This window comes from Durio zibethinus, chromosome 26 (genome assembly GCF_047325235.1).
Source record: "Durio zibethinus cultivar Kanyao isolate XHJ-2024 chromosome 26, ASM4732523v1, whole genome shotgun sequence".
In the NCBI taxonomy this organism is placed as follows: Eukaryota; Viridiplantae; Streptophyta; class Magnoliopsida; order Malvales; family Malvaceae; genus Durio; species Durio zibethinus.
Window position 1 is genome coordinate 8,627,100 of NC_143187.1, and position 63,799 is coordinate 8,690,898.

The following is a 63,799-nucleotide window of genomic DNA, read 5'->3' on the forward strand; positions in this document are numbered from 1 at the left end:
TTTTTGTTACAGGAAGAATATGAATGGAAGAAATAATTAAGAGTCACACTGGTTCGATCTTAGAAGAACAGTGCCATTGGATCTTTGAGGAATCAAAGGGCTTGATGCCCAAGAAAAGAGCTTGAGAAACTTGAGTACCATACAGTGAACAGGTATTAATTGGCCAACATTTGCATAGCATGCATTGAAATTCATATGCATTTGCATAGCATACACTACTTTCAGAAAAGTATAGTGTATAAATCCAAGAAGCAAGGGTGTCCCAAGATCCCACATAGAGAAGATAGATGTGAAGACACTTTCAAAAATTGAGAAAGAAAAAGCTTGTCAGGTAAGTTCCTAATCCTTGAAATATGATGTATTTTGGTATCAGGGTTGATTTATAAGACCTTTGGGCATGATCTCCTTAAATTCCCTCAAACACAACTTTCAACTCCTTCGGACATGATTGTCTAGGAGTATTTACTTTCCAAGTTCGTTGCCTCTGTTTAGAGGAGTAATTTACTTTCCAAGTTCGTTGCCTCTGTTTAGAGGAGCAATTTACTTTCCAAAGTTTCGTTGCCTCTGTTTAGAGGAGCAATTTACTTTCCAAAGTCGTGGTGCCTCTGTTTAGAGGAGCAATTTACTTTTCAAGTTCGTTGCCTCTGTTTAGAGGAGCAATTTACTTTTTCAAAAGTCGTGGTGCCTTTGTTTAGAGGAGCAATTTACTTTTTCAAAAGTCGTGGTGCCTCTGTTTAGAGGAGCAATTTATTTTTCAAAGTCGTGGTGCCTCTGTTTAAAGGAGCAATTTATTTTTCAAAGTCGTGGTGCCTCTGTTTAGAGGAGCAATTTACTTTTCAAAGTCGTGGTGCCTCTGTTTAGAGGAGCAATTTACTCTTTCCAAAGTCGTGGTGCCTCTGTTTAGAGGAGCAATTTATTTTTCAAAGTCATGGTGCCTCTGTTTAGAGGAGCAATTTATGTTTCTCAAAGTCGTTGAGCCTCTATTTAGAGGAGCTTTGATAAAAAAAAATAAAAAAAAACAAAAAACAAAAAAACACAAAAAATATATATATATACAAAAAACAAAAAATGACAATGTTGATTTGAGTCTGGATTGGGTGTCTACATCTTTGCGCAATTTCTGTTTCACAGAAAATGTGCAAAGAGGGGCAGCTGTAGACACCCAATTGGGTCCAGGCCCAGATCAATTGGGCCTGACCCAAATGGGTTCAGGCCCAGATCAATTGGGCCTGGCCCAAATGGGTAAGGCCCAATTGAATTTTTATCCTGTATTTTTTTCTCTTTTTTCTTTTTTGTATATCTGTATTTATTTATTTTTATTTAGAATATATTTATATATATAGTTATATATTATTATATTATTATATTATTATTTATTAGTATTATTATTATTATTATTTTAATATATTTTTGGGTTTATCTTATTTTATTTTTTTAAATTATCTGTTAATTTTATCTGATTTTTTTTTATTATCTGATTGTTATTTTTTTTTATTTATCCTATCTTTTCTAAATTATCTATTTTTTTTATTTGATTTTGGAGGGCTGGGATTGAAAGTTAAAGAATCCCACTGGGAATGGGAATTTAATCAGAAGAGTTCAGACTGGATTCAAAGATTGAATTCCCGTCCAAAGGGGAATTGGGATTGATCAGAAACTCCTGATCAATCCCTATATAAAGGACCCCTGGGGTAAACTGAAAAAGAGAGAAAACAGTAAGCAAAGCTACTGATTTGAGAGAAAAGGAGGCGTATAGGAAGCTAGAAAAAGTTTAGGAGTGTTCTGGGAGTGAGAAAAAATTTTTAGAAATTTTTGGCAAAAAATTTTTTTGGAAATTTCTGGGAAATTTCCAGATTCCGGTTAATTCCGACGAAATTTGAATTTTCAGGCAACAATTTCAGCGAACATTGAAGTTTTCGGTGACCTGCCCAGTTTCCGACGAAGATTCCCAGAAACCGGTGATATTCCGACCAACTTCCGGTGAAATTTTTAGATTTCGGTGACATTTTCCAGAATCTGGCACCGGTGTTCTTCGGCTTTTAGAGAGAAGGGAGAGGAAAAGAGAAGAAGAAAGAGAGAGGGAAGGAGCGTTCTGCCGAAAAACGAAGGGGATTACTTTTTATACCCTCCCAAAACGACGTCGTTTTGGCTTTAAGTTAATCAGAGGATCCGCGTGTTTTGCCGAAACCCGACCCGACCCGAGCGTCGACCCGATTCTGACCCGCACGTGCCTGCCCCCTCCGATCCGAGCCGAGCCGCTCCAAGTCGTCAAGCCGCTCCCCCCGAGCCGTTTCCCTGCCTTGAGCCGAGCCGAGCCGCGCCGATAGCCGAGCAGCTCCAGGTTTTTTTTTTTGAATTATTTTTATTTATTTGTTTTATTTATTTATTTGTTTTATTTATTAGATTAGATTTATTTATTATTTTTTATCTTCATCTTATTTTTATTTTTGTTTTACTTTATTTTTTTATTTTTATTTATTCTATTTTCTTTAAATAAAAATCAAAATTTCCAAAAAAATATTTTTAGGGAAAAGTTGAAAGTATCAATTTTCCTTAAAAATAAATTTTCAAAAAAAGAATTTTTGAGGAAAAGTTGAAAGTATCAATTTTCCTTGAAAGTCAAAATTTCCAAAAAATATTTTTAGGGAAAAGTTGAAAGTATCAATTTCCCTTGAAAATCAAAATTTCAAAAAAAATATTTTTGAGGAAAAGTTGAAAGTATCAATTTTCCTTGAAAGTCAAAATTTTCAAAAAATATTTTTAGGGAAAAGTTGAAAGTATCAATTTTCCTTGAAAATCAAAGTTTCAAAAAAAATATTTTTGAGGAAAAGTTGAAGGTATCAATTTTTCTTAAAAATAAATTTTCAAAAAAAAGTTTTTTGAGGAAAAGTTGAAAGTATCAATTTTCCTTGGAAATCAAAATTTTCAAAAAAAATATTTTTGAGGAAAAGTTGAAAGTATCAGTTTTCTTTAAAAATAAATTTCCAAAAAAGGATTTTTGAGGAAAAGTTGAAAGTATCAATTTTCCCTAATAAATTTTCAAAAAAATATTTTTGGAAAAAAGTTGAAAGTATTAATTTTTCCTGCATAAAAAAAATCCTTCTTTTCTTCTATTTTGATTTTGATCTTGATTTTTCTTTAAATAATCCGACGACGGAGCCTCTGCAAGTGAAACAGTAGTTTTTCTTGCATACTCTTGAGGTGAGGGAATTTTTTCAATTTTCTCTAAAAGTATTAGAGTCAATTGAGAATAATTTCCAATAATTAATTACTTGGTAAAATTTTAAGGCTTTTGGATAATACAAATTTAAGCTGGTACCATCTTTTGATGGGCGTTGTGAGGGTGCTATAACCTTCCTCACACGTAACTGAACTCTCGAACTCTGTTCTGGTTAGCAGACCTGAACCTATTCTTTTAGGGACCCTTAAGCTTAGGTGTTCCCTGAAAGGACAGATTTCTTAGGTGGCCAATCGCACCTAGATAAAAAAAATTGGTGGCGACTCCCTAAAGTCAATGTCAGCGATAGATCCCCGGATCTAGACGTTATGACACTTTCAATGTGAGATTATGAGATTCAAAGCAAATTCCAATAGCTTCCTTCCAAGTAAGTTTATATCTTTTTGATCTTTGCATATAGAATACAATACAAGGATGCGTTAAGGATTAGGGAAAAAAATGTTGTGACAATTTAATTAACTGTATCATTCTTATTGTGCATATGACTGGCTATCTAACAATCTCCGATGATAACTCAAAAATTGTTCACCTAGTGAACATAAATGCAAACTAAACCTTGTTTGACTATTGCTGCTTGCATTACAAAATTTGCAAAGACCATAATTGTCAATGAGTTAGAGTATCCGGTATAAGAGATTCTCACCACTTTTGCAACTTCTTTCCCCAAGCTTATACATAGTCTTACTGATATTTCTATGATTTTCACTTTGCAGTTCATAAGTCACAACTTGTCAAAGGCTTTTTTTCCTACAGTATGTTAAAGGAGGGATTTGAAGTTGGGATTTCCTTATGAAGGAAAGGTGAAGGTACTAATTAGGCTATATGCATCACCATATATACTATATGTATTATGGTCATATTTGGTGCATAAAATGATAATCATTATATGTTATGTTTGATTTGTATTTAAAAAAAAAAAAAAGATAAGATTATAAAGAGGATTATCATCATTTTCGTGTAAGATTATTCAATCCTTCTAAAGTAGAAATGATTATTTTTAATCCATGGGATTGAATTTACATGTCCTATTATACTTTTAAAAATTATATCAATAATTTAAATTGTATAAACTTTGAGAAAAGATAATTTTGATCAATAAATAACTTATTTTATCCTAATCGTTACACACATCAAACATAAGATAAGATAACATTATTTAATGTAATCCTATTCACAATATCATCTTATCTTATCTTACCATAATCTTATAAATCAAACATAACATATATATATATGTATATTCCTAGAAGAGTAATTAGATATGAGAAAAGCAAGATTATACACAAGCTTGATTAGTCAGTTGATTTAGGTCTATTGAATTTGTTTGATTCTAGAGCAGTACTTAGATTCTCTTTTCTTATGGCCCTTAGCATTAAAGTGCTACAAAGACAATTGTTTTAAAATTTTGATATATATCAAGGATGTGTTTGGTGCATAAGATATGATAAGATAAGATGATATTATGAATATGAATATGATTAAATTAAATAATATTATCTTATCTTATGTTTGATATGTGCAAGGATTAAAATATGATAATTTATTTATTAGTCAAAATTATCCTTCGTTAAAGTTATACAATTTAAATTATTGATGTAATTTTTAAATGTATAATAAGATATATAAATTTAATCCTATAGATTAAAATAATACTCTCCACTTTGGGAGTATTAAAGTATCTTATACCAAGAGGATGATTAAAATCATTCTCCTTGTAATCTTAATCTTTTTTTTAGATACAAAACAAATATAATATAAGATAATTATTATCTTATTCCATCCATCATCTTATATACCAAATATGATCTAAGAGCCTTGGATATATTACCTACTTGCAGATCTATCGTAATAATATTCATTGATCAGCTGCAAGCACTTGAACTAAAGCAGTTAAGCAAGCCTGAAAAAAGCCTTCCATGTTGTTGATAAACAAGGCTGCTAGTGTTGGTTTAGTGAAAGCTAGCATGAAAGTGAAGCCTAGGTTGATCTTGATAAAAACCGCATTGATAGTCTGTTTTCACAGCAAACAAAGCTAATCTTATACTAATGGAAGGACAACATAGGAAGAAAACTACTGATTTAATTAGGAGACGGAAATCATTGTGTGAGCCAATGGCAGGCAAATCTCCTTTGGCAAAATAGAATTATGCAGGAGCAAAAGCATTTTTGCTAAAGGAGGCTTGCTTGTGATTCCACAACTCCACATCTTCTTGCTTCCAGACCGATGCAATTCCTTCCCCATTGCAGAGATTCAAGAGCAGTATTTACGGTGCTCAAATACCGTATGCTTTCTTTCTACTTTAGGAAATGATGTCACTTACCAAGTAAAATATTTTGGATATGCCAATGAAAGAAGTGGCATATGCCAAGTCAAAAATGTGAAGATTCCCCATCTCAATCATGGGATGGTGGTCCAAATTTTCTTTGGGTCTGCTTCTCTTGCAAAAGTGATGCCATTTTTCCCTATTATGTTGCAATATTTATAATTAGCAAAAACAGATGATCGCTTTGCTTCCCAATCATTAAAAATTAATGAGAGAGAGGTAGTCATAGCCATATCTCAAATTGTCAAATCATCAACTTCTGCAAGAAAAAATTAACAATTGTGTCAAACACAAGGACAAGTAAGTGGAGAACATGGGCATATCAAATAATACCATTACAAATATTTAAATACTAATTATAGTTTGGCAAAATACGGTATTATCAAACAACTGAACAAGGTAGTTAAAAGATGGTTCAGGTCTTTCATTAAGAAATGAAAAACATCCTTTTCAATCAAGTGTGCAGTAAATCTTCTATCCCTAAAAAATTGTTTATTCATCTTTCAGTACTTTTAAGATTCCACTATTAATTTAATGACGTTATATGTTACGAATGCAGCCTGAGAACATGAGAACAGTTAGTAAAGAATATTGTATAAGCATATCAGAGCTGTATGCATATATGCTAATGGAAAAATGTGGACATCTTCGTAGCATGCATGAGAACACGTAAAAACATGCAACATCAACAGAAAATGTTCCTTCACCCCTCATAAAACACACCAAACCATAGAGATCAGAGAGATAGGAAGCAGAACAAGCCACTGGATATTCCTTCTCTATGCTTTATGATGTTTCCTTTTCTCCTACTTTTTTCTAAATGATGCTTAATCATCATTGAGACAAAAAGGAAGAATATATGCTTCCCTTTACAGTAAATCTGGTTTCCTGCAACTTCTTGTGACCCTTAGAGGAGTGAAGGGGCCTAAAATCAAGGACCACATATATCAGTCAGGTATATTGTTAACTCAGATGCCACAGACTAATCACCAGAAAAAAGAAAAAATAATTTTATATAGTTTCAGAAAAACATAGATAACTTTGAAATAGAAAATATATAATGTGCCTATAAGCTCATATTTCTAAGGCCAGATAGGAACTCATAAAGAACCTTATGACAGTACCTTTCTCTCAGTATCATTAGTCCTTTAAGATCTGCCTCCTATATTTTCTTATAGGGTTCAAAGGAATTATTATTTCTTAAAATATTTCCAACCGGATTGACAGAAACAAGATGACACATCTCACTTGCAGCCTACAAAGAATTGGATAAGCTAAGAATATGCTATCTGCAGGGAAATGCAATACTTTTTCCCGGCCTACAAATGAAGATTGAATTTTGGAACTGTTCATCAGCGCAAAAATGGACATTCAGGTTCCGGTAGGATGCATTACTAGGCAACTCAACTTTGGCAATTTGTTCCTCTAGGCTGCTCATAGGTTGGCTTATGAGACAGGAATCAGGAGTAATCTTACTGCCAAAGGAGATTTGCCCAGTAATTCAGCTGTACATGCTTCTGTCAATTTGATATGCAGAAATTCATTGTACTGCTTCCTAAAGAAAGAATCTACTATATACTAATATCCTTTTACTTCCTTATATACCCCAGCATGCATTGAAATGTTCAACTAGGTTGATGTTGCTTAAAATTGAAAGATTTTAGGAAAAGAGGTTACTACCTCTTGATGACTAGTTTGAAAGGGCTCATATTTTGAAGTATTGCTTGTAAGGTTGTAAAAAGATCATGCAAATGGGATGAAAAGAAAGTTACCTCCCATTCGATTAAATTCTAATGCTCAATTTTTTTCTTTCGTATATGTTCTCAGCACCAAATGATGCCTAACAGATATAGCAGTTGAAAAACAAAATGGCAAAGTCAACTAAGTCCCTATGTAGTATACAAGTTTTTTGAAGAAATAACTAGATTTGCTGATCCAGCTAATTAAACTCTACTTTCCTTTCAGACAGAATGCTAAAAGACACACAGAAAATGAAACTGAAGTATTCTATCTGTAGAATATTTAGGTAGGAAAACAAATATCAGTTCGCGTGTTTCGAAAGCAATCAGCTTCTTTAAGTTTTCTGTTTTCCAGAATAATAACTAGGAACATATTATACAAGTTGAAGGTTCAGCAATTCTGATATGCAATTGACTTCCTTCCTGCTTTAATGGAAAAAGTAAATACAGTTATCTTGGATAAAGAAAGACACAAGGAAAAACAAAGGCAAGGATAAAACGCTTAAGAGTCTCTTCCCATCTACATTATTGCTATGCAGAGAAGATTTGCCTGCCCTAGGTTGGGATAATTAATCAAGATTTCAATTAATGATCACAAGGGAATTGAAGTAATTAAAAGGTGAATAATATCATAAATCAGCATTACATCAGAGGTATAGAAAATCATATTGATTTCTAGTGGTTCAAAACCTCACTTCATTGGTTTATTTCAGCCCCGGCTCAAGGAAGATATTCACCTAACCATGAAGAGAACATAAGAAAGAAAACAATCATTGCTTGGTATACCAAACACTTGTTCACCGAAAAACTCTTAAATTCATAATATATATGATAAACAGATACCAGGGAGGCAAAGATAGAGGCAAAAGAAAAGAAAATATGAGCAACTTCTTTTATTTCTTTTTGGCTGATAAGAAGTATGGAATTCTTTTACCAAATTCAATCTAAATAAACAGAACCATTCTCCTGCTCTGCTGATTTAGAAGTAAATGGATCGCCAAGAACAGATACCATACATAGCCTTTTTCCTATCTTAATCAAGGAAAAAGCTGCTGCTGCATCTAATAACTTATTACCTTGTTCTTGATTACCATTCTCTTAGAAAGTTGTTAAAACTGAAGAAATTGGCATTGACCGATCTATTCCAATAACAACAAGAAATTATAGAAAGCTAAGCATAAAGATAATTATTAGACAAAAGTGCTTTTGCTATGGAGGGCCTCTTGATGCAATCTTTGTCACTTCCAGTTGCGCTTTTCCTCTCTTAGACTAGTCAATACCATGAACTTCTCCTCTTCGCCTGCCAATTTAAGAAATAAAATGAACATTAATTAGAGGGACAATTGAGTAGAAATCCTCTGACAAAGGGAGCCATGAGTTTAGGAAATAAAGGAATAACAGTTTTTGTTGTCTTAGCAACTAATCGAGAAGTGTACTATAGAAATGGTAACTGCAGGAGTGAATGGCAGGGCAATTCTCCTTTGGCAAAACAGAAGACGTGTACAGAAGTCATGTATGCCATGTCTTCTATGTGCCAAAGGAGGATCGCACTGTTATTCCTCAACCGCACATCTGTTTTTTCTTCCATCACATGGTCAAGTAAGCACAGTAATTCAAGAAGCCTCTTTATATCACAAATGATTCGCATCTGGATATGGATATGCTAGAAGAATTCATATTCGGGTTCCTTTAATGCTAATGGATTTATGGTCCCGTTATTTTATTTTAACACAATTGATTCTGTGCTATAGAAGAGCGTTAGGATCACGATAGCTTTTATATAATTTATTAGGCAATAAGTCTCTAATTAATTGAATATTCATGGAGTAATTTAACACAGTTTATCTCAATCGACTTACGTCTATGAATAAGAAAAAATATTCACAAGTTGTAAAAAATTACAAACATATCAATAAATCAAACACTCAACAATTAATACTCATAAACCCTCTTAATCTCTTTTAGTTTTATGAAGTATTCTCAATTCAAACAAATACATACCCACATTTACTTATGCACCATATCTATATTGATCATCTCATTCTTCTCTAGTTCACTCAAATATACACACCTATAAAAATAAACTCCTATAATCCTATAAAATATCTATTCTATAAAATCATATAACTCTCTTACTTCTTTTTCTCATACCTAATTTTATAAAAACTCCACCTATTTATAAGTATACTAACTTGGTTATCAAGAATCGTTTTTCTTTTAGAATTCTTCTTTTAGAAGTCTTCTTGTCCATTAAGTAATATCTTGCTAATCTTAAACAAATCTCTTATAAGAATTAAGTTATTATTTCCAACAACTTGACTCAAATTCTATCAAATCATTGGTTTTCATGCTAGACATGCATAGTTTCACCTGTAATAGAAGTTTTTTAATAATATTCTTTGTGTGTCTTCATGCAAATTGATCATCAAAATACGAACTCAAACTTTTTATTTTAATCAAGCTCATCTAAGTTTGTCTTTTCTCACATTTTGAATTTTCAACTTTGATATAACTTGTTAGATAAAAAAACCCCAAATCAGTTAAACATCCACTGTAGGAGAAGCATAATTAAATAATTGATCAATCACATAAGAAACAATAATTTAACGTGGCTTGTTTATGCTAAAGGGAACAAACTAGAAAAATTTTCACAAATCTCTAAGGAAGTGGTATCGTTCTTCCAAAAACTGATTCGTACACCAGATAAGGGAGTTAAAGTTTGTTCATAAGAATTCTTAACTGAACTTCTTCAAGCTTCAATATCTTCTGCGGATCAAGATGCACTCATAAGTCTAGTGTTGAAAGAAGAAAACAAAACTGTCATATTCTCTATGAATAATGAAAAAGCTCCTGGTCCTGATGGATACATAGCCCATTTCTTCAAGCAATCTTGGTCCATTGTTGGTGATGATGTTACAAATGCAATATTGCACTTCTTTCAAATTGGGCATATACTTTATGCATATAACTCAACCATTATCACATTAGTTCCAAAGTGTGCAAATCCAAGCAGGATTAGAGATTACTGGCCCATATCATGTTGTACTATCATTTATAAGTGCATTACTAGGATTTTGGCAAATAAGCTTAAAAATATCCTGCCAAATATCATAAGCAAAAGTCAAAGCACTTTTATGAAGGGAAGAGCATCACAGATAATGTGTTTATGGCATAGGAGATGGTAAAGGGATATGGTAGAACCACATTATCCCTAAAGTGTGCTATAAAGATTGATTTGTAAAAGGCTTTCAATACATTGGATTGGAATTTTATCCACAACATTTTGGCAGCCATTGGATTGCTTTCAAAATTTATAGGCTGGATCAACAATTGTATTACAACCCCAATGTTTTCTATATCACTTTAATGGAGGGCTAGTAGGCTATTTTCAAGGTGTTAGAGGAATAAGGCAAGGGGGTCCACTCTCCCTATATCTATTTGCTCTAGCAATGAATGTGTTGTCAAGAATGCTAGATGAAGCTGCCAAGTTTAAAGTGTTTGCCTATCATCCTAAATGCAAGAAGATCAAGCTAACACATTTATGTTTTACGAACGATTTGTTGATTTTCACAAAGGGAAGCAATGATTCAATCATTGGTGTCAAAGAGGTTATGCAAGCTTTTTACTTGTTCTCAGGGCTGCAACTAAATTACGAAAAGAGTGAGATATATGTCACAGGAATAGGCAGGGAAGAGATCCAATCAATTCAACAAGCCATAGGATTCAAAGTAGGCTTACTCCTTGTCAGATACTTAGGAGTCCCACTAGTCACTAAAAGACTCACTGCAAAAGATTGTGCTCAATTACTTGAGAATATCACAGCTAGGATTAAAAGATGGACTAATAAGTACTTATCTTATGCTGAAAGACTACAGTTAATCCAGTCAATACTCTTCAACTTACACAATTATTGGTGTAAACATTTTATATTGCCTAAGCATGTGTTAAAAAAGATCAATCAACTTTGTTCTAGCTTCTTTTGGAAAAGCCAGGAAAAGACTGTCAGAGAAGCTAAAGTCAATTGGGATGTCGTTTGCCACCCTAAGTCTGAAGGAGGATTAGGTATCAAAAACACAATAACTTGGAACAAGGCATGCATGATGAGGAATATTTAGTCTATTTTTTCAAAAGCACGATCTATATGGATAGGTTGGATTGAAGCCTACATCTTGAAAAATAGAAGTATATGGCAAGTTTAACCACAGCAAAGTAACAGTTGGGGCTAGAAAAAATTACTTCAACTCTGAAGTATTGCATGTCAATTCATAAAACAAAAAAATGGTATTAAGGTGTGGCCTATCCTTAGCATTGGTTATTCTATTGTAACAGTTTGGAATGAGATAAGGTCTAAGCAATGAAAAGTTGAGTGGCATAAACTAATCTGGTTTCAATATCATATCCCAAAGCATTCAATGATTGCATGAATGACTATACTAAATAGGCTTCCAACAAAAGATAGATTGAGGAATTAGAGAATGGAGGTGGATGAAAGATGCTGCCTATGTCAACATGGGAGGGAATCTAGAAACCACCTATTTTTTGGTTAGGAATATGCAAAAATAGTGTGGATAAAGGTATTACAATCATGCAAGATTGACAGAGTAGTCAGGGAGTAGAAGGAAGAATTGAAATGGGCAATGAAAAGGATAAAAGGTAAGGCACTGATATCAATAGTATTGCGCATTGCTTGGAATGCTCATATATACTATATATGGAGAGAAAGGAACCACAAATTATTCAAGAATAAAGAAAGAACAGAAGAACAAGTATATGAGCTGATTAAGGAAGTTGTTAGGACTCGATTACATGAATTACATTCGATTGCTACTGACCCAGTCAACAAGATTTTGTGTGATGCATGAAATATAGATAAAACTATATTACATAATAGTTAGAATATGATTTGATTGTATATATTGAGTGTATGTACTGTAGCAATTTTATTGCTACTTTTGGATAAATAAAATATAATTTATCCAAAAAATAATAATTTAACGTGGTTTGATCTAATTAACCTACATCCACGAAAAAAAAATAAAAGATCCACTGGTTATAAAAAATTATAAACATATAATCTTAATCAAACACTCAACAATTAATACCCATAAACCTTCTCAATTTTCTCTAATCCTATAAAGTATTCTCAAACCTAAATAAATACATATTCATGTGTACTCATACATCATACCTATATAGACTATCTTATTCGCTTTTAATTCACTCAAACATATACACACATAAAACTGTTAAGCTCATTTAGTCTTATAAGGTGTCTACCCAATAAAACCCTATAACTTTTTTATATATTTTTCTCATACATGATTTTATAGAAACTTCATCTATTTATAAGCATACAAACTTGCCTATCAATAATCCATTTCCTTTCAAAAAATTCTTTTGCACAATTTATTATCAATCAATTAATATATAGCCAATTTTAAACAAATCTATTATATAATTTGAGTCACTATTTCTAATAATCTTTATCTTGACTCAAATTTTGTCAAATCATCAGTTTTCATATTAGATATACTTGGCTCTACATATAATGGAAGTCTCATAACAATTTATCTTGTGTCTCCACATTTCACTCAAATCGATTCTTAAAACATGAACTCGAACTCCAACATTGAATCAAACTCCTCTAGCTTACTTTTTCTCATGTTTCAAACCTCAAACTCTTATATCACTTGTTAGGATTACGATAGCTCTAATATCATTTGTTAGACAAAAAACTCCTAATTAATTAAACATTCACGCTAACGAAAGTGAAATTAAATGATCAATTAATTACATAAAAGATAGTAATTTAATGTCATTTGACTTAACCGACCTATATTCATAGATGAGAAAAAAATTCACTAGTTATAAAGAATTACAAACATATCAATAAATCAAATACTCAATAATTAATACCTATAGACATTTTTCAATCTCTTCTAGTCATATAGAGTATTCTCAACTAAATAAACACATGCCCATGTGTACTTATACACTAGATCTATATATATCCTCTTATTATTTTCTAGTTCACTCAAACATACACACTTATAAACATGTTAATCTCCTATAGTCCTATGGATGTCTATCCCATAAAACTTTATAACTTTCTTAAATTTTTTCTTATATCTAATCTTATAGACATTCCACATATTTATAAACATACTAACTTGCCTATTAAAAATTTTTTCCTCTTAAAATTTTTTTTATAAGTTTTCTTATCAATCAAGTAATATCTAACGAATTTAAAATATATCTTTTATAAAATTTGAATTACTATTCTAAACATGGAGAGCATTCTCCTCATTAAATAAAAGAATTACATGTTATATTATGGGCTAAAATTTGTTCGAAAGGTGAAGATAATCTTATTTATCAAGAAATGTTGTCACACCCCGAGAGTGAAATATAACACGGTCATATTATCTTGAAGTAAAATCTTAAAATAATATGAAGGGTTTTTTTTTTCATTCTAAAATTCTTTAATAAAATAATTTGTTCAAAAAAATTCGCAACTTTAATTCAACTAATGAAAATTTTTCATATTCCCAAATGCAAATTAATAAAAATACTAAACTACTTCATAAGAGCTTACTAGCCAACAATGTCTCAAATGTTAGAGTAATCTTTCCAATCGATCTTCTAGTTTCTCACATAACTAAGCAAACTTATCACTTATTCATTTGTAAAGAAAAAGCAAATGAGGAATGAACAAATCACAGTTCAGCAAGTATAGATTACACACCTTACCGGATCAAGCATCATTTTTATGCATATCATATATATCATTCAAAACATTCGTCAAATCATATGTCAAAATATTTCAAAGATCATTATTGTATCAAACATTTTGCAAATTCATAAATCAATGTCAAAACATATCAATTCATAAATCATTGCAAAATATGCTACCATTCAAATATCGTAATCAAACCAAATCATATATGAATCTTTAAAAATTATCGTAAATCATCTTCATATACAAATCATGGATCAATCTTTAAAAATACCATAAATCATCATCATCATCATAAATCATCATTATCATTCGTTTATCGTTAATTACAGTCACTATTATAATTCATGACATTCACCGTATCGATAATTTTATCTTCATTAGCAGGGTGATATAATCATGGCTATGCTAACTACTATAACCCATTAGCCAGAGCCATAGAACTAGTTCTAGTGTCGAAGATCCCACTTTTTAGGGATGTAAAAACATAACTATCATAAAATCATTCTTTAAAAATAAATTATTTTATTATTTAATTCATAAGTATGATCCATCATTTACATAGCAAAAGCATAAAATAATCATATGCTTGATCTTATTTTCATACATCAAAAATAAAAAATAAAACCTTCATTCATTTAGAAATATACTTATACATATAGATTCAAAAACAAGTAAAATGTGTGAGATTTTACTTACCTCATTTTGATTCCATCAGTTAGTTTTTTGCCCAAAATACTTAACAGCCTATTCAAGATAATTTCAACATAACAAAAATTAATCAATCCATTTTGAGACCAATTATACAAAAAATAATTAAGTTAAATAGGAATTAACTTAACTAATTAATACTAATAACTTGAGCTCCTTTCAGTAAAATAACCATGTCTCAAGATATTCAACTCGAAATTAAGATCTTTTTAATGCGTTGAAACTAAACTTGATAAGCTTTTTAACCATATGGCATATCTCGTTATTCTTTGTAGATTAATTATAATAATTTTTACAATCCACATTATATGCTACTTTAGACACCATTTTATTATTATTTTTTTAATTTATTTTTTTTTTTTTATAGCGGCTCTGACAGTCGCCTACAGCTGTGTTGCTAGTAGCCCTGACAGCCACCAGTAGCTGTTCTAATAGTCAGTGGCTGCCTTAATCGTAGGTGATCCAAATCTCAGATTTTTTGAGATTTTGATCTTCATTTTGCTTTGTAAATAAAGCTACAAAAACACCATCAAAGGGGACTCGACAAAAAAAAAAGATTTTCAGAATAAAAAAAATCTTTCTGCCAAAAACAAATCAAACAAAAAAAAACACACAGTCCTCCTCGTAGAGAGGAACCATCAGCGCCAAGCCCCTGCAACAAAAAATCAAAAAGTCAATTTTGGTTTATATATAAAAAAAAAAGGAGAGAGAAGGGAAACTGAAACTTTAAGCCATGATCTACGTTGATTGGGGCTGTTCTTAGTGAAAATGAGGTCGGATCCGGTAAGAGCACATTGAGTAAAATTTTTTGAGAGAATTTAAAATTTTTCAGTGATCGACCGACGACCAACGATTGACAATGACGGTCGGCACAATGAACGATGACCGATCGATTGTGTTTAGAGAGAAAGGGTATGAAAAAGGGAAAAGTTAAAGAAAGAAGAAGAAAAGAAAAAATGAGAGAGAAAAATTTTTTGGGTTTTATAAAAATCGCCAAAGGCCAAACGACGCCGTTTTAAGCTGACAATCCGCGCATCAACCCGTTGATCCGACCCAAGGTTCGCGCAACCGACTCGACAACACAACTCACCCTTTTACCCCTGATCGATTCAGCCGAACCGATCCAGACCGAGATCGAACCGTGGGAACTACCCAGACTAAATCGAACCATCGAACGACTAGATCCCACATTGACCAGACCGTTGACCTATTCGGTTCAGGTAAAAAAAAATTTTTTTTTAATTTTTTTATATATTATTTTTATAATATTTATGCATACTAAAATATTTAAATTTGTTAGAATAATATTTTATGTAGTTAAAATTTTTATAATTTTGTTAATTTTAAAATAAAATTTAAAAAAATAATAAACTTTATAATAATAATACAATTAATAAAAATATATAAGAAAAAAAAATTTTATCTGACGATGAGATTCAAAGATACTTTAAGTAGTGATACCTACGAGATCTTTAGGTAAGAGATTTGTTTAAATACTATCAGAGCATTGAGTATTTATTAAAAAAATTTTAATACCATAAAAAATTTCTTTTGTTATAAAATAGTAAATAATAATTAACTAATAAATTAAGAATAAGCAATAGAAATAGAAATAAGAAAAAAAAAATTTTATCCGATGATCGGATTCTAAAAGTATTCCGAGTAGAGATGTTTTAAGAAATTCTTTTGTGAAAAGATTTTTTTAAATATTACCAGTGTATTAGAATATTTATAAAAAAATCTTCAATATAATAAAAAATTCTTTTTCTCCAAAGTTTTAAATAAAAAAGAAATAAAATAAAATTAATAAATTTTTTTTAACAAAAATAAAATATTTGCATCAGCATATCAGCATTTTTCATTGCATGCTTAATAAAGTTTTTGTGAAAAATAAATTCGAGTATCCGAAGATAAGATTTCTAAGGTATTTCGAGAAACAATGCTTAAAAAATCTCTAGGTGAGAAGGAATTCTTATAATGTTACCAACATACTTAAGAATTATTTCAATAACGAAGTTCTAATTTATTTTTTTCGAATAAAATTTGAGCTCTAAATAAAATTAAATAAAAAAATAATTTCCAACAAATGAAAAAAAATCAAAAAAATTATTTTTCAAACACCCAAAATAAGATTGTTTTTACCAAAATCAATGGATAACACATGGTTAATTGGAACCATTTTAAACAGGCATTGTGGGGATGCTAATTATTTTTCACGCGTAACTGACTCTCGAACTCAGACTATTTCGTAGACCGTAAAATTATTTTTTTAATAATTTTTAATTAATTTTAAAATTTTATTTAAAGGATAAATTTTAATAGGTAGCCAATCGCACCTAGCCAAAAAAGATTGGTAATGACTTTTTTATTTTTTATTTTGTTTTCAAATTCATCGGACGGACACAAAACTGTTACGACAGTTGCTAGACAACATGCATACCTTTTAATAAAAATTACACATTTATTTATAAGAAACTCCGAATTCATTTTCACTTGTTTCGTTAGAAAATAGACTAAATAAACTTTCCAAATATATATGGCTTCATTTGTAATTCCTTGTATAAAAATTAAGAGAAATTTCATAATTCCTCTTTATTGCTGTTGCTAAGCAGCTTACACATCTTTAAGTAAAAATTAAACTACTTTCATTTATTTCCTTGAAAAGTAAATTCAGTAAGTTTTCCAAAGATATATAATAATCATTGTAACATTTTATCCCTTAATACAAAATATTATCTTAATTCACCATTATAAATACCATGTTTCATACGAAACGAAAATTTTTCTTTATAACTCTATCAAATTTATATTTCTTATTTTTATAGCAATAAAATCACATTATTAAATTTTTTCAACATTTTATTAGATCTTAATTAAAGTCTAAATGATTTGCCTAAACCAATCTTAAAGAAGGATTATGGATTTCTTAAAATTTTAGAATTTCTTAACTATAATTTAAATCTTAATACTTAATAATTAACATTATTTCTACAAAATTAAATGAAATTATTTACTTACCTTTAAAAGTCAATTGTCCTTGTAAATTTTGCTTTTACCTTTGAAAGATAATTATCTTCGTAGATTTTATTTTTATCTATATAAAAAAAAGAGAAATAATATTTTATTTTCTTTCCATCAGTTATCGTTGACCAAAAATAATAATATAAATTAATCCTATTAAAAATTGAATTATTTACTACTAAATCTTCTATTTTTTAAACTTTTTATTAAAAATTCCTTTCACTTATAAAATACCTAAAATTTCTTTTTTTTTTTTTTTTTTTTACGGGCATTACAAATGCATCATGCCATTTGTAACATAAGTACAATTTGTTGTTCTTTCTGTCGCGTTGATGATCCGGTGCGTCCTCCTGAGCCCCAGCTGCCTCCTGTTTTGCTCCAGGACCACCATATAAAATTATATATATAGCATTGTCTATTATCACATTAAATTATGAAATTCTTTAGAGATATCCAAAATCCTGAAAAACATATATTTGATTTGCAGAGTTTTGGAAAGGAACTGCCAAGCGAGCAACTGAACACTAATTAATGTATTTTAAAGGAAATGCTGTTGAGAATCTTGAGATACATTTTCCAGCAGATGTAAGCAAATTAGGCCTCTTCTCATATTTACCAACAAAATGAAAAGACGGCAGACAAAGGCAGTGACCACAAATGAAACTAAGAACAACAAATGGATGGCAATGAAAGAGCATAGCCTTAGATCGTTTGGAATGTGCTGTTCATATAAAAGGATATGGCAAAGAGAGAGCATAACCGTACTGGATCTCTTGGAATGTGCTGTTTTCCTTTCGTTTTCATTTTAACCTTTTTGTTTTTGTTTTTTTTTAATTTTCTATTAGATGTCTTTTAATAGACTCTAGTTAAAGATAGTACAGAGAAAATCTGAAGCCTCCACTTCCATTAGCTCTTGCCTCTGTTTGAACTTATAGGATCCAGGACCACATTGTCTCGAAGGCATACTAAAGCACAATAACCAAATGCTGATTTGCCTTCTCACTTTCTGCGTAGCAAGATAACCTTTCTGACACGTAATGCAGAGGCGATGTGAAATATAAAAACAAATAGATTAGATAATTAGAAGAGTGACAAGAAAAAGGAAAGGAATATAGAAAAAAATAATCCCAGTTGATGATATCCTTCTGTCTTAATTTCATCAATGTCATCTTGAATATGTGAAGTTGTGAAAATCACTCCAAATGCATGAAGCGTATTGAAAAGATGGGTAATAAACGTCTCCGATTCCTTAGATGCAGAGATGCTAATCGTGCATCCAGATTTTTCTAGTTAAAAGTGTAGGAGCCTTCTGCAAATTAGGCCTATCTTTTGGTTTACCAATGGCCACTCCACTAGTATGTAGCAAGCCTGGTTTCTCAAACGCGACTATGAATATACGGATGCGAGGTAATTGGTCAACAATGAAAGTGGATTAATAGATGATTTCTGTGAATTTAAGGTGCGGAAGCACCAAGCGATTATCTGTGACAAAATCCTCCTCTCTCAAAAAGGGGAAGGCACCTTACACACCAAAACTAAATCTCTTCATCGTGAAAAGTAATAGATAATAGGATTGATACCTGCAGGGTGAATTTTTTGGGCAGCATTACATGAAAGCAAACATCATGCATTGGCTTTTTGGGGAAATGAAATCACTAAACGACCTTAAACATCAGAATTCACACGATATAGTTAATTCAAATATTTGAAGAATATAACACTACTAGGAAAATGGGTTTTAGCAACTTGTGTTATTATTTCTTTTCAGTGAGGAAACATCGTCAAACCTAGTACAAGGTGGTAAGGCCAATGGAATCAAAAGCGACAGGACCACTATTCTTTAGAACTAACTAAACAAATTGGATGTGCCTCGAATATACTGTTTATGTGGAAAATACGACACTTATATCGTTTTGAGATGAACAAGTCCCGGTACTTGTTCATCTACAATATATATCTATATATAGGCCTTGAGACTCAGAACTGTTACATGGACAAAGTGAAATGCATGGATGAATTAGTTTCAAGCAAAGGAGGAAAAATGCATGGATGCATTACTGGGCAAATCTCCCTTGGAAGCAGCTAAACTTGGTTGCATGTCGAGGCATGTGGCAGATAAAATTAATTAAGCTCACTGCCAAAGGAGATTTGCCCCGCAATTCAGCCATGCAAACACATTTAGCAAGCTACACGTTGGTTTACTACCTGATGCAGCATAAAAGCCACTAATATGGTAATGGCACACATCAAGTGGCACGTACTTTTTCCTCATTCATTTTTTTTGTTCTTTCCTGATCTCTTTATCAGATATGATTTGTTTTATTTACTTTTGACTTCTTCATGTACATTTCCTGCTTTAAAATAGAATTAAAGGACGGAAAAGTTCATCATTTTATTTCTTTACGAAAAGAAATTTTTGGGGAAAAGAAGCAACAGTAACTCCTAGAATCAAAGCATGTGAGTTAATTCCATGGAATTGGCATGTTGGCAAACCACGTGTCGCTGATCAACGGTTCAGCTGCTTGCCTTTTCATGTGAATTTCAGCTTTAATTAAAAGAATGGCTGCTTTGAAGTCCTTAGTATACCAAAAAAAAAAAAAAACTGGCAAAAATCTGTGAGTTTAAATACTTCCACGTCATTCTTACAAAGCGATAACGACATGTAGTATTAAAAAAAATTGTTACTACATAAAAGCGAAAGAATTAAGAATGGCACCTACATTATGTATTAAATTTGTTAAGGAACCTACTTAATTAATGTATAATCTATTCTTGAATTTATTGAAATTAGTTTATTAAATATTTAAAAAATTATATAGTATTTAATAATCAACTAGTGTTTATAAACGTCTATCAAGAGGACTCATAAAATATAAATTTTCATACAATGTAAAGATTAGGGCATTTTACTGTCGTTAGTTAGAATAATTATTAGCAACCTAGATAATTTCACTTTTACCTTTCCTTTGTTATCATATAAATATAACCGTTAAGCTCAATTTTTTCGAGTTTAGACGAAATATTTTACTTTTTGACCTTATCAAACTTCCAATAATTATCAATAATTTTGATTTAAAAAATCTCATACTTATATATATATATATATATTGTTTTTCTCTAAAGTACCCTTGCTGCCCCAACCTAGCTAATTGTTTAATTTGATATTCTTTATTATATCTTGGTGGAGTCAACCTATCGAAATTAGTCTGATTCACGTAATTTAAAATTAATAATCGTGATCCACGGATGCCAACATCTATTATTTGCATTGGCCTCAGTTCACACTTTGATAAAATACATTATTAATCTAATAATAGTTTTTATACATTGCACGCCATCATGCTGCAATCCCTTTATAATTTTCTAAAATATTCAAAATTTCTTCTTTTGATCATCATAATTCTCTTAATTTCTATTGTTTCTTAGCCAACCTTAATTTGAAATATTTGTCTAATTAACCACATGAAGTGTTGGGCAAAGATGTTAAGTCATGGTCGTCATCATTATCAACAGTGTTTATATATTGGGAGCATCTAGTAGCCTCTACACTAACATTCTAGTTCCCACCAGACGCAACGCAATAATTCCTTTTTTTTTTCTTCTTCTTGTTCTTAAAGCCACGTCATGTCCGCACGATCTAATCACTTTGCTTTCCAGGAAAATGCAACTCACTCGGACAAAACATAAAAGTAAAACAAAGTTTAATAGTAGGTAATACTAATAATAAAATGTTTTTATTAATACTATAATACCCCGGGGAAAACGTGTGTTTCTTCTGTTTAACTGTTTTTTGTCAATTGTATACGGCGTTACGGGTTTTTTGGTCACATAATTGGTTTATATATATAGTAAGGATTAAGGTCCAAATTCAACCATAACCTCACAAATTTCAGAATTCTAGGGTTTTTTTTTTTTTTCTTGAAGCTGCCTTTAATGGAGTCAGAGGAGATTATGAAACTCTATGATTCATGTTGGTTTGAGATGGAAATTTTCAAGACACAGAAATCTCCATCAACATCTGCAAGTTTTGAACCAAACCCAGATTACCAAATTGAAGAAAACTCATCAAAACCAGATTTTACACGCACCTCAACTCTCCATACAAGGTCCATGAGTGACCAGTCGACCTTAATTAGCACAAGTTTCATAGGTTCTGATTCTTTCTCACCAGACTCAGTTCTCCACTCACCAAAGCTCCATAAAATCATATCAGGCAAAGAAATTACGGAAGAAGAGTTGCAAGAAACTATTCAAGAATCACCTAACAAGAAGGTGGTTGCTAGTAGGAGAATTACAAGAAGAAAGAAGGGTACAACTAAGAGCTTGTCAGACTTGGAATTTGAAGAGCTAAAAGGGTTTATGGATCTTGGCTTTGTTTTCTCAGAGGAAGATAATAAGGATTCAAGGTTGGTTGAGATAATTCCTGGGTTGCAGAGATTGGGAAGGAAAGAGGGTGAAGAAGACAGTAAGGAAGCTGATGATAAGGTTGAAGTTTCAAGGCCTTATCTTTCAGAAGCGTGGGAACTTTCAGAAAGAAGAAGAAAAGAGAACCCTTTGATGAATTGGAAAGTCCCTGCTTTGGGTAATGAGATTGACATCAAAGACAGCCTCAGGTGGTGGGCTCATACTGTTGCATCTACTGTAAGATGATGAGAATTGAATTCACAGTTCAAAGTTTTGGTTTTCTTGGGATTTTCCCTATATTTCTGTCTAAATTCCTTTGCTTTTTACACGATTTTTGCAATCTATATATTTTCTTTGTTTCAGTTTATTTGTAAATAAGAATTACAAAGAACAACAATTTTTTCCGTCAACGAATTGATGATTTACTGGGTCCTTAGTTTTAAGTCTTTACATAAATTTGTTTACTTTGAGGTTGTTGTTATCGCCTACCAAACTTGAAAAGTTGACGTCTAGAAAATTCTAAACCCAGTGTGTTTGACCGGAAGCTTCGACTAAAAAATATCTCAAATTGTCTCACATTCTTGCTCCGAAATTTTAAGGGAAAATCCATTGTTAACTCCGTCTCAGATTCACAGGCAATTTTTATTTTTATTTTTTTGTCTTAGTAGTAGATGATATATGTCAGTTTGCATAAAAAAAATTGTTGATCCAAGTTTTGTCCCTAAAAATATACTTAATAATAATGTACAAGTTGTGATGTTAACTCACGACCTAACAAAACGGCTATTGCTTTACTTGGAGGTTGGAATCTCCATTCTAGGGGTCTTTGATAGTGTGATGAAAGGGATTTTCATCTAATCACAACTGCATTTTTTTATTTAATCCTTAATGCATCGCCTTAAATATTGAAACACGTGGAAAATGAGGGCATAGTAGGCCCATGGAAGAAATGGATAAGATGACCGCTTTGAACTCATCCCAAAGTCAAAAGTTGACGCCCAAAGAAAAGCTTCAAACCAAGCCCAAATTAGTAGTGGCTAATTGTTCTATGGTTGGCTTGGCTAGCATAGCAACTTGATGGCTTATTTGAGATAAAAAAAAAACCAAATATTTATGAAAAATTTGAAGGAATTGATTTAATTTAGCATGGAGTCATAGTTCTATTTTACCAATAAATTCAACTTTCAAAACCAACTCAATATATATATATATATATATATATGTACGTGTGTGGTATTTCCCATCTTTATCATTCATGGAATTTTCAAGAATTTGAGTGGAAAAAGTAAGGATTAAAAAAATTTTGAAAGTTGGTTTTAGAAAATTAAAATTTTACTTTCAGATTATTTTAATCACTCTTTCTACGTTTACTTTATTACCTTTTCTTTTTCTTTTAAAAAGGATTTAGCATTTGGAATACTATAATAATAGCGAATTGAGAGTTAAAAAAATTATAAAAACAAAAAATAATAACCAATACTAATTAGGATTGTAATCGAATCGAATTGAGTTGAATTGAGTCGATATAATAAAAAATTTGAACTTGAGTTTGATTCTTAACTTATGACTCGATACTCAGCTCAAACTCGATCGAGTTTTATCTTTTTAACTCGAGTTTGATTCGTGATTAAAATCGAACTACTCGAACTCGCTCGATTAATATATAAAAATAAGTTTGATTCATATACTTGATAAGAGTTCGATTATTTGTGCTCTAGTTCAAACTCGAATTCGATATATTTTATTAATTAAAATAATAAAAATATATTTAAATATAAAAATTCGATTAGACTCACGGACTATTCGAATCAAATATAAAAATATTTGAATTCAATTCGATCGATGAATCGAGTTATTCGAGCTCCACTCGATAATAATTAAAATTAATTCAAATTTTATTCAAATCAAACCTAAATAATTTACAAATACTAATATATTATTTATATTCTTAATATTAACCAATAAAAATATTTGTCCACGTCATTTTTTACCGTTGGCTGATTTCTTTTCTTCTTCCGTGAATATACTTTGCAAATCCCCAAACAGCCCACTGACTCAAGTTACCTGGTTTTTCTAATAGACCAAACTACCCTCATTCCTCCATTCTTCCCTAATAAAATAATCTTGTGGCAACAAAGGGTTAATCTTGCCATTTCGGAAAAAAAAGAAACAAAATTTCCCTGATACTTTCGTCGAGAGAATCAAGCTAAATGATGCTTAACTGTACTAGCTTTCTCAGCTTCTAATTTTCTCTGTTTTATTAATGTAGTCTTGTTTTACGTCTTTGGTCCTCTCATGGATCGTTCGAAGAATGTCATGGAGAGTTTGGACTCTCTATGGTTTTTCAACAACGTGCTCACTTTACCAACATTTCAGCAAAAGGGTCATCGTGCGGCTGCCATTGATGAAGACACGGTCAAGGAAGAAGAAGAACCATCAAAACCCAAGATTGAGGAGGCTTCTAGTAATAAGATTTTGGTTCCAAGGTGTCCCAAATGTGGTGAAATTGCTGTTGCAATTGAGCAGCAGACAGTGCAGCCAGTTAAAGAGGTGGAATTTGCAAAACCAACAGAGAAGCCAGAGAGAAGGAAGAGGAGGAGAAGGAAAAGAAGCAAGAGAAAGGTGCTTGGAGAGCTTGATTTGGGGTTCCATGGTAAAATATTGGCTTCTGAGTCTTCGTTTTCTGAAGAAACATACGGGTATCCAAACTTTGAAAGCCAACATTTCACTAAAATGCCTCCTTTGAATGATGGTTTGGCCATGAAAGAGCACCTTAAGTCGTGGGCTTATGCTGTGGCCTGCACTGTCAGATAAAAGTAACTAATTGCTTTCTTCAAGTTGGAACCTGATCACTTTGTTCGCGCACTTGCTCAGTTGTTATTTTGACACTTTTTCCCCCCTCATTTAACTCATCTCCATGACTGTTAACTCTGTATTTTCTTTTTAGCTTCTTAGTATGTTTATTTTCCATTTTGGTTTATGTAATTTTGGTAGATGTTATAACCAAGGTTAATTAATTTGATGTGGGAATGTGAATGGTAGTGTTGTCTAGTTGTTTTCCTTTCTTTGTGATTCTGTTTCAAATTATGGGTATCGTAAACACTTTAAAATTCAAATTCAAGCAAGATTGTCCATCTCAAGAAATTGTAGTATTTCAAAATGTTATTTGAAATTTCATTAAAGTCAATGAAACATGACCCAAATTTTACAATTTTACAATTTATTTCTCGCACCATGTAAAGAGTTAACGCTCCACCTTACACAGCATTTCTACTACCATGCAATGATATAAGATCAAAAGAAAAATGATAAGACATGATTGTTAAAAGTAAGCCTATGAAACTTTCACGTGAAGAGGAAAATATTTGGCAAGATCATGTCATCTTTTTTCTGCAACTAAGACATGACCGCTTTCTGAAACTGAACCCTGCACCATCCAGGAAACTTCCCAGTCATTTCCAATTTTCTATCTGATAATTTATACACAATCTGTTACATAACAGTGTTTTCACTGTTAAATTCTTCAGGCTATTCCATACAATTTTCTCGTTCAAGTCATTGAACATTTGACTCACGCCTCTGTGATAAAAAACCAAAGATGTTGGCTCTTGGTTTTTTTTTTTTTTCAGCTGTTATTTCCCCAATGCTGTCCTCCACTTACCGACTACTCTCACTAGACTAACGTGAATCCAGGACATCTACTAAAATCAAGCTTTTGGTCTTTTTGTATGAATAAAATTTATGGGGGCAAGCGTTTTAAGTTTTAACTGACTTCTTTGGTCAACTTTTTTGGCTGTCATGTTGAACTGCGAGGCCTATCTACGTCAAACTGCTGTTTCGAGTGGAGAGGCATCGGTAGAAGAAATCTAAAGAAACTTTTCAGGGATAGTGCCAAGTTATGCTAGGGCCAAATTAGGTTCACATGCAAGATAATGGTGTTATCTTTTCTTCACATTCTTGGTTTTGATTGCCAGGAAACAAGTGAATGAACACAAACTAAATACTAAATGATTCATAATAACATGTTACTTACCACTTATAATTTTTTTGAAAAAAAAAAAAAGAAATAAGGAATTGCTTGGTGATTGATTAAGTCAAAATCAAAGCAATTTGGCATGTTTTGCTTAATCACTACTTTAATCAGTTGGTTTTATAATACAAATCTTGATACTTATATGCATTTTTTTTTAATAAAAGAGGCCCAGCCAAAAAATAAAGAAAAAAATGTATATGTTAGTATTCCCGTTAAATACTATTTTTTAAAAATTGATATATAAATTAATTAAATTAAATTTTAGTATATAAGTTAATGGTATGACCGTTAACATGTGATTAATATTTTCATTCTTTAATTATTTTAAGTTAAAATCAACCTATAGATACTATATACCAAGTGATAATTTTCTAAAGAAAAATATATTTCAATAAAACTATTTCTTTTTTACAAAAGTGCAACTTTCAATGAATGACAACATGCATTAGTCTATCAAAAACGGATTATATTGAAATTGATGTTATAATCTTACAAATTTTCTATTTTTTTTGCCATAAATTTTGTTTAATGATACATATTTAAAGGAAATAAAAAATCAATCCGCAAGTTCAAAAAAATTAAGTTGTGATTAAGGAACTGGATCTAATGTGGGCCGAACGCCCAAAGCCCAACCCAACCTGATAGTGGACCCTTAAGCCACTATTATCCATTGCCCTGAAAAACAACCGAAAAGCCACAGCCCATCAGATAACAAGGGAGAAAGAAACCGGAGGGCAAAGTCGAAGGAGGCGCAAATGACGGAGTCAAGACGATTGAGAGGTCACCAGGCCACCGCCACATGCTGTATCGCCTCACGGGACCGACCCGGCCTCGTCGCCACTTCTGCCGAAGTAACGCTGCTCTCTTCTTCTTCTTCTTCTTCTTCTTCTTTCAATTTTAATTTTTACTGAAGCATTTTGTTTTTGCTTTTTTAATATAAAAAATAATTTAAATTAGGATGGGTGCATTTGTTGGTTTGATATGCGTTGCAAAGATGTACAACTTGTCATGGATGTTAGCAACGAACCAGTTTCATCCGTATGCTTCAACTCAGGTAAGTTTCTATCATTTTCCGTCTTAATTCATTTTCCATTTAAATTTTCTTCTAATTACTTTTTTTTTTATTATTTTTGCGTCGAATGCAGGAAATGAAAATATAATCTATGTTTCAACTGGAAATGTGGTCAAGTGCTTTGATGTGAATATGGTAATCCATCTTCTTCCTCTGACTGCCTTTCTATTCATTAAGTTTAATTTAAACTTGCTTAACAGCATTGTTCGTTTATAGTTAGCAGAGAACTCGTGGAAGCCTTTGGAGATTTATAGCTATAATAAAGAGGAGATAAATCAGGTAGAGATTATATGGAAAAATGAACTTTTAAAATTGGTTATGCTTTAGTTTATGAAGTGAATATTTCTAAAATAGAGTTTTTTTTTTTTGGTGTCTATGCAGGTTACTTGTAATTCTAAATCATCTTTCCTGGCAGCTGCGGATGATGGTGCTGAGATTAAGGTATTTGAAGGGTTTAGTTAGCTGTATTATGTTAGCACCATTAAAATTCCATTCTTCACAAATGGTAGTATGTTGGTTGGTTTGTTAATTAATGAAGAACTAACGAATGAATATCTAATGTTTTCGTGCATGATTGTACTTTTATTTGCTAGATAGATGGTTGATGCACCGATTTTAGCGATTTAACCATGCATGGTCATCTATGTCACAGATCATTGATATTCGTCAGCAATGTGTTTTCAAGACATTGAGAGCTGGCCATACAAGTGTATCCTTAGTCTTGAAGGTATTTGCCTTTTCCTATTCTCCTTCAGTATATAATGGTATGAATGTCCCCATGGTTTCTCAACCAAAAATTACAGGCTATATATTTGGTTTTTTGACATATTTGTTCTCAAAAAACTTTTATCCTTTTTTTAGTTAAATGAATGTATGTTTGGCTTCTGGAAAATCTTCTTTTAATCTTCTTATGGCAAGACTTTAAGGTCATGTTGGGTGCATACATTGATGGATAGGATAGTATAATAATCATTCTATATTATATTTGGTTTGTATCTAATTGAAGGGGATCGGATTACAAGAAGAATTATCATCCACTTGGTATAAGATGGTTTAATCCTCCCAAAGTGGAGAGAATTATTTTTAATCTATAGGATTAAACTTACATGTCCTATTATACCCTTAAAAATTACATCAATAATTTAAATTGTATAAACTTTGAGGAAGGATAATTTTGATCAATAAATAAATTATCTTATCTTAATCCTTGCACACATCAAACATAAAATAGGATGACATTATTTGATTTAATCCTATTCATAATATCATCTTACCCTATCCTATCATAATCTTGCGTACCAAACATGACCTAAAGACTTCTTATTGCTGTAATCCTAAGTGGGAGGATTATGTTTGGGTGATATGCTACTCTTCTCCTCATGGAGTTAGCTTGAGTCTTTACCCTTCTTTCATATATTTCTCAACTTAACTCATCATAGATCTGCAGCAGTGTCCAATTCATTCCTTGGAGACCTTGGGAAGGTAATATGTTATTGTTTTATAGTACTCTTTTAAATCTGTTTCTCTAACTACACTTTTATTTAAAGTTTATAGCTGTAAAGTTTCTCTTGGCTGTCCATTACCAACATTCTGTGTGAATGTGACCTGCAGAGTTGATATTGTCCTTTTGCTTCATTCTGTTCAATTTATTTAATTAAATAGTGCATCAAAGTTCAGGATAGTTTTTCTAAATATTATGTTTTATTTTGGGAAATTTTGGCAGTCATTACTGGTGGTCTTGATTCAAAACTTATCACTTGGGACTTCTCAAAAGGACGCCCTTCCAAAATTGTGGATTTCGGTATGTATGTCATAAACTCTTAGTTCAGTTGTTTGATGGAGCTTCTTCAAATTTGAGATGTGTCATATCTACAACATTTGTATGGTATCATGGACAATAAACTTAAGGTGGTGCATCTTTATTAAACATCAGCGATTTGATCCTCCTTATGATTATTCTAAAAAAATTAAGAATAGTGCATGTACTGATTCATGTCTCTGATTTTGCCTTCTTCACTGCAGGCCTGCCTGACATGAGTAGTGGTAGTAATGCTGGACAATGTTTAAATCCAGCTTTTGTGCACTCAATAAAAGTTCCTGATGTTGATATGTTGGACAAAGTAGGCAAGATATGTGTTGTGGCCAAGGGTGATGGCGTTATTGATGTGATCGATATGGAATCAGAACTTGCAGCCATCAAGACTAAAAGTTCCACAAAATCCCGAAAAGGAACTCATTCAGTGTCAAAAGCCAGTCTTCCAGTTGATGGTGGGGTGAATGATGAAAACGAAAGAAAATGGTTGCATTTGAATTACTCTTTAGGTGGTCATACCGCTGCTGTATCTTGTGTAGCATTTTCTTTGTTTGGAGAGAAGGGGAAGTTCCTAGTTTCAGGTGGAAATGACAAGTTAGTCAAGGTCTGGGATTGCTCCAGGTGTCTTGATTCAGGGCAGACTGGAGGTAACAATGAGCTTCTACATTTGAACATCAATTTAAGCAAAAAGGTGAGGTCTATTGCCTCTTTCTCTCTATGTTTCATTTCTCTTATCTACTTATTCAGAGCTTTTCATCTTGAACCTCTCTCCTTGTCAGGTTAATTGGCTCTGTACAACTCCAGCTGAATCAGATAACCTTGTTGTCTGTGACACAACTAAAGTAGTCAAGGTCTACTCTGTTTCCTAGATCAAAGCTGCAGAATCGTTGATGTTATCAGTTGACATTGTGGAGAGCGTTGCCTGCTTTTGGTGCATGAGATTGTCTTCTATTATTTCTGGAGTATTTTGTCGTTGATCCATGATCAGCTTGGCATAGATATCACCTATCAACCAGGAAAGATAGCCTTGCTGCGCATCATCAATCCACACCTCAATTAAGGGGATAGTATCCTCAACACTATCGACTGATCAGAGATATAAATTATCTAAGCTGGAAAATAGTTGGTTCTAGTGAGTATATCTTTTTTGAAGAAAATAGAATGAGACGAATAATCTCATTACTGTTACCTTGGAGGTGTAAACTTGATCCTGCAAAATTTTGAGTAATTCATTCTTTGTACCCTTTATCCCGTGTGAATAAGTAGTAGTCTTAAATTTTCTTCCCTAAAGCTGAATTTTATCAGTGGAATCTGCTCTGCTGCGTACTAAATTTCCCCAAATTTTGTAGTGGAACATTCATGGAGGATCATTTCCTAAGTAGGTTGTTTTGGATTAGGGAAAATGTTGAAGTCCAAATTCCCTCACTCCATGAAAGTCATCTAGAGTCAAACATAACTAATCGGTTTGGGTTTCGTTTAATGCAGGGGGCATGGCTCCTGTTCTCACTTCTCAGTGTGGCATTTTCCAGGTTACTGTCACATTTGTAAGCTGTTATTTCCGAAGCTAGAAAGTCCCATGATTAGCAAACATTGATATCTCCCAATTTTGTTATCTTAAATCCTGAGATAACCTGAAGCACTCTTTTTCACTATTATTGGCAGTGAATTTAAAATTTAGAAGTCTTAAGTTGGTGACTAGAATTGAAGGCACTTGGCATCTAGAAGCTTAGTGCACTTTTTACCTATCCGCGAGGACAAAATTACCAAATAATCGGTGGAATGAAACAAAAATAAGTACTGTACATGATAAACAAAGGTTAAGGAGCCTCACAGATATAATCATTTTTTTCATTTTGATAGTCTTAAAGAATGTTAACACGAGTCCCGCCAGATAGAAAACTCTTCAACGTGGGTGGGATCATGAATGCAATCAATGTCAAAACCAAAGGGTGGGTTCACCCTTGGTCCCAGCCTTGAAGTAGGGACTATCTGGTCTCGCTTAATTCTGTACATGTTAATTTGGTGTCATTCCACACCCATTTCTGACTCATTTTCTTTGTCATTTTTTTTTTATATCATCTTTAAGTGATTGCATGAATCAATTAGATTAAATTTCATATTATTTGTTTTCTAAATTTGCTAGCTAACTAGTGATACTTTTTCTTATATGATCTAGTTTTAAAATCTCCAAATCCAGGAGAAACAATCAACAGTGAATATTTTCTTCAAACTGAATATGCAATACGTATTGTTTATTGTTGCACAGTTGCAAACTTGTAGGCAAGGCTGGTTAGTTAAAGATGTACCTTGCCCAACCGAAAGTTTCCTTAAATTTCCCGCAATTTTTCAAAAATCCTTTTCTCTTAGACCAGCAAAATGTAGACGTTACTTCTCACATTTCTCTCCGTCTCTTTTCTCAGCAAATATATGACACCAACAACCCACCTTCCATACTCTACCAACCGCCATCCCCCAACCTCTCTTCACCATTACAAAATTACCGTCTCCACCAACTTACAAAGACCAACATACCCTAACTTGTGTTGGGGTTTTTCATATAAAAAACAAACAACAAACACTAAGGATTGAGAGAACTAGTAGAGGAAGACCCTTGGCTAGCATACTGTACCATTGGATTTCTCAGAGAAGAAAGGGAAGACAAGTTTTTGAGATGATGGAATCCGGGGCTCCTGTTTGCCACACCTGTGGTGAGCATGTGGGGTTGAATGCCAATGGAGAAGCTTTTGTCGCTTGCCATGAGTGCAATTTCCCCATTTGCAAGACTTGTTTTGAATATGAGCTCAAGGAAGGTCGAAAAGTTTGTTTGCGTTGTGGTAATCCATACGATGGTATGTTTCTTTTATTTCTTGATACTAGTTTCTGTTTTAAAATTTATATATTTTCATTTGGTTCCTGATAATTTTTTTATATTAAAAAAAGGGTTTTGATTCTTGGGTTAACTTCATTTGTTTTCCAAATGCTTGTTTGATTCCCATGAAAGAAAAACGATCAGAAAGGAATAAAACTGCTTTAACCATCAGCAGTTAGGGATATATAGTTTCTGAAAAATCCTTGAAGATTCTTTGCCATTTGTATCATTGATGTCTACTTCCCCAACACAGAACATTATGAATGCTATTGTGATTATTGTACAATCATGAGTTCACATTTTAAACTGATTGCACGACTGTCAACTCCACAGAGAACCTGCTGGATGAAGTTGAAAAGGCATCCGGCGATCGATCCACCATGGCTTCACACCTGAACAAGTCTGAGGTACTTTTTTGATGCCTTTGAAAGGTTTTTCAGTAAATTCTAAATCCAGGTGGAAAAGTAAACCAATGATTCAGAAGTTTTAAGGGAGTTTAATTATCTAAAACTTTTAAGTTATTATAATTAGTGTCTGACATTTCCTAGGTACTTCAGTGTTTGGATACTGAGAGCTCTATGTTATTCATCTTGGTTTATACAGGATGTTGGAATTCATGCAAGACATATCAGCACTGTGTCTACGTTGGATAGTGGTATGTAATATTGATTCCTCTCTTTCAATTTTCCTTCAAGAAAAGTGCAACTCTAAATTTCTAATTTTCTCGTCCTATTTTTCATGCAGAAATGACCGAAGACAATGGGAACCCAATTTGGAAAAACAGGGTGGAAAGTTGGAAAGAAAAGAAGAACAAGAAGAAAAAGCCTTCAACAACTAAGGCTGAAAGAGAGGCTCAAGTTCCACCGGAACAACAGATGGAAGACAAACCGTAAGTATTTAATTGGAAAGCCTTGCGTGATTTGCTTAGATTTTAATAGAAAGTAATGTTAAGTGTAACCGATATGTAATATTTGCTTTTGCAGGGCAGGAGATGCTTCTCTGCCCCTGTCGACTATAATTCCAATTCCAAAAAACAGAATTGCTCCATACAGAACTGTGATTGTTATGCGATTGATCATTCTGGGTCTTTTCTTCCATTACCGAATTACGAATCCTGTTGACAGTGCTTTTGGTCTGTGGCTCACTTCAGTCATATGCGAAATCTGGTTTGCCTTTTCCTGGGTGTTGGATCAGTTCCCTAAGTGGTATCCTATTAACAGAGAAACATACGTTGAGAGGCTATCTGCAAGGTACAAATCCATGATCAAGACTATGTTCCTACAAATCAAGTAAAATGAAGTTTTGATCTGTGAATATGTATCTGAGATGGATTTTTTTTTTTTTTTTTTCAATATCATGGCAGATATGAAAGAGAAGGTGAACCTTCTGAACTTGCTGCTGTGGACTTCTTCGTGAGTACAGTGGACCCTCTGAAAGAACCCCCATTGATCACTGCCAATACCGTGCTTTCCATCCTTGCCCTCGACTACCCTGTCGATAAGGTCTCTTGTTTTGTATCTGATGATGGTGCTGCCATGCTGACATTTGAATCTCTAGTAGAAACGGCTGACTTTGCAAGAAAGTGGGTTCCATTCTGCAAAAAATTTTCCATTGAACCACGGGCACCCGAGTTTTATTTCTCACAGAAGATTGATTACTTGAAGGATAAAGTGCAGCCCTCTTTTGTAAAAGAACGTAGAGCAATGAAAGTAAGCGCCTTAAGCTTTCTTTAGCTACATTTCTTTAATATTCATACGACTTTGATATTGGAAGTTATGTGCTATCTCATATATAATTAATAATTTCCTTTCAATTCGGTTACAGAGAGATTATGAAGAGTTCAAAATTCGAATTAATGCTTTGGTTGCAAAGGCTCAGAAAACACCAGAAGAAGGATGGACGATGCAAGATGGAACTCCTTGGCCAGGAAATAACACGCGTGATCACCCTGGCATGATTCAGGTTTTCCTTGGAAATAGTGGTGCCCTTGACATTGAAGGAAATGAACTTCCCCGACTGGTTTATGTCTCTAGAGAGAAGAGACCTGGTTACCAGCACCACAAAAAGGCTGGTGCTGAAAATGCTTTGGTGGGTATACATAGTACAAGACCAGCTTTCATATGGACGCTTAAATGTTCTCTTGCAACTGACAGTGAATGGCTTCTTACAGGTTCGAGTGTCAGCAGTTCTAACAAATGCTCCCTTCATCCTCAATCTTGATTGTGACCACTACGTTAACAATAGCAAGGCAGTTCGGGAGGCTATGTGCTTCCTGATGGACCCCCAAGTTGGTCGAGATGTATGCTATGTGCAGTTTCCTCAAAGATTTGATGGCATAGATAGGAGCGATCGATATGCCAATCGCAACATAGTTTTCTTTGATGTAAGATTAAAGCAAAACCAATTTCCGCTTGCTTTATGTTCTTCTGATAGTTTTTAAGTTGTGATTAACAGAAGCCTCTTGAGTTCTGACAATTCTTCCAAATTTCAATTTCAGGTTAACATGAAGGGTCTTGACGGAATTCAAGGACCAGTTTATGTAGGAACAGGTTGTGTTTTCAATAGGCAAGCACTTTATGGCTATGGGCCTTCTTCAATGCCCAGCTTGCCCAAATCCTCTTCCTCATCCTGCTCATGGTGTGGTTGCTGCTCATGTTGCTGCCCGGGAAAGAAGGCTCCTAAAGATCCATCAGAGCTTTACCGGGATGCAAAAAGGGAAGAACTTGATGCTGCCATCTTCAACCTTAGGGAGATAGACAGTAAGTCTAAATCTTCGAGGCAAATTAAGCTAAACCAGTAGTTTACAGAGTTCTTGTATTGTTGACGTATCTCTGGTCTTGTTTCTGCAGATTATGATGAGTATGAAAGATCAATGCTAATCTCTCAGATGAGCTTTGAGAAAACTTTTGGCTTATCTTCTGTCTTCATTGAATCTACACTAATGGAGAATGGAGGAGTGGCTGAATCTGCCAACCCTTCCACACTTATCAAGGAAGCAATTCATGTCATTAGCTGTGGCTATGAAGAAAAGACTGAATGGGGGAAAGAGGTTGGAATCTTGATACTTGTTTATCATATAAGACTTAAAATGCTGCTAATTTTGAAGTACAACGAGGTCAAAAGAAACAAAATCTTTGAATAGATTTTTTTTTCCTGCCTACAAGATCTCAATGGAGCCAACTCTGTTGCCAAAATGCATATCACTGTCATGATCCTCTCATCATATTTTAAGCAAACCGGTACAATAGGATCTCATAATAACTCTACATCTCCCTAAGCTTAATATCTATATTGATCCTTCTTTCTTTCCTGCATGGAGACCTTGAACAATTTTAACCTTATTCTGCTCTTATATCTGATATGTACTTAATACTAGTTGGTCCAAGTCATACTCAGTTCATTCTTGTACTGACAACGTTAGAACTTTCTATTTGTTTGCTCAGATTGGATGGATATACGGTTCAGTCACTGAGGATATCTTAACTGGTTTCAAAATGCACTGCCGAGGATGGAGATCAATTTACTGCATGCCCTTAAGGCCTGCATTCAAAGGATCTGCACCCATCAATCTGTCGGATCGGTTGCACCAGGTTCTTCGATGGGCTCTTGGATCTGTGGAAATTTTCCTGAGCAGGCACTGCCCCCTATGGTATGGATTTGGAGGCGGTCGTCTTAAATGGCTTCAAAGACTGGCATATGTCAACACCATTGTCTATCCATTTACATCCCTTCCTCTCATTGCTTACTGTTCACTGCCGGCAATCTGTCTTCTCACAGGAAAATTTATCATACCAACGGTAATCATCTTGTTAAATAACTATTTATCATAAAAAATTTCAATTCTGGTTATTCCTTTATCCTAGTTTAGTTTCAAAATCATAAAGACTTACATTGCTTTGCTTCACATTTTTCTAATTTGATGATTAGCTCTCAAACCTAGCAAGCGTTCTGTTTCTTGGCCTTTTCGTTTCCATTATTGTTACTGCCGTGCTTGAGCTCCGATGGAGTGGTGTCAGCATCGAGGACTTGTGGCGTAATGAGCAGTTTTGGGTCATTGGAGGTGTTTCAGCCCATTTCTTTGCCGTCTTCCAAGGTTTTCTTAAGATGCTGGCAGGTATTGACACCAACTTCACTGTCACTACCAAAGCAGCTGATGATGCTGAGTTTGGTGAGCTCTACATTGTCAAATGGACAACACTTTTAATACCCCCAACCACACTTCTCATTGTCAACATGGTTGGTGTTGTTGCTGGATTCTCCGATGCACTCAACAAAGGATATGAGGCTTGGGGGCCACTCTTTGGCAAAGTGTTCTTTTCCTTCTGGGTGATCCTCCATCTCTATCCATTCCTCAAAGGTCTCATGGGCCGCCAAAACAGAACCCCAACCATTGTTGTTCTATGGTCAGTGCTATTGGCTTCCGTCTTCTCTCTTGTTTGGGTCCGGATCAATCCATTTGTGAACAACGCCAATAGCTCAACCGTGGCCCAGAGCTGCATTTCTATTGACTGCTGAGTTAGAGTACTTATTCAAGTAGCAGATCTTTTGAATTCACGACTACCGGGGTGTTCCTATGATAATATTACCTCTTGTCAAAATGGAATTGCAGACTGTAAGATGTCTATTGACTAAGTTTTGAACAGTTTGTACCTATCTTCTCTTCAGTGTGTAAGTTCTCTATGCAATGCTGTGAGCTATATCAATGTAAAGAGGTGTATTTTTTCCCAACAACTGCTGTTGAAACCATTGAAAAGAAATGAATGGAGTGTTTGTCTTTTCTTTTATTTGTTTTAAATCTCATGCGTCTGTATTTATGTCATTGAAATTACTTGAAATGAACTATTAATCAACTTACAAGTAAAGAAAATATAGGCATCAGACAGCGAATTCAGTTTCCAACGGTCACATGATTGCCTGTCCTAAAAATTCTACCTTTTGTTCCTCCACTAAAATCGTGCTCCTCTTGTGAACTGTTCATCAATCACCAGATATAAAGCAAGGGGCACTGGCTCTATGCTCATCACAGCAATCTCGCCTGGCTAAATCCTACATATGACCTTGAGAGGGAACAAAAATAAATTTAATAAAGTCATTACAAAAGTAACAAAGTTATCTGACCCGACTTTTATCAATCTTAGCCTGCTCTCACCAAAAAGAGCTCCCCAAAAAACATGTGATTGATTACAAATTAGCTGTTACTTTGGTCAACAAAAATAAAAAATAAAAAAGAGCATCTGTTTCTAATCAACTGAAAACTTGGAGAAGCTAACGGGAAATGACAGCCACCTTGACGCGCAATTAAGAATGATTTAACCAAATACCACCTGCAATATTTACCATGAACAGTTGGCAATGATATTACCAAATTTTAGTTCTCATTGCCACCAATGATTTAAATCGAATAATTTCATCTTAAAAGAGTTCAAGCAACCGGACAAATTTTTTTCTTTCAAAATCCTTTCAAGAACCCAAAAGTAGATCATCTTGTATAAAAGCTATCTGCCTAATAGTTTGTTTCACAAATTTCTCCAAAGAAGGAAATGTTTAGGAAGACAACCTTCTGTGTAGCGACGAAATTTCAGGTTTTAACATTATCAAGAATTTGTCAAAACCAACAGACTGGGTTGGAAATTTCAGCTTATTGCTAGCATGCTTTGAGCTTGCCAACAGGAAAACCTTGGAAACGTAATAGAGGGGAAACCAAGATCCCAAGGCATACATGCATGATTAATATGATGTGTAACTTTCCAAGAAGTTACATCAAATTCTAGTGTAAATATAAAGAAAAGAATCCTTGGTGTATAATGATAACACCCACATTTTCAAAACAGCGAAAGAAAATTTCGATTCTAATATTGCTTTTATACTTTATCCTAAAATGTCACCTAACCTATGTACTAGAGAATTTATTTTAGTTCTTGCTTTTCAATTAATTTCAAGTATGTCCAAAAAGGTTCAAGTCCGTGGAAGTTAACCAAGGGCGGTTTCCTTTTTCAATCTCTTCACTGTAATTAGAAAAGGTTGCACCCTAAAAAAATTCTAGTACTAATGAAAAAGCGAGGAAAGTAGCTGGAAGCCACCCAAATCCTGCTGAAAAGGAAGTGTACCCTGTCACGGACAATTGCTTTTGAAATTTGGTTAAAAAAATTTTACCCTTTTTAAATTTCTTTGTAATAACCTGCATAAAGTATAAATTCAAGTTTGACCCTCGCATGGTTTGTATCTGTACCTATAAATGAACAGAAAAATCTCAGATTGTGGCCTTTGTCAAGCTCGGCAAATAGCAACCATGTGAGCACTTCAGACTGCTTATAATACCCTCCGTTACTGGAAATTATAATATTAACTCCAACTTTCCTTTTTTTTTTTCTCTTCTTTATCTTCGTGAAAAAAATAAGGGTTAATGTTTTTCTCTATTTTGTTTTGTTTTGTTAATGAGAAAAATATTAAAAACATATTCAAAGGGAAAATGGTTCTTTAAAATTCAAAGTCTAACTCTTCTTCATCAAGATGAAAAAAATTTCTTTTTTCTTTATTTTTTCAAAATGTTGCTAACCTATGCTTTAAAAGTATATTTGTTTAAATTATTATATTTAAAAAATATTTTATACAATAGAATAAAACTATTATATTAACCATCAATTATTATATTTAATGAAAAAATATTATAGTAAACAATATATTAACTAACTTTATAAAAATACGTTAGGACATTCCTTAACAAATATTCTTTTTCAAAGCTTTGGGACGGTATTCTCAGTTCTGACCGATGGTGGTGTTTGCTGGGTAGGACGGAGGAAGTAGTGAGGTGGCAATAGATGACTGGCCAAAAAAATTGGATATAGATTGTAATGCAGTTATTGTTTTGTAAATAACATCCCAATACCAGACCATATACTCTTGACCAACTGTCAAACCCCATCTTCCTCCTTACTTCTCTCTGTTGTGTTCTGCCTCTTCCTCTCACTTCTCACTTCACTTCCAACCTCACTAAAACTCAGGTGTCACTCTGAACTCACTCCCTCTCTTTCCTACATGAAACCATCACGAGCACCGCCATTCTTCCTCCTTCTCCTCTTTCTTCTCTCCACCGCCACCACCACCTCCGCCGCTACCACCACAAATGCCACCAAACCAGCCAACCCCACCAAACCCACACTCTCGCCCACTCCCTCCCCCACGTCCTCCCCAACCCCACCCACCACCAAAACTCCCTCTTCTTCGCCCCCTACTCTAGACCCTAAACAAATCGAAGCACTCCAATCTCTGAACATCCCCACCACAAGAGACCCTTGCATCCAACCTTCCCCTCACAACGCCACCACCTGTGATAGCTCCAAGCCCTTCCGGCACCTCATTTCACTCCACCTCTCCAACTGCTCCTCTGACTTTTCCCTTTCTTTTGCGGCTCTCAAGTCCCTCTCTTCCCTCCATTCTCTCTCCTTCACCAACTGCCATGCGTCCCCCATCCGCTTCCCTTCCGATCTCTCTCTTTCCCTCACTTCCTTCTCCTGCATTCGCTCTCTCCGCCGCCTCTCTGGGATCTGGCTCTCGCGTTTCGTTAACCTCACCGATCTCACAGTTTCCTACACTCCAGTTAACACCACTGGCCTTTATGTAATCCTTGGAAACATGCATAAGCTGAAGACAGTCACCATTTCTCATGCCAATCTTACGGGTTCTCTTCCAAAGCACCTGCATCTGAATCTGACCCATGTTGATTTATCCGATAACAAGCTCAAAGGAAAAATACCAATTTCCCTTACGCTTCTTGAAGATCTTGAATTCTTGAATCTTTCTTCAAATGGGCTGAATGGGGAGATTCCTACCGAGTTTGGTGACTTGATATCATTAAAAAATGTATCTTTGGCTTCCAATTCGTTTTCTGGGTTAATCCCAGATTCCATGTCAGCTATTCCAGGCTTGTTTCATGTTGATCTGAGTAAAAACCAGTTAAATGGGACTGTCCCAAGGTTTTTCTCAGAGTTGAAAGGGTTGAAAGTCCTGAATCTTGAGAACAATGAACTTCATGGGGTTTTGCCTTTCAATGCAAGTTTCATTAAGAGATTGGCTGTTTTCAAGGTTGGTGGGAATGCCAATTTGTGTTACAATCATTCTGTTTTGTCATCAAAAATGAAGCTTGGGATTGCTCCTTGTGATAAGCATGGATTGCCGATGTCACCACCGCCTTCTAAGGAGTCTTCTGGAGATAGTAAGAGTGACTCTTCAGATTATGATGATGATGGTGCAGATACAAGTGAAAAGGAGCATCATCACGGGCCAAGTAAGGTTGTTCTTGGTGTCGCAATTGGGCTTTCTTCAATAGTTTTCCTTATTGTTTTCTTGGTTCTTCTCTCAAAATGGTGTGGTTGAAGGAAAAAATATTTTTTATTATTGATTAGATTTTTAGAGTAGGGGAAATTAGTATTAGAGTTTTCCATTTTTTTATTATTGATCTTTGATACACTTGATTTACGAAAGGGGGCAGCTATAGGTGGAACTTTTGAGAAGGAAAAATGGAGGCACAGGATATATTGTGCTCATTGAATGGTTAAAAGAGCAGTGATTTCCCTTTCCTTTTTTTGTTTTTGGTATGAGGTGTGAGCAATGAGAGGTGTATTAGGAGTTGTTAATTCTTCAGAGAAAAAAGTGATTAATCTGTCAATTTTTTTTCCTAAAAAATATGTATTCTTCTTGATCTTCAAGCATTTGCTTTTTGAAACGATCTTCCAATTTTATCCTTTCTTGTCATTCATTGTGCTTTACCTTGATTCAATTTGTTGTCCAAATATTGCCCAATGGAGTTCTTGGTGAAAGGTTTTCAAGTATTGATATCAATGAAGTTAAGACCACCAAAAAAAAAACAAAAAATTTGCTGTGAGCTTTCGGCTGTAACAACTACCAAGTGTCTTGTGCGACCACTGCTCTAGATATGTCTCTCCTTTCTATTCTACCGAATCTTTTGCATTTTTTTTTATGCAAGAGGCGAGAATTTAGGCTCAAAACTATGGCTTTTTCACGAATCCGTTTTTTAAATCCAACCGCCGGAGCTAAGTCGAAGAAGTACCGGCTAGCAATCACATATAAAAATCTGACGTACTAATTCTATGTTAATCGACAGATAGTCTTGCTAGAGCATAGCGATATGAAGCAAAAATGGTTTTCTTTGTAAGTTAAAGACTACACAGTTTAAACTCCTAGTTAGTTACGAGAAACTCCGCAAGAACAATATCCATCCTTAAAATGGTAAAATCGATCTGCATCTCTTAAGGACAATTTCTCTCCCAGTTTCCTCGGACGTGAATTTGGCCATTTCATCACAGTCACCACATATTCTGAGATTCTTGGTTACTCGTATTGTTTTGATAGGTGGCAAGGTTAGTAATCTGAAAGCCATGGCTAATTTCCCACCATGCCCACAGAGAGCTATTTCTTTTTTGCATGTCATCTGGCATTAATCAAAGCATGCTTAGTTTTAGAAAAATAGCCTTCTTCCTTCATCCTCCTTCCTAACTTCTTTTATATGGATTCTATCTTTTTGCTGATTTATTTGACATAGCATATACCAGATAAATTTAGTTCAATCGAAAAAATTATAAAGGTTAATAAACATCTTAGCTTCAGGATCAGTGGTCACCTCTCAAATCACAAAGTGCAGCAACTTATAACACTCTGAAACAATACTCGATCAAAATCCTTAAAGAGAATTACCAAGAACACAGTTTCTATAATACAGACATTCCATTCATACTACGATGCCTTGGCTGAACTTACACCTGGAGTGGGCAAATGCTCAGCCTTGATTTTTTTTTTGGTTCACCAGTTTCAGTTAAAAATATTTGAATAGAGAAGAACATTTTCCAAAAGCATATATATTAATAAAGTAATTAAACCAACATAAATGCGCTTAGGATTTTAAAGTCAATCATAAATCTCTTCAGCAAAACCATAACTGAACAAAAACTAGTCAAAATCAAGTAGCCAAAACTCAAAATAACTCAAACCGAGCTTGTACTGCTATTCCTAAGCTCCAATGTTTTGAGACTTGTTAAGGATGACACCTTCATATTTGACCTGGAACCACTTCATGGCATCCTCCTTAGTAACTCTGTGCTGAATACCAACACGTGACTTGCATCTGCGGCGACGACCCACACGGTACCCAGCTCGTTCAAGAACAACATAGAAGTCCATACCATAAATACCAGTTGAAGGATCATACCTTGAACGAGAACAAGAGTTGTAATTTAGGCCTTTATGGAGTTCAAAACATCAATATTAACTGTAATTACAACTAGAATGAAGCTGCCAATAACTACTTCAAATTAACTCCGTTATGGGGATAAAAGAACAGATATTCACAACATTCCTCTCATGCTTAGTGGTTCCACAACCAGTGCTAAGTTAACCACTAGATGATTGCATAAAACAATGCTAACTTTGAATGGGTTAGCCAGTTTTCAAGCCACACACTAACTTTAGCAAGAAAGCCAAACCTTTAGGGTGCGCTTGGACAAGCAATTTCAAGGAGGAATTTCATTTGCAGAGAGATTTTTAAAATTTTAAAATAAAATTATCATGTTTGGCAAAATAAAAATTGAAATTATCAAAATTCTTGGAATTTGAATGAGGAATTTTGAAACACTCAAATTATCTTTTTACATTCTACCTCCTTATGTGGAATTTGTGAAATTCATGTTTCTATGGTAAGAAGTCAAAATTTACTATTTCCTTTTTTATGCAATTTTTGTTTTTTTCAATTTTAAGTACAAAAACTCATTATAAAAATTTTTTTAAAATTTTTCACATTGTTAGTAATATCTACACATTTTTACAAATCTAATGACACCCATATAATATATATTTTTTTTTTGCATTTTGCTTTTTCTATCCCTAAAATCATTATTTATTCATTATAATTATTTTTTATCTCATCAAATTCCAATATTCAACATTCCTTTCCAAAAAATAATTATCCAAACAATGCAATTACAAATTCTGTTATTTTGAATGATACATTTCAAAATGCTAACATTCCAATATTCTTTGGTTGCCTAGTTAAAAGTTGCAGTGTTATCATAATATCATCCTAAAGGAAGATTAATTGACAAAGCAGCTCTATTTTAAATACTAATACCAATCCCAACCCCAAACAATTTACTCAAAAACCATTGCAGGATACAAACAAGCACATTGCCATTCAAGTAGTTATAGTAGTTAAATCATAAAGTCTCAGTGAAAATCAATGACCTAAAACTATCAAAGATTCCCAATTTAGTTACGTTCTTGTCAACTTCAAATCAAACTTAAGTATCCAGAATGTGCTATCAACGTAAAGAAACCAATTAAAACAAATTAAAAATTGATAAAGTGGCACCCAAAAGGAACAGACTTACTTGATGCCAAGATCAATGTGCTCCTGGATACCGAATCCGAAGCAGCCAGTATCACTGAAGTTCCTCCTCAAAAGCTCGTATTCCTTAACCTTCAAACCGCTCTCAAGAAGCTGCATAGCCTTTTCTCCCCTCACCGTCACGTAGCAAGCAATCTTCTCATTACGCCTGATTCCGAAAGATCTCACAGTGTACCTAGCTGCTCACATCAATCCCACAGTTTAATTTTCATGAAAAACAAAATCCAAAAACAAAAAGGAGAAAGAGCTAAAAGACAGCATTGGGTTTCGGAATTTTACCCTTGGAGAAGACAGGGGTTTGACCACTGAGTTGTTCCAACACCTAAATAAGAGCTAAATGGATTAACTAAAACTCAAGTAAAAGATGCGGGAGGAGAAAATGAATGCGTTTTTTTTTTTTTTTTTTTTGGGGGGGGGGGGTGGTTGGGATTGTATTGGTTACCTTGGCGGCACGGGTGAGACGATCACCGCTTTCACCGACGGAGATGTTGAGGACAAGTTTTTGAACTTTAATCTCCCTCATTGGGTTTGACAGCTTCTTCTCTGATGCCTTTCATAATTACAAAAAAAAGAATAATAATAATAATAAAGAAATGTTATGAGACATGTATTAACATAAGAGCAAATATGTCTGAGTAAACCGATCAGATTGAGATAGAGAGAGAGAGATACCATGGCGAAATGGAGTAGGATGAGAGCAGCTGCGTTAGATGACAAAGAGAGCAGCTGCGTGACAACCTAACAAATATATTGATTCCCGGCGCTAGGGTTTTGAGGGTCATGTGATGTGTCAAGTGGCTCCTTTTTAGGGTCGGGTTTGGGCTTTTGGTTGTGTGGGTTTTGGGCTAAAACAAGAAAAACAAATGAGAGAGAAAAAGAATGCATTGTTGAACCCAGCAGAGATCCACTTCCTTTAAAAATCTACTGTAACCCAAATTATATTGAATAGGTTTTTTTTTTTTTGGGCCAAATTAAGAAGTCTACTTTTAACCTGAAAGTCATTCATTCAGATCACCTAATCAAATTCAATTATTGTATGTGGTCTTCGAATGAATTCGAGCCAAATTTTGACACTTGCATTCATGCAGATCTAATTTCATTTGGCAATAGACTGGAGGTTGCAAAAGCATTCTACTATCCATTACTTTTATATTTATTATTTTTTAATACATTCATTGTCACCATTGATTTATGTAAGATTCATTTATGAATTGAAAAAGCCATACTTTTGAATTGTATTAGAAAATGAATTGTGATTAACTTTATTTTAGAATGTAACGTACAAAATAATAAAAATAGAGGAAACCAAACCTTCGTTCTTAAATTACTCCAGCAGCAAATCTAATATCATTCATGATTATTTGGGATACAATGTGTTGTACAAGTAGCAATATAAGATGCACTCAACACTCTTATCAATTTACAGAGTATAAGACCCACCGTTTGTGGATGTGTATGGAGCCAAACGAAAGTGATATCACATAATCGCTTCATAATTTTGCTTCCCAAAATGATCACTCCCTAGTGGTCATGCAATGATGAAATTCAGAACCAAAAAATTAATGTGATTCAAAAAAGTTTTCATTATTATCATTATTATTATTTTTATAACACTCTGTTTAGCAAAAATTAATTTTTAGAATTTTTTTAAAAATATATATATTATTGAAATAATTTTTGAAATTATTTATTGTTAAAATTATTAATATTCAAGAATAATTATATTTTAATAATGATATTTAATATAAAATATTATATTAATATAAAAATACTTAAAATAAAACTATTTATTATTCTTTATATTAATAATTAAAAATATTTAAAATAATATTATTATTCTTAAAATATTATTTTATTAATATTAAAATAGTAATATCTATTATTAAAATATTTGTACTATTAAAATATGTAGATTTTATATTGAAAGTATTTATGATTAAATCATAACAAAAATATTTTTTATTTATATTTATTATTAATATAGTAATATAAATTCCTTAATAAATAAAATATAAAATTATATATTTTAAACTAAAAAATAAAAAATATTAAAAATATTCATACTAAGAAAATAATATTATTATATTATTTAACATTAATTATTAAAATAATAAAAATATTATATATGTTATTATTTATTATTAAAATAATAATATAATACTATTTATTATTGATATATTGAAAATATTTATGTTTAATAATATAAAAAATAAAATATTTAAAATTCAAATATCAAAAAACTTTTGATGTTAATATTTTAATTTTTAAATTAAAATTAAATAAAATATTTTTATTAAATAATAATATTTCAAATCAAATCAATTCAGATTCAAATTTAAAATATTATATTCAAAATTTTACTTAAGTAAAACTATAAAAATATTTAAAATTAAAATATTAAAAAACTTTTAATATTAATATTTTAATTTTAAGTAAATTAAATAAAAATATTATTGATTAATATAATAATATTTTGAATCGAATCAAATTAAATTTGATTTTTAAAAGAAACATATGCAAAATTCGATTTGAGTAAAATTATACTCAAACACATTGACAAATAATTCTATTCATAAATAATTTTTTTTAAATTATTTTTTTCTTTTCAAAAGAGGAAGACAATTTTCAAAAAAATTATATCATTTTACGTTGACCAATAAATTATTTATCATTGATCATTCAGTTTTCTGTCAAATAAAAAGCTGAAAATGTGGAAATAATTTTTCAAAAGTCATTTTCTATTAAACAAACAGAACCTAAGATAAATCACTCTTGACTATATTTGTGATTACTTACATTCATGTATACAATGGGAATTCCCAAAATGAAATTGGCATATAAGCTAAATCTAGATCTTAAAAGCAATAATGAAAATGATAATACTAAAAATGGAAACATCTTCCAGTTATAAAGCTTAAGCCATCCTTGTCTAAGCTTTAACAGATACATGCCAAAAGGCCAATACCAGAAAACTCAAATTGGTTTAGTAAAAGAATTGAGGCATGGAATTCATTTTGTCACCATGATAACTTCTAAAAGTTGAAGCCTCGAGAATGTCTGTGTGGGACATTAAGAACCAGAAACAACCCATAAAATAGCTCCACAGTCTCCACTAACAAGTTATTTCATATCCACCCAAATTCCACAGGAGAAGCCACCAGACAGGCAGGCAAAAAATGGTGATGCACAGGAAGAACCACCTTGCTAAAACATATTTACACGAAAGAACCATGGCAGTACAAAGGCTATTACCAGGCATGCCATCAGGAGGTTACAGAATGGCTGTCCACACCAACATCCTGCACCTCGAGCTGATGAGCTAACACCACCACTGGTAGATCCTTGATCATGCCAATCTTCAATAAATCTGTTATCTCTAACACCGGTGATATTTTTTGCAGTTTGACCACAAATTTCGCACATTCTGCAGGGTAAATTAAACATAAGAAGGCATGTAAAGGTGAATTCCACACATTTTCTGCTTCCAAATTTTTCCTTAAGTATCAAATGTTGGTTTCATATGCGTGCAATTATAGTGCAGCAAAAGGGCTGCTTCACACTTACATATAACAGACCAAAATAAATCAAGTTGCTTCACACTTGTTAAGCAAGCAAATTTGCCGCTAACAAAATAGAAGCTTTTTACATCCATCACAAAATTTCCATCCTAACCTAGGCTATGAGTACCTAATTCATTGTGACCTAAAGAATCAATTATTGCTGATTGGAATGCCATTTGTGGAGCCAATTTAAGATTGCAACTTTATGTGAACTCTTATACCAATTCTATCACATATATGATAATAATTCACTTTGCTTAAACATGTTGAAAAACAAGAATATACAAAAAGACAAGGTACACTAGAACTTCCTATTCAAAAGTTTCAATGAGAACTAAGACTAGTTGGTTCTAAGACTAATTCCAACCACAAGTAGAGCAAAGAAAAAATTAAAATTCAAGAGTTAAGAAGACAAACCCTATGGATATCATGAATAACTTACAAAAAATGACATCGTACTAATGGCAAAGCTTAATCAAGCAATAACACAGTACATATTTTCTGCTAAGAGACCTGAGTCAGATCCTACAACTTCATTATCTAAAGAAAGAACATTACCTGTTTCCTTTCAGCTTAAACCATGCCTCAGCACAATGACTATGTGCAATTCCTAGCTCATCTTTGCACCCACAACCAAGTTGAATTAGATCCATGGCAGCTGGATTAGTTGATGTACTATCAGTAGATTCAAGTGATTGCTCTGAATTCAAATGGCAAATTCTACAAACACTTTCCCCATCCCAACTCTCGTTAAACTGTCTTCTGCCACCACCACTTCCCTTTATATCAATCACACATGAGTTCTCTGCTTCAGCAACCTTTGTCTTTGGCCTTTCCACCAATCCATTGTCCTTCACTTCTAATACCCCATTACTTCCATCCACACATGCTGCCTCTTGGGTGTTAATCACAGTAATGGTCTCGACCACAAATCCATCAACTGAATTATCCAAAATCCCACTACTCCTTTGATCAACTTGACCCAGTGTTTCACCAACTCCTCTCATCTTGTTTGTCTCCTCATTAATCAATAGCTGGCTTGCTTCAACCAACCCCATTCTTGATACCACTCCATTGTTTTTCTCTCCCAAATCCCTTTCCTCATTATCAAGCACATTTCCATCAACTAAAGTACCCAAATTCCCAGTACTTCCCAGATCATTCTGACTCAACGGCTGACCAATTCCTCTCCCATAATCCATTTCCTGATGCTTGCACGATCCAAAGCCATCATTTTGCAATCTCAAATCTGCACTTTCTTCAGAATTTTTCACAATAACAACCTCAGACACAACTCCATTAACCAAAATTTTTGAATTTCCATCAACTCCTTCCCCAAGTTGACTGAAATTATTACTACTTTCTATCCTATCACCCTTTTCCTCTCGATCCATTAATCTCTGCTAACTAAGAAAAAGCAAACGCACCTCCTCCAAAATTATCAAAAACCACGGCAATAAGCATACATATGAGAAACCATATATAACATTTTCTCCAATTTAAAACCAAAATCAGAGACTATACACAATGTGATCAACCCAAATCCTTAAATTAATCACTTATCATGCTCATACACCCCTAAAAAACCATAATCACAAAAAAATAACACTAATAACAGTAATTAAGAGCTAATCATCTCCTACAAATAAATAAAAATCAAACCTTTGTTAACTTCCAAAACAACCCAGAATCAGATCCTTACCTACTGCAGTTGGTCAATTCAACTCCAAGCGAAATAAATAAACAAACAAAATTTTGACAACAAAAACGCTTTGTTCACTTTCACACGTCAAAAACCAAGAAACTCTAATGGAGAAAAATTATAGCTAAATGGGTTTTATTTGGCATAACAGTGGCAGGAACTTTCTCCATTAAAAAAAATACAAATAAATGGTAGGATCTATATATATATATATATATCTTGAAGAGGGTAAAAGAGGTTCGGTGAAGAAAGAAACTTAAAAAAATAGTATAAAAATGAGTGAGAATTACTTAAATAATGACTAAAATTAGTGACCAAAATAACATACCGTATCACATTAATTAGAGGGGAACAAGGATTTTTTTGGAAAGTTTTTCATTTTTGGTTTTCAGGGTATTAGGTAAGCAATGCTTATCTTTACGGGCGAGGCAAAAATTCGGACTCTTGGAATTTTTTTTTTAATATGTAAAAGAAAACAAAGCGTTTTGAATGGGTAAGCGTTGAACTTTGAAGTGAAGTTAATTTTCTTTGGCGTAACTCAAGGAACTTACGGAAAGGGTGTGGGATTAGAGTTGGATTAATCATATTGGATCCATGGACTTTCTCTTTTCGGGTTTGGATGATCAAATTTAATTATAATATATTAATAAATTATATAAAAATAAAAAAATTTTAAAAACATATATACAAATGGACAATTTTTTTTATTTTAAACGACACGAGTACTCTTAAATGATTGCTTTTCAAAATATATATCCTACATAAAGTAAATAAGTTCATATGAAATTTTGCATAAAAATATAATTTTTTAAAATGTCATACAAAATTTCAAATATAGATAATATTAAAAAAAATAATAATAAATTGATGGGAGGTAGAATGTTAAGTCAATTCATATAAGCCAATCAAACATATTATATAATTATTTGGGGGAAAACGTTAATAAATTGATATGGAATAGAAAAAAAAAATACAAAATACAAATGCAAAATAGTAATAAAATTTAGGATTGATCAGGTAAAAATTATAAAAGTTTTGAAAAATATATTTTGAGTCGATTCAAGAACCTATCATTTATAATTTAAGTTATGAACAAAATGATAAAGAAATTTAATGATAAAATTTAATGAGATATAATGGGAACGGAAAAAACATATCAAATTAAATAAAAAATTTTAATTTGGTTTGAAAACAAATTAATATTTAAAAAAAAGTTAAGAGTAGTATTTTCAGTAAATTATCATGCTTTTAAAAGAAATTAATTTTGCATGCACATTTAATATTTTTAAAAAATAAAACAATCAACAAAGACAAGAACAATAAATATTAAAAAGAAAATTAATGTAATTAATTCAAAAAAATTTAAATGTTTTGACATCAATTTGCTTTTAGCAGTAAATTTTTGTACAATTGTATGGATTAAAATATAAAAATAAAAACATCTAAGAAATTATCAAAATTAAATAGAAATAATGATAAAAGTTTTAATTATGTTGGGTGTAAAATTATATGTATTAAGTTGAGTTGAAGAGATAAAAAACATATATATGAATTAATGTTATTGTGACTTTTTCCTCTTAGCTTAGTGATTAAGAGATCAATTAAAAATCATGTAAGACATGAATTTTATCTCGTTATCCTCCTTCCTTCATTGTAAGGACACTAACCTCTTTTGCAACAAAAAAAAAAAATTTGTATATCATTTGTCTGTATTTTTAATTACATGTTTTAATAATAAAAAAAACTACATAACATAAAACAATTAATATTTAAAATAAAACACAATGATGCAAATCAACTACAGTTCACAAAACAAAAAGAAAAAATCCAATAAAATATAAAAGGAAATATAACATTATATTTGTGACACAAAAATTATTTTTACAAAAATCAATCAAGTAGTTTTTGACCGATACTCTAAGTTTGACAAAAATACCATTTAAGAGCACATTGGTATTGGTAATTTTACTGTAGTTATTGAGTCTTCCTTTTATACTCTCCTATTCAGCTTAAAAATTTTTTGTGCATAATGAGTCTTCATCTAATACCATTGCTAGAAAAGATTCATCTAATTACAAAGAATTATAGTAAGAATCAAATCTAACCACAAAGAATAAGTAAATCCCTGTCCAATATAAATAATTACTCCTTTGACCTTTAGGATACCTGCAATTTTTAATATCAATTATCTATATACTTAGGCTAAAACCACTCATTTATAAAATCAAATTGCTATAGATTTTTATATGAAATTCATATTGTATTTCATACATATAAAAAGTAATATATTAATCAAATTATTAAGAGTATCCAAAAAGTAATACAACATGACTCCAAAAAATATTAAGCAAATAAAATATTAGACCAATATTATATATCTATATACAAAAAAATATATACATACATAGACGATAATCATAATATTATTTGAATATGCAACAACGAAAAAAAAAAAAAAAAGGATTCTAAAAGTTTTTGGTACAAACTCAAACCTAAATCAACATCCCACTTATAGCTGTGATTGATAAACAAATTAATTATAAAAATGTTAAAATTGTTGAAATTTAAATAAAAAATTGACCATAAATTAAAAGTAGAATTATTTATTAAAGGCAATAATAATAGATTGTATAAAATAATCCTATCACATGATTTATATTGATATAAAATAAAGCATGATTGCAGACAACTTAAAATTTATATTAAAGTCTTTTGGTGAATATAAAATGAAAATATTGTTCATTAATATAATTTAAGTTAAAATTTTAATCATAAAAAATTATAAAATATCACATAAATGTAAAAAGGTATATAATTAAATTGAAATTTTAAAAAATATAATCAGTTATTAAAATATTTTTTAATTTAAATAAAATTAAATTAAGATATTTAATCCATATTGAATAATTTTTTTTATCAAAGATTTTGATTTTTATATATTTACATAAGATTATTATTATTTGATTCTAAAATTGATAAATATATTTTTAATGGGAGAATATTGCACCTAGATCATTATTATTAGCATAATAGCATATCTATAACATATTTAAAGCTGTAGACAACTCAGCAATGTAAAACAAAATGATCGGGAGGTAATTTTTGTCTTTCATTTTTCCAGAAGTTTCTTACTTTGAAACGAGCATACCTGTTCCATTTCTTTCTTCAAATCCCTCTCACTCCCAAGTAAAACCAAAGAATCGATTACCGCAATCTTAATGGCAGATCCAAAAACGGTGCCGAAACCTCCCGGACAAAGGCTTCGGCCAAGGACCCCAAGAAGAAAGACGAGAAAGAGGAGGATTTGGTGAGTTGTCGTTCAAGAAAAGTGAACGATTTTTTAAATAATTTTTAATGCTTTTTTCTGTTCTGATGTTATAGAATTGATATTTTATTTGAGATTTCAATCCATTTTTTAAAAAAATTTTGCTTTGTTCATCCAGATACTTTTGAACTTACATGTATCAAACCTTGGAAAGTGCAAACCTCGACGAGCTCTTTGAACATATTCGAAGGAACCAAGATTCGTTTCCAAGATGTCGACTGCAAGGAAGCCACCACCGACAGCTCCAATCTCAACGATTCAATCGTCGCCGTTGAAAAAGCTATCGAAGATGTCTACATGGGAGAACCCGACATCTTCTTTGTTGATTGCGACTACGATGATGATAAAACCAGTGCTGATTATTACTTTGATTCAGACTCTCACTTCGGTATATTTTCTTTTTCCTCATTTTCTTTAAGATTAAGTTTTTTAATCCTTTTTTGTTCTTCTTTTTCTACCTAGAAATTCAAAATTTTGTTTACATACAGTGCTGGTTCTTTTTTGTTGTTTGTTTGCTGGGAAAAGAGAAGATAGAGATGGTGTGTGTTGGGTTGTTAAAAGGTCTTTATTAAGCAAGCAAATAGGTTTTGCGAGGTGGGGGATGGTATGTGTTGGGTTGTTACTGGTTTTGACTGTGCCGTTTTCTGCTGGAATGACTGACCCTCGTGATCGTAAAGTATCTTACCTAAAGGTTACATCACTTTTTTTTTTTTTTCAATTTGGTTAGTGTTGAATGATGTTGATGCTGTGTTTGGGTGTGGGAAAAGTTTGAGGAAAGGAACAGAAAATAATAGAAATGTGGAAGATGGTGGTTGTAAATTTATGTTCCATTAATGTTCAAAGTTCTTTTTTTGTTTAGCCCCATTTTTAGTTAGACATATGCATTTTCTGAGCTGTTTCAACTTTCAAGTTCTGATAGAATTGCTGAGCTGATATGATAGTTTTTGCAAGGTTGAGTTTGGATCTACTTTACTTATCCTGGCTACAGTCATTGCAGTTGTTAATTTCAGTCATTGGGTTCAAGCAAATGTCTTTAGAGCATAGTTTTGTTGTGTTTTAAACTTGTCCAAGTTTTAATTTAAATGTTGGAAATTGGAAGTTTCTCAAAGCCAGTCATGGGAAGCCATTAGTAATTTTTTGGTTTTTTTCTGTATGTCCTTCAATTTCAGTAATAAATAGCTTATATACTTCTCTGGTTTCCCCACCTCTCCTTGGGTCGATTCTTGTTGGAAGAGATCCATGTGGGGAAGAATGGCAGGGTGTTTTATATGTCTTCTCGAATATTACAAAACTGTACATGGATTTTCTTTCCTTTTTGTAGATTGCCTTATCTTCATCAATAAATTTTGTATCAATGTTTGTTGAGCTTATTTGCATTCAGACAACTAAATGGCTTGAATTTGGGAGGAGTCTTGGATGAAGGCATTAGAGGCTTTGAATCAATAAATTTATTTAACACACAATGAGTGAATGAGTGAATGAACTAAAATAATATATGATGGGTGGTGGGTAGATGCCAAAATTTATGTTGTCGAGCCGTCTCTTCACATGCTTATGTTCAAAGGTAAACTAAAATATTTATATATGTAGCCGTCGAAATACCAACACAATGCACTTGAAAATTTGGATTTGAAAAGATATAAGGCTGGGAATTTAATTTTGACAAATAAATTATCATATTTGCACTCAGTTTTATGAATTCATTGAATATTTATCAGTTCTGATGGTTTAGTTTTCTTAACTATTTGTTGATCTGCTTTTGACAGTCTTGATCAACTATCCTCAAATTTATAGAGAGAAAAATGGAAGAGAGGACAAGGAAAATGAATGAGGGAAAAGAAAATTCAGAGGAAGATGATCTTCTTGAATGGGTTTTGAAGCATTCAAATCTTTCGACAGAGCAAATCCTTAACTTGATTCTGAGCTTGCTCTTTGCTGGACATGAAACTTCATCAGTAGCCATAGCTCTAGCCATCTACTTCTTACTAGGTTGTCCTGTAGCTATTCAACAGTTGAGAGTAAGCTAATCTAACAATGCAAGCTTTCCTATTCTTTTATAATTCAATTGCTATTATAATTTTAAACATAGGAAGAACACCTTGAAATGGCCAGAACCAAGAATCAATTCAATTACCCAATATCTATCAATCTCTTTACTTGTCGACAGCAGAGAAATCTAGATATTTACTATGCTCCTTTCGTTTTTCTGGGCTCATGTGGTTACAGGGTTTCCAGTTGGCTCAAAGCCTCTAAGGTTTGTTTTTCATGTCTTCTGCCTCTATTTCTTACTTGTGATCTTTCTTGGGGGATTTAATTGTATTGCATGTGTTCATTTAGTGCAATCAGGTGTTTATTTGTTATGTGAAGGATGATTGAGTCTTTGATAGCTTTTGCCGACTGTAATTTTTGGTACTTCTTTTGGTCAATTTTAATGGGCATTATTTTTTGGTGGCAAAGTTGAATACAATCTAGACAGTGATTTGTTGGATGAAAAGTTCATGCTGAAAGGAAAATGGTACCAAAGAAAGAATATAGAGGTACAGTTTTTAGATTATGAATATTATGTTTAAACAATATCTACTTTATTATTATGCAGCTTGAAGCATAGCGTGGGTCTGCAAACTAGTAACATTAAAACTCAATCGTTGAATTGAACAGATTTCATATATTTTCAAAGATTATGAAAACTTAAAATAATAAACAATTTTTTTTTTATATAAAACGTATTAATAATTTATTTTCACTTATTACTCGACACATAAAACATTTTTGTTACTAAGTAATGCATAAATCAATTCAAGACTATCAAGCTCTAACTTCAAATATTATTTTTTAATAAATTCATAAATTTTTTTATTTTTATAGTTAATATATGCCTATATAATTTTATTAAATGGGTGTTGAGATGTGCCTAAAAAATAATAAAACTAGCAATCGGGCCTCGGCATCTCTCAGTTTCTTATATTAATTTATAGTATTTTATCGAATTAATATTTGATTGATTTAGAAATTAGAATAATATATGCAATTAACATAAAGTATTAATTTAAGAGAAAGTTAAAAACTTTCTTAAAGCAGCTGTAAAATCAGGCAAAAAATGTTGATTGTTCATTTTCAGGCTATAAAATTGCCAAAAGAAAACAGTTGCTGAAAAAAAAAAAAAAAGACTATAGACTGTTGTATGAAGTCTAAGTAGAACTCTTTTAATCATGGTCAGAATCGATAAATACGTCAAAAGTATTGTATGTGTTATAACGTTTAAGTTGAAAACTTATTTATTAGACACAAAAATATGAAGTTGTCATCAAATTTTTTTATCTAGATATAATTGATCACTTATGTGAATTTATACTCTTTAAGGTTATTTTAAGTTTAAGCCTAAGTTAAAGGTTTTTAAAAAGAATAGATTCTGGTATATATTATCAGAACTACGATTAGAGAGTCGATTACGTGCAGAGAATGTATTATCATTTTTTATGCCCAAAATTGATATTAAATTAATTATGTGTTATCTTATTTAAAACTTATCAAAAATAGTTTTATCATGTAAGTTAATCAATTTCAATCTTTTTTTTTTTATTTACAACACATGGTAATACAAAAATTCTATAAAAAAATCAAGTAATCATGCAATCATATAATAAATATTAAATCATAACATGTAAAAATTATCATGCAAATATATTATAAATCATATCAAATATCATGTAATAATATCATGCGTAATTTATGTTAAAATATTCATACAAGAACGTAATGCAAATATATTAATTATCATGCAATAATAATAATAATCATGTAAATATATAATATCAAGCAAATATATTAATAATTATGTAATTAAATATAATAATGTAATTATACATACAATAAATATAAAAACATGCAATTAGGTATTATTCAAATATAATATTAATAATGCAACAACATATAATATCATATCATGCAATAAATATAAAATCATGCAATAATATTAATAAAAAAATAACCATGTAAATAAATATATTAATAATCATACAATTACACAAATAAATAAATTAATAATCGTGCAAATAGACATGTAATTAACTATATAATCATGCAATTAATAATTTAAAACATATAATTAAATATATAATCATGCAAATAATAATATAAATCATGTAAATAAGCATGCAATTAAATATATAATAATAATAATGCAAATAAAAATAAATAAATCATGCAAATAAATATACAATTAAATATATAATCATGTAAATAAACATGTAATTAAATATATAATCATGCAATCATGTAAATAATAATATATAAACCATTCAAATAAATATGTAATTAAATATATAATCATGCAAATAAATATATTAATAATCAAGCAATTAAATTTATTAATAATTATGTAATCAAATTAAATATAATCATACAAATAAATATATTAATAATCATGTAAATATATTAATAAATTACACAAATAAATATATTAATAATGCAAACAAATATGTTAGGCAAATAAATTATCACGCAAATATAATATTAGTAATGTAAATTCATGCAAAAATAAATACCATGTAATAAATATAAAAATAAGAGTCAACAATTAAATATTATAAAAGTTATGCAAAAAATCACAAAAAAAAAAAGCAAACATTACCTCAATAGATCACGATTCCAACAAATTTTCACTTTTTAAAAACTTATGCTTCCTACTATAAATTTTAACCTTTTTTTTTCAAAAACTTCAACTGGATCTTCTTGAAAATTTTTTTTCTTGATTGTTTTTTCCTTGTTGGTTCAAAAGTTTACCCAAATTTTTTATTTTTTCAATGACCTTTGTTTGATCTTGATATCTATTGCTGTGAGGCCTTTCCTTTGATCACAAATTCAAAATCCTTATATAGGGCTTGAATCCTTTCAATTCAGAAGAAATTAATTCAACTGAATCTAAAACTTATTTTCAAATTTTATTATTGTATAATCCTCTATTTTTTAATAGATTGAGTTCTAAGTCTTTCTAAAATTATTCAACCATTAAAGTTAAAATTTGAAATAAAATCCAATAGTTGAATTGAATTCAAGATTTTTTATGCAAAATCTCACATTTTTTCTTTTTTATTTTTATCATTTTTAATTTTTTTTATCAATTGACTTTGACTCTTTTGACTAAAAAAATAAAAATTAAATAAAAAATTAAACTAAAAAAATTAAAATACAAATAAAATTTAAGGCTTAATATTTAGGCTCAAAATTCAAATTTTCAGTTACAATCCAATTACACAATCAAAATTAAAATTCGAAATCCAATGAATTTCAATAAATTTTTAGACAAAATGAAGTGTCTACAGTGTACTATCATAGCAAATAGACAAAAGACATCAATCTTTAAGTGATTATCATTAACGAATCTTTTTCATCCTCATGAAAATGATTTGTTCCTGGCATTGTACCATATAATCAAAGATTTATTTTCTTCTTCATTGTACCATATAATCAAAGATTTATTTTCTTCTTCAAGAACAAATAGTGATAAAAGAATGATGATCTGGGATATGTTTATAGAAATAACTCGGAATATGCTGCAAAAGCAATACAATAAAGAATTATTAATAAAAATTTTGAATGTGTGTTTTGTTTTATTTTTATGATTGAAACTATATGATAATATATGGTAATAGTATATATATAATTGTTTACTAAGTTGCAATAAATATTCACATTCGTGCTAGCCATTAAGCAATGGAAAATAGGAATATCACAATAACCATCATTTTCATCTCTTGCACAGTGAGATTGAGTATTGTAAGTTCAATTAGAGGTTGTGAAATTTTGTATAATTTTGTTTAATTGAAATGGTGAAAAATGTAATAAGTATATGTGAAATGAAAATACTACTTTATGGTCCTTCCAGTTGATTTGATCTTACAATGGTAGGTGATTTAATATGCAAAAAAAGTTTTGAAGCTCATGTAATTGTTGCATGTTAAAGCTAATGTATCTTGGTATTTAAAATAATGTGCTCGAACAAATTCTTTCAATCCATTTTGCAAGTATAATTGATCATTTACGCTTTTTGTCATAAAAGTAAAATAAAGTTATATGCCTGTAATTTAGTTGTAAAAATAAAATAAAATTATGTATTAATAATTTAATATTGAACAATGTATAAGAGAAATCATATGTTATTTTATCTTTTTGTAATAAAAGATAACTAATATTCAGTAAAGATAATTAGGGATTGAATGTATAAAAGGTAACTATTACTCAACAAAGATAATCTACTTAAAAAATTGATTATTATATCTCTTTGTAAATTGTTAGTTCTGGTGCAGATTTTGATATGTCTACAACATAATTTGTGGGAACAACCTTAATTACCTGACATTAATACATAAATTGGTGAAACTTTTTTATATTTTATCTTATAGGAAGAGCATCTTACTATTAATTATTTCAACATATTATATTCAATATTCATAACTTAAAATTCTTAAATTTATAAAATATTAAATTATTTTTTTGTTGTAAAAGATGTTAAATTTTGCTAGATACATTTTTTATTGATTTTAATAAATTTATTTATATTAAATTAATTAAATTAATGAATTTATAAAAAAAATTTGAAAATTAATGAAACTAAGAATATAATGACAAAAATAAATTACAATGATAAAGTTGAATATTAAATCATAGTGCACTGACAAATTTTATTTTAATCTCACTAGCAAATTATCTTAATCCATAAGAAAAATTACATAAAATTATCACTTAATTTGAAAATTAAAAATTCTTATCTAAAGAATAACAGAATCCATTTTTTTCTTGAGATTTTCCTTTTTTTTTATCATTAATAATCAATTATCAAACATCCACATGGATAAAAGAAGAAAGTATTGATAAACATCATTAAAAAAAAAACTTACATAAAAAGTTTGTATTACAATTTATATATTTGAGAAAATAAATAAAAATTGTTCATGTCCTTTTGAAGATTTTTCACATCTCTTAAGGTTTCAATATAATCAAGTTCACTATTGGAGATGGCTTAAGAGTTTAATTACTAAAATTCAACATGATGTGAGCTATAGGGGGATTTGAGATTTATGTCATTTGGTTCAAGATCATCAATTGAATGACACTGCTTATAGTGATTTGTGACAAATTGGTAAGTCATTGCCAATGCCAATACTAGCATTAAAAGACATAAAACAATTTAGTTTAAGATTTCTGATGATAGCAATTATATTTTATCATCTACCAGATGTTACAACCGACATTGACATGACAAAAAAATGGATAAAGGCCATGGAGTCGGGGGCTTACAATGTGATCATGGTCAAGAGGAGCATAAATGCCAATGCTAACAGTGATTTTTCTTAGAGTACCATTTAAAGGTGGATTAGATGTGTTCTTAAACCCAATTGGAACAACAATTACAAGCAAACCTATAAGATTTCCCAGACAAACTTGCTCCTAATCAATTGCATTTCCAATGAATGCATTAATAGTAAAACTTTCTTATACCTTTTGGATTAACTTTCCCAGAACTCTTTGTGCTTGTGAACATACTTACAAATAATTAATATATAGAAACAAGCCCATAAGAAATGGTGACCTCTTTCTAGTTTTTGCCTAGGTAGTTCTTATCTATTTTTGTTCTGAATTTCCATGTTTTGAAACTCAAAATTGAAAGTAAAAGAAGTTTGTGTCTTTCAATAGCTCATAGTAACATGTGTTCAAAAGCTATATGAATTCATTCAACTATAATATCAATCAATAATCATAGAGCAAATCACTAACCTGCATATAATCTACAGCTAAAACTACACGTGCACGATGTAACTTAAGAAGCCATTGATCTTGAGCTTTATAATCATAATTTTTTGCAGAGTGTTGCCATTCATCAAAATAGGTTAACATGTCAACATCTATGGTGAAGTTTAAGATACTTTAAATAGAGTCCACAATGTAATTTAGTTTGAAAGGAACCACCTTAGCTCTTTATTCAAGCACATGAACAACCTAGTTTTAGAATAATTAGACCTTAAGATTTACAGTTCTCTCTAAGTAAAAATATAATATTGCAATTCAATTAATTAAAAAAAATGATGAATTCATAGTAATCATGACTTATGTAACTATAGATTTAGTCACAAGATTATGAAATAACACCTCATTGTCAGCGTCTTCAAGATAACTGATTGTAAGCTTTGTGATATAAACTAAGAATAGGTCATCAAAAAGAATGCCTTCTGATGTATAATCATCTGGATCTTTCCCTTCGATGGAATCTAGAACAATTGCACAATCCTTAGCATTTCTACAGAATGGACCAAGCTTATTTTATTAAAAATAGAGCAATAAAAAAGTTATTGAAACGTTACCCTTAAAGCAAAAGGTGGTGGTTGAATACTATTTTAACTCAAAAGGGATGTCTTCTATGCAGTGATATTACCAAGCTTTCTTATATACTCATTACACTAGTTCAGCCAACTGTGCCAAAAGTTGGCCGCAATGCTATCACACCACACACGAGCAACAGGCTAAGTAATGGAACCAGCTATTTCTAAATCAATCGCAAATGAAACCATACTTGTAACATGAATTTAATTTCTTAGATGAAGATGCCTGAATTTCATAGAGAAAGAAAAGCCATCTATGGTATAATCTACTCTTACTATCAAACAAAATGATTTTAGATCTGTTTACACACTTATGAAAGGACTATACCAACCCATACCTTATTGTCAATCCTATTACAATTGAGGGACCTATGTAGGTAACTTTTTTATATGCCAACATTGAACTTATTTTTTAATGTTTAGTATCACAATATGTTGTAATTTCCAATTACTAATCCAAAGTAATCTCAAATATGCAATATCTATATACCACTTACTTTTATTAAAAATAACATATCAGATATATAGTTTATAATCCAAACCAAGAACCTCATCGTAATATACTATTTGTTTCTATTGAAAATATGCATTATACTATGACAGTTGATGTCCTTCACATAATAAAACCTCAGAGTACAACCATAACCATTTTAATCTAAAATAAACTATATTTAAAAAAAGTATTAAATTTGAAATAAACCATATAAAAAATAAAAAATTACAAACAAATCAAAATAAAACAAAAACCAAACAAATCCCACCAATTTTATGATATTATATTGATAATCCAAATCTATTTTACCATAGAGAATTAAAGAAATAACTAAAATAATCAAAATTCAGATAAAAAAACTACATATTTACACCACCCAGTAACTTTCAACTAAATCCAAAACAACATTCAATAATACATGTACAAAAAAAATAATAATTAAACAAAAAGTACAAACCAATCTACAAAAAAAATCCAATGGATTATCATCCATTCAACATGCAACAAATATTTGTCAACAAATATTTTAGACAAATATTTAATAATAAACAAAACCAACATACAAACCTCATAATAAATACATTTGTAGCCCCTAAATCAAAATTACACCAATCTGCAAACCTCACAACAATTTGTTTTCTATTTTTTAAATTTCTTTTGCATTTTGTTAACACCTAAATGGAATCCATAAAAAAATATTACATTGAAAAAAATTTATTCAATAACAAAAAAACTAAAACAAAAAATCAGAAAAACCCAAACCCCATTCTATAATTCATTACTATTAAATGAAATTAAAGTATGTAACACTAAAATCCTCCCAAAAAAAGGAAAAATAAACAAAACCCAAATCCAATTAAAGAACAAAAATGAAAAAAAAAATTGACCAAAAAAAAAAAAAACTAAAACAAAAGACAGAAAACAAAACACATACCAGTAAATGTGTTTTGTGCTAGCGTTCATCTCTTTCAAACTATCATTAATCATAAATTAAATAAAACTCAAAAGAAACTCTGAAAGGCCTGTGTGTAATACACCTAACAAATACAAAAGAAAATAGAAGCCATTTGTGAACTTTCAAAGCACAAAACAAAATATATAAAAGCCACCTGTGAACATATAAAGCAAAACATTTAAAATAAAGTACACATGTTATCATCAAAATTCTCAAAGAATTCTTTTTATATAGGGTAGTATTGAAATAAATTGTAGTTGACATGATCCTAGTCATTTTATTTTATCATAATCAAAACTAATTTTCCAAATCTAATTTTCCAACAAAATGAAAATTAATTGCTAGTATTAAATTCAAAAGATGTTTTCCCAAAACAAAATCTTGGAAGTAGACCTATAAATAAGTAGAGTTTTTTATAAATTGTTCATGAATATGTTTAGTTTAAATTCATTTATATTTGTTTATTAAGCATAATAAACAATCTTAAACAAGATTTTTATGTTCATTTATTAAATGAATCGAACATGAACAGAGATTTGTTTGATTCATTTATATTTGCGAATAAGTTTGTTTAAGATTTATTTAAAATTCATTCGTTTAAGGTTTATTTATATTCACTTAGGACTCATTTATGTTCATTTATTTTTAATTTTATAATTGTATGTATGTTTGTTTAAGTTTGTTAGGTTATGGTTTTTTATTATTTATGAACATATTTATTTATTATTTATGAACATGTTCATTTATTTATATTACTGAACATATTTGTTTAATATTTATAAATGAATTTATTTAACTTAAACTAGTTGAATACAAATTGAATACGAACAACTCTTAAAACAAACGAACAAATCACATACATACGCTTATTTATTCATATTAGATTTATTTACACTCTTTCACAATTTAATATATACATATATAATTTATTTTCACTCGATACGTAAAACATTTTTATTACTAAGCAATGCATAAATCAATTCAAGACTATCAAATTCTAACTTAGAATATTATTTTTATAAATTCGTAATATTATTTTTAAAAATTTTATAGTTAATATATACCAAATTATTTTATTAAATAGGTGTTGAGATGTACCTTAAAAAACAATAAATATATAAATAGTCATTGACATGATCCTAGTCGTTTTATTTTACCATAATCAAAACTATTTTTTCAAGAAAATAAAAATTACCTATTACTATTACTCTAAACCCTTAGATTTTAGATTCAAATTTTATTATTTATGGATGTGGTTGTTTAGTTATGATATAACTTATTAATTGATTATTCAACAATTATAATTTGATTATAATATAATAGTTAAATATTTAATTGATTATATGATATAATACTTGATTATGAATATAATTTAAAAACAAAAAAGACGTTTTCCCAAAACAAAACCTTGGAAGTGTTCAAGAACAAGTAATATAAAAACAAAGGTTTTTATAGCTTTTGGCTAAGGTAGTCGACGTTGCTACCCTAACAGCTGTTTAGTTTTGTTTATATCTTACTTTTCTCTTTCCATTTGAACGACAGACGGTGATGAAAAGTGTCTTTTGCTTGGCAATTGTCGTGGCAACAGTCTAAAGTTGCTTATAATAAATTCATATAGAACTAAAAAATTAACTCAGTTAATTTTTTATAATTATTTTTAAAAAATAATATTTAATAAGTTTACAGCGAGTTTAGAAATAAATTTTAAAAAGAGATTTCATTTATAAAGAGATTTTTAAAATTCTAAATTAAAATTATTTTATATGGCACAATAAAAATTGAAATCATCAAAATTCTTAGAATTTGAAGAAAAAATTTTAGAGAGCTCAAATTCTCTTTTTTAAATTTCACTTAGAGAAGAAAAATTTGTGAAGTTTTTTATTTTTATGGTAAAAAGTCAACATTTATCATGTTTCATTTTCTTCACAACTTTTTTTTTTTTAATTTTAACTACAAAAACTCATTATAATTTTTTTTAAAAAATTTTTTTATATTGTTAAAAATATTTACATATTT

General features: G+C 31.3%; 6 protein-coding genes, 1 long non-coding RNA gene and 2 pseudogenes across 8 annotated transcripts; 6 read left to right on the forward strand and 3 right to left on the reverse strand.

Annotated features, from left to right (window-relative positions):
- The first annotated feature begins 21,630 nt into the window (after positions 1-21,630).
- LOC111274230 (uncharacterized) lies at positions 21,631-22,583 on the forward strand. The gene has a single exon (XM_089755836.1). It carries the CDS (start codon positions 21,703-21,705, stop codon positions 22,417-22,419), a length of 717 nt encoding a protein of 238 aa, XP_089611962.1. The 5' UTR covers positions 21,631-21,702; the 3' UTR covers positions 22,420-22,583.
- A 1,559-nt stretch (positions 22,584-24,142) lies between these two features.
- Positions 24,143-25,364, forward strand: LOC149511315 (uncharacterized). Its single transcript, XM_089755710.1, has one exon. The coding sequence runs from the start codon at positions 24,469-24,471 to the stop codon at positions 24,985-24,987; it is 519 nt and encodes a 172-aa protein (XP_089611836.1). The 5' UTR covers positions 24,143-24,468; the 3' UTR covers positions 24,988-25,364.
- A 1,535-nt stretch (positions 25,365-26,899) lies between these two features.
- On the forward strand, positions 26,900-30,339 carry LOC111274956 (Transducin/WD40 repeat-like superfamily protein). The gene is made up of 10 exons (XM_022860006.2): positions 26,900-27,057; positions 27,164-27,260; positions 27,352-27,413; positions 27,495-27,557; positions 27,660-27,719; positions 27,931-27,987; positions 28,718-28,760; positions 29,002-29,079; positions 29,301-29,782; positions 29,871-30,339. Exons 1-10 carry the CDS (start codon positions 26,962-26,964, stop codon positions 29,958-29,960), a joined length of 1,128 nt encoding a protein of 375 aa, XP_022715741.2. The 5' UTR covers positions 26,900-26,961; the 3' UTR covers positions 29,961-30,339.
- Positions 30,340-31,678: 1,339 nt separating this feature from the next.
- Positions 31,679-36,755, forward strand: LOC111274955 (cellulose synthase A catalytic subunit 8 [UDP-forming]-like). Its single transcript, XM_022860005.2, has 12 exons — positions 31,679-31,940; positions 32,294-32,367; positions 32,564-32,615; positions 32,705-32,849; positions 32,944-33,210; positions 33,324-33,669; positions 33,785-34,048; positions 34,131-34,343; positions 34,458-34,719; positions 34,810-35,009; positions 35,404-35,757; positions 35,888-36,755. The coding sequence occupies exons 1-12, from the start codon at positions 31,763-31,765 to the stop codon at positions 36,473-36,475; spliced, it is 2,943 nt and encodes a 980-aa protein (XP_022715740.1). The 5' UTR covers positions 31,679-31,762; the 3' UTR covers positions 36,476-36,755.
- Positions 36,756-38,853: 2,098 nt separating this feature from the next.
- On the forward strand, positions 38,854-40,698 carry LOC111318690 (receptor-like protein 51 pseudogene; annotated as a pseudogene). Its single transcript, XR_016334140.1, has one exon. The product of XR_016334140.1 is annotated as a receptor-like protein 51 pseudogene (transcript).
- Positions 40,699-41,816: 1,118 nt separating this feature from the next.
- Positions 41,817-44,157, reverse strand: LOC111274957 (large ribosomal subunit protein uL5). Its single transcript, XM_022860007.2, has 5 exons — positions 44,046-44,157; positions 43,816-43,923; positions 43,653-43,695; positions 43,357-43,552; positions 41,817-42,182 (listed from the first exon to the last, which is right to left on the reverse strand). Exons 1-5 carry the CDS (start codon positions 44,046-44,048, stop codon positions 41,984-41,986), a joined length of 549 nt encoding a protein of 182 aa, XP_022715742.1. The 5' UTR covers positions 44,049-44,157; the 3' UTR covers positions 41,817-41,983.
- Positions 44,158-46,130: 1,973 nt separating this feature from the next.
- On the reverse strand, positions 46,131-48,817 carry LOC111274958 (uncharacterized). The gene is made up of 3 exons (XM_022860009.2): positions 48,636-48,817; positions 47,492-48,363; positions 46,131-46,797 (listed from the first exon to the last, which is right to left on the reverse strand). Exons 2-3 carry the CDS (start codon positions 48,325-48,327, stop codon positions 46,578-46,580), a joined length of 1,056 nt encoding a protein of 351 aa, XP_022715744.1. The 5' UTR covers positions 48,328-48,363; positions 48,636-48,817; the 3' UTR covers positions 46,131-46,577.
- Positions 48,818-51,695: 2,878 nt separating this feature from the next.
- On the forward strand, positions 51,696-54,416 carry LOC111274960 (uncharacterized). Its single transcript, XR_002688285.2, has 3 exons — positions 51,696-51,942; positions 52,079-52,348; positions 53,727-54,416. It is a non-coding gene; the product is annotated as an uncharacterized LOC111274960 (long non-coding RNA).
- Positions 54,417-57,352: 2,936 nt separating this feature from the next.
- On the reverse strand, positions 57,353-60,524 carry LOC111274231 (uncharacterized; annotated as a pseudogene).
- Positions 60,525-63,799: the final 3,275 nt, after the last annotated feature.

What these genes read in the sequence shown, in the direction of transcription:
- LOC111274230 (XM_089755836.1), top strand. Translation starts at nt 21,703, where the DNA reads ATGGAGTCAGAGGAGATTATGAAACTCTATGATTCATGTTGGTTTGAG.
- LOC149511315 (XM_089755710.1), top strand. Translation starts at nt 24,469, where the DNA reads ATGGATCGTTCGAAGAATGTCATGGAGAGTTTGGACTCTCTATGGTTT.
- LOC111274956 (XM_022860006.2), top strand. Translation starts at nt 26,962, where the DNA reads ATGACGGAGTCAAGACGATTGAGAGGTCACCAGGCCACCGCCACATGC. An exon ending in TCGTCGCCACTTCTGCCGAA is followed by an intron (nt 27,058 to 27,163) that starts GTAACGCTGCTC and finishes AATTTAAATTAG; the next exon opens with GATGGGTGCATTTGTTGGTT. An exon ending in ATCCGTATGCTTCAACTCAG is followed by an intron (nt 27,261 to 27,351) that starts GTAAGTTTCTAT and finishes CGTCGAATGCAG; the next exon opens with GAAATGAAAATATAATCTAT.
- LOC111274955 (XM_022860005.2), top strand. Translation starts at nt 31,763, where the DNA reads ATGATGGAATCCGGGGCTCCTGTTTGCCACACCTGTGGTGAGCATGTG. An exon ending in TTGTGGTAATCCATACGATG is followed by an intron (nt 31,941 to 32,293) that starts GTATGTTTCTTT and finishes TCAACTCCACAG; the next exon opens with AGAACCTGCTGGATGAAGTT. An exon ending in CAACCTTAGGGAGATAGACA is followed by an intron (nt 34,720 to 34,809) that starts GTAAGTCTAAAT and finishes TTGTTTCTGCAG; the next exon opens with ATTATGATGAGTATGAAAGA.
- LOC111274957 (XM_022860007.2), bottom strand. An exon ending in GTCTCACCCGTGCCGCCAAG is followed by an intron (nt 43,696 to 43,815) that starts GTAACCAATACA and finishes GCTCTTATTTAG; the next exon opens with GTGTTGGAACAACTCAGTGG. An exon ending in CACATTGATCTTGGCATCAA is followed by an intron (nt 42,183 to 43,356) that starts GTAAGTCTGTTC and finishes TTCTCGTTCAAG; the next exon opens with GTATGATCCTTCAACTGGTA.
- LOC111274958 (XM_022860009.2), bottom strand. Translation starts at nt 48,327, where the DNA reads ATGGATCGAGAGGAAAAGGGTGATAGGATAGAAAGTAGTAATAATTTC. An exon ending in TTTAAGCTGAAAGGAAACAG is followed by an intron (nt 46,798 to 47,491) that starts GTAATGTTCTTT and finishes TTTACCCTGCAG; the next exon opens with AATGTGCGAAATTTGTGGTC.